This window comes from Meriones unguiculatus (genome assembly GCF_030254825.1).
Source record: "Meriones unguiculatus strain TT.TT164.6M chromosome 13 unlocalized genomic scaffold, Bangor_MerUng_6.1 Chr13_unordered_Scaffold_33, whole genome shotgun sequence".
In the NCBI taxonomy this organism is placed as follows: domain Eukaryota; kingdom Metazoa; phylum Chordata; class Mammalia; order Rodentia; family Muridae; genus Meriones; species Meriones unguiculatus.
Genome location: NW_026843645.1, coordinates 7569729 through 7641817, shown reverse-complemented (window position 1 = coordinate 7641817; position 72089 = coordinate 7569729). Strand labels below are relative to the sequence as shown.

Below are 72089 nucleotides of genomic sequence, written 5' to 3'. Positions count from 1 at the left end.
GATTTAATACTCTTGGAAACACACTTTCTGAAATAGTTTATCATCAGTAAAATATTGGCATTTTGTGTGTGTGTGTATGTGTCACTTTTCCTCAGGAAAGCATTGTCTTATGTCATTGAAGGCAGTCAAAATTAACCACCCCAAGACACTGCCATTGACTGCAGACCGGACCTAAATGTTTCCAACTTTTAATGTGGCGACCAGTAGGAAAGGATATTACAGATAATGACACATACACAGAGGATAGAGACTTGAGCCAAAGTATGAAGCCTGGATTGAAACCTAAATTGGGAGCCTTGCAGTGTTCAATCTCTCCCTAGTCAGGGTAGGGCAGGTGAGATGAAGGAATCCTGTCACACAGCAAGAGAGGAATTGGCTGCCCTGTGCTAACAGGAAATTATTTCTCTCTTCAGTTTATCTGTTTCTATTTTCTTTTTCTCTAGAGCTATCTCTACCTTGGTGGCTCACCCATGTTGGTTTACATTTTGCTCAATGTCTTTTTATGAGATTTCTTGCACCCAAATTTCATATCAAACACATGTCTCAAACCTGAGATGACCCAATTACCAAAGCAGTACTTTTTGGTTATCTATAGCATTTCTTAATTTTGGTGTATGTACAGGTGGTTCCTGTTGCCCTGGTAATTTCCTTGGACGACAGTCACTGTAATATCTAGAGACCTGCACCCCAGGGGTTCGTTTACTCAGCTGGAGAATTGTTAAGGTACAAGGCCATTACAGAAGCTGGTGGGAGGCATTTATCTTTAAAGGATGATTCAGGTGGTTCCTTAACTGACTTACCTTCTGAGACTAAAATATGAATTGCTACAAATAATTGCCCAGACAAGACTACCTTTTCTCTTCATCAGGAGGATGTGCTTGTAAAAAGGGAACTTTCCTAGTTGGGAGAAGAACAGTTTCTCAATAGCAAATGCACTTACTTTTATCCTAAAGAATGTGGTGACTGAATTTTTTTTTCTCCAAAATTTGTGGTCAGAGCTCACAATATCCTTCACAATGTGAGTATGAAAGGATCTGGTGCTTATGGAAAGAAGGAGGAAGGGGAAGGAAGACATTGCTCCAGGGAAAGAAAGGTCACTGATCCTGGTCATCAAACAACTAGAAAACAGTCATGTTCCTGGGAAGGAAGTAGATTATGCTGAATGGAGGACATGTTGAGATTTGACTTCCATATGTTAAATACAAGTTTTACACTCTTTGAGAGAAAAGACTTAAGGTTGACATTTCTTTTTATATTTATTTTAATTTTTATATTCATTTTAATTCTCAATCACAGTCCTCTGTTTCCTCTCCTTCCTGTGCCTCACCCTATTTGTCCCTCCTCTTGTTCTCAATAAAGGGAGCCCTTTTCCACCTACGACACATCAATTCATATCAAGACTGAACTCCTCATCCTCAGGCCAGGCAAAGCAGCCTGGTAAAGATGAAGTAGTGAAAATCAGGTAATACAGTCTATGTCATAGATAGCACTTATTTCTTACAAGCATCTGTATGGCTGCATCTGTAGAAACCAGAGATTAACTGGAGAAGCATAGTAGGCTATTCTGATCTACCCCATGTCTGGAGAAAACTCTAGAGAGGGATGCCTCTCTATCTGGAAAAAAAGAATCTCAGTTCCTGGAAAGTTAGTAATCCATTTCTTGGCATATCTGTGTTTTTCAATTGTTGCTGTGTTAGCTTGTGGTTTTCCTACTGAGATGATTAAGATGGCTAATACATTGGTTTTAAATTGTTAAAAATTCTTATACCTTGTCTGTGTGTGCTCCTTAGCTTTAGCTATCAATGTTAAATAGCTTAGCATGATGTCAGGGAGTACCAACGGGGGTTCCTCAGATGACAATCTCTTGTGGCTATGTTTGTGGTTGAATACAGGTGTTGTGAATGCAGTGGTAAACTCCAGGCCCTGATGGTCGAAATTTATCTCAACATGTGGTGTGAGCTGGTTAAGAAAACATACATAGAAGTAGACAGTGACCTTGTAAAAGAACATAGCAAGAAACAGTGTTCCATCATAATTCATGCCTTCATTTCATAGCCTGTGTTTCTTTTCTGAGCTCCCTCAATGTTTGGGGCCTGCTAGCATCAGCCAAAGAAGCCAACTTATCACCTGAGTCATTTCCATTTAGTGGAGTTAATGACAGCAACAGAGAAGAAAGGAAGAACAAAATTTGTACCATCAAATTATGCTTGTCATTGTCAGAAAATCTGAATATTGTTGTTTTTATCAATACACAATATATAAGAAATCTAGATATAAAAAGCCACTTTATGCTTAACAAGGAGCTTAATATTGCATTCCAGGTAGTACTGAGAGAAGATAGTGGTGAGAGAAATAGAGGTCGTGGAGGTCAAGGTAAGGAGGATTCAGTGGAAAATAGACTCTGTAAATATTTGGCTAGGGGTTACATGATGATTTGAATGATGATGGCCCAATATGCTTATGTAATTGAAGGTTTGTTGCTCAGCTAATGGAACTGACTGAGGAAAATTAAGAGATAATAGCATCATTGGATGGGGTGTGTCACACTCTGATTTCTAAGTGTGGCCCCATTTCAAAAAGAACACGGTGAGAGGGACCACTTGGTGAAAGAGCTGTCACCACATACTCTTCTATTTTTTTGAGTTATGGGGCCACTTGAGGACACTGTGCTGGTGGAGTTCATGGAGATGTGTTCATGTGTGAATGTGTATGTGTGTGTGTGAGAAACAGAGAGAGAACAAGCAACCAAAGTGCCTACAACTGTGTTGAGCTCCTAGGATGATGTATGTGTTACAGGTATCTAAGTGTCCCCTGTCTGTGTGTGAATCCCTCAGTCAGGAGAACAGGGTGGCTGTGTCCATGGAAGATAGGATTCAGCATTATCTTTTGTGAAGGCCTGAGGGAGTTTTCCTAAACAACGAGCCATCTCGTTAGCCCTGAAAAAGCCACTTTTTAAAGCTTTGTATGTCTTTCATTTATTTGGATGTTTTGCATTCATGTGTCCCTGTGTCATACTTGGAAAAGCCAAGGAGAACATCAGATCCTTTTGGGATGCATTTACAGGTTATGCTTATCTAGCTTGTGATTCCTGAAATGGAACCTGTCTTCTATAACAACACCCAGTGCTAGTAACCCCCATGCCCTCTATAGCCAATTTTTATTTAAAGTTAATTTTACAGATGTTAATTAAAATATATCATTTCCCCTCTTCTTGTCCTTTCTCCATCCTATTCCAAATTCTTTCCTTTCAATGTCTTAAAAAAGAATATGTGAATAAGTATGGACCGATATACATAAAAAAACTTACTGAGTCCATTTATATGGCTTGTGTGGGTAAGGGTTTGTGTGATTAACCCTTTATATAGGATATATAAATATGGAACTCATCACTGCCTGAGACAAATACTCCCACTTCCAAGAGTGTTCTAATCTTCAATGCCCAAAATGAGTCTGACTCTGAAGTGACCTGGGCTGTCTTGGACAGGAAACATTAGCAAGCAAGGGGTGGCATATTCCTTAGGTAACACACAGTGCTGGAATGGCCTGGAAGTTCTCGGGCTTATCCAATGGACATTGCTCTTATCCAATCAGTCTCCCTTTGGAATGTGGACCTCCCATTATACCATTGACCTTGGATATTTGCTTGCATGACATTGAAATCTTCAAGTTTCTGCCTCCTCTTTCTGAACACCCTGACTACAGGCCTGTGTTACCATGCCTGGCTTAGGCGGTTTTAACCTCCGTGATTTAATAGAATGTTGGGATGAGTGTAACACATAGATACACTTAACTATATTGAGAACTTATTTATGTCTGTGAGGATGGTTTTCACTATCTGTTGCATAACGATAGAACTCCAATATACTATGATGAGTATTAAAAACTCAATGATAAAGAAAAAAAATAATTTTCTTTGAAATTAAAGGAGAGGATTTCAAGACAATCAACTGCAATTGAAGAACACTTTCTTTCTAATACTGTAGTTAGGACCAGAGCCTGTTTCCTAGCTACCTGACTGTTTGGACTCAGTGACTCATTCTCAATAATCCCATTGAAAGAACTAAGTTATCGAGGTAGACAATGCCCAAATATCCTCTAGACACTAGGGAGGCAAGGTAAGCAGATCTAGTATGTACACTAAGTTCCAGGAGAGCCTGAGAATCATACTGAGACTATTCGTTCAACCAAAAAAAAAGAGAGAGAACAATGTTTGAAAATAAAATTATTTTTAATTATTTATTTATCACATTTTGTATCCTGGCTGTATACCTTTCCATCTCCACTCATTCCCACCCACCCTCTCCATTTCCCCCTGTGAACCTTCCCTAGTCCTCTGATAGGGGGTTAAGGAAAAAAGAGAACATAATGGTTAAAACACAAATTATTAATTAAAACTGGAAACATATTAATATATTTATTCAGTGTTACTAATTTTGACCATTGATGAATAAATAGGTTATACTTTATCTTTCTTCCCACAGGTGAAATTTGCTAATTGAATACATGATAAAACATTTGAATGCAACCTTGTTGAAAACAATTCACAGATGGTTCTCAGTCCCTAAGGAACAGGGCCAGGGAAGCTCCCATGAAGGAAACATAAGTGTGGGCAAAGGAAAGTGTATGTAGAGAGAGGGAGAGAGAACAGAGAGAAAAAAGGCAGGAAGAGAAGAAACACAGAAAGAAAGAGGGAGAGAAGAAAAGCACATATAAGAAAACAAAAAAATCTGGCTCTACAGGGAATAGCCTCTGGGAGAGGGCAAGCCCATTCTACTGGACTGGAAAGTTAAGGGTAGAGGTGGGGTATGCCAATCATGCCCTTTAGAATGTAGGGACTGAGGGATGCTTTCAAAGACGTAACTCAGAAGATTGTCATGGGTGTGAGGCACTACATATGATACGTAAGTCATCCTTTAGGTTTAATAGGTTTACAAAAAGTCCAGAGATGCACACAACTAAGTAATCTCACAGGGCCATATATTAAAAACTTCCCATCTATAAATTCCTCCCCAATTCTCAGATTATTTCTTTCCTGCAAGATATTCACATGGCATAATGTTATTGAGCAGAAAATATCTCATCTAGGGGAATAGGTCTATTCAACAATGACATTCCTGAGGAGAATGGAATTTCATGGAGTCCATTGATTGACTAGATGTCAACCTAATAGAGATATAGTAATGTTTATTCAGAATATTGTTATTCCTGCCAGGTAGAGATGTTACAGGGATGACAGAGTTGGGACTGAGGAGATTTAAAGTCTTATTTGAGACCACCAAGTGGCCACCTGCATGGTATTCTGACTGACACTTACAGGTATCTGAAAAGACAAGGAAACAGTGGAAGAACTGGAGAATTGACCCACCACAGCTGAGTAGATACAGCGAATACAATAGAAGGCAGCTTGTCCTCACATACAACCCAAGAAATAATTGCTCTCTGGGACTTTAATCCTTTCTTTAACATACAAATTTCCTTCCTTTATAGTTCGTCCAAGCTCCACAGGTCTGTAAATGCCTGATTTCTCAAGCCTTCTGTTGACATCTGTTTGAATCTCAGGATCCACAGACAACAATCTCTACAACATATGGAGTCTTCACCACTCAGGGCTCCTAACTGAATGTTTGCATGCATCAGGGAAGCAGAATACAATTCACTTCAGAAAAGTTGTCTTCATGCCTTCAAGTTTTTTCTCTCCTTACATTAGGCATAATCTCAAGAAGGGGTACACCTGACACATGTCTTGTGGACTCCCATTGCTGCCTATGTGAGATAAACTCAGTTTGTGGCTTTGGAAATGTGGTCAAGCACTTTTTAAACACGTGTACTTTCAGATTCTGGCCTGAATTTTTGGATACTTCCATACTGAATTTTGGATCCAAAACCATTTTTGGATACTTCCATATTTTTTGTGAAGATATTGGATTAGAAACTTCTTTCAGCACCAAGCCTAAGTTACTTTTTATGCTCTCAATATTCTCTTTCTTCTGGGTCATCAGGGCTGAGTTAAAGGTGAATTTAGGATTAACTTGTCACACCTAAAAATGCTATTCAAGACACATTTATGGGACTAAATACATGACTCAGTGCCTAGGAGAACTGGCTGCACACTCTCATTTTCAAACAAATTTTATCCTTCAAATTGCCCTGAATCCCTCAATTATTACATGACAGTATGTTTACAATGTAAAAAGAAGACTATTTTATTGATGTAATATCTCAACTAATCTAATTTGAGTATCAGGGAAACAGTGCTGTAGGAAAAGATTTTGGTGTCCAAAGCTGGCAATCACTCCTTAATCATCATATTAAGATGGCCAAAGGAGATCCAACAAACTCATCTCCCACTCTGTACATATCAGTCATGGCTTAAAAGCCCATAATCACCTTACACACACACATGTAGTGTTTCTTTTTAGTCAATATTCTTGCTGTTACTTTATCTATAACCTGTATATTACATATTTTCTATAGAATGCAGTACTTTTAGATGAAATGACATGGCTAATTTGGAGGAACATATGGATTCACAGAACATCCAATTTTATGTATATATTCATATCACATCAAGCTATGTAGTGAGATGCAGTTGATGGATGATTAGACCACTTCATTATATCTCTAGGATACTTGAAAACACAAAGTTTTGAGTTAACAAAATGAACACATTCATAGGTTTTTCTTCAGTATGTTTCATTCATGAAAGTGAAGTCTATAGAAATTTCCAAAGGCTTCATCACAGTGAATATATTCATATTTTTTTTCTCTTGAGTATGATTTCTTTTATGGCTTTGAAAATTTGTGACATGCAAAGGCTTTACTAATTATATTCATATCTTTTCACTCCAGTATGAAATCTTTCATGCCTTCAGAGATGACATCAATGTTCAGAGGCTTTACCACACTGCTTATATTCTTAGGGTTTCTCTCCAGTATGTGTTCTTTTATGTACTTGAAGACTACTGGATTGTGAAAAGGATTTACCACGTTGATTACCTTCATAATGTTTCTCTCCAGTATGAAGTCTTTCATGCCTCTGGAGATTGCTACAACGTACAAAGGCTTTACCACATTGATTACATTCATAGGGTTCTCTCCAGTATGTGTTATTTTATGCGTCTGGAGATGTCCATATTGTGAAAAGGCTTTCCCACACTGATTACAATCATAGGGTTTCTCTCCAGTATGTGTTCTTTTATGCAGGTGGAGACCACTGGGTTGTGAAAAGTCTTTCCCACACTGATTACATTCATAGGGTTTCTCTCCAGTATGTGTTCTTTTATGCAGTTGGAGACTACTGGGTTGTGAAAAGGTTTTCCCACACTGATTACATTCATAAGGTTTCTCTCCAGTATGGGTTCTTTTATGTAGTTGCAGACTACTGGGATTGGAAAAGGCTTTACCACACTGTTTACATTCATAGGGTTTCTCATGAACATGTATTCTTTTCTTTCTGCAAAGAAAATTCAGATATGTGTAAGCTTTACCCTATTCATTACTCTGATGAATCTTTTTTAAACGATTTATTTACTTATTATTATTTACTTATTATACTGTGTTCTGCCTGCATGCTACATGAGGACACCATATCTTAGTATAGATAATTATGAGCCACCATGTGGTTGGCTGAGAAATTAACTCAGGATCTTTGGAAGAACAGCCAGTGCTCTTAACCTCTGAGCCATCTCTCCAGCCACTGATGAATCTTTATGTCAATGTAAATTAAGTTTGCAGTTCGCTTTAATCTTAAAATGAAGTTACATCTTAACCTTTTATCACTTTCTTTACACTCATAGTTTCCCTCTTTATTGTCGGTTTCTATAACTTACAAGATACCTTTGATGGTAAGAAACTTCATTACATGGATCACTGGTAGCATCATTTTTCTATAAGTGGTTTTTCACATATTTAAAGACCTAGAAGGAGTCAGCTTTACCCCAAGGACTGCATTCATAAATTTTCCTATAGTTGTAATCACACTGCATTTATAAATTAACCAAAATAAACACAGTAATTTCCACAGGGCCAGTTATCACAGGGAATTTCTGTAACGTGATTTCTTTGGACAGCAGAGGGTACATATATCTCTCATGAGAAGAGAGAGGAAATGAAGCTCCCTTAAGGGGCACTACATGGAAAGCAGAGGGAGTTTTACTGGGTTGGTAATAGAAAGACAGGTTGGAGAGAGAGAACTAAGGTCAAGATCAAATGAGCCAGAGAATAAAAAAGAGCCCGAAGATTAGAAAAGACTGATGGAGTTAAGTATGAGACTAAAGAAAGCAATTTACAGGACAGTAGAAAAGCCAGATGTAATAAGTAAAGTAGGAGAGAATTTTGAGCCAGAACAGCTGAATTGAATCAGCCATCCATGAGCTCAGAAAGAACAAGAGAGGGTGTACATATGAAGCAGTCATTCTAGGAAGCAGAAAATCTTCTAGGCCTAAGATAGATTGTATGGTACCTAGCAACTGCCCTGTCCATGCCTACGGTAGCAGACAGAGAGGCAGTAATCTTCGGAGACCATAATTTCGAGATTGAATAAAAGTCGTTTTTACTTTAATATCTGTTTACCAAGGTTTTCACTCTCCTTTTTTGCATTGAAATGCCCAGGAAACAAACAATATACCTGACAGTGAGGAACATGGATTTGGGATAATTTGATGTTCCTTAATATTCTTAAAATGGTATTCGTTTTTCCACTGTTGTTTTTCTTTAAAACCTCTGGGACACATACAAATTTCTTCACAGGGCTGGTGAGATGACTCGGAGGTTAAAAGCAGTGGCTGTTCTTCCTGAGGTCCTGAGTTCAATTCGCAAAAACCTCAACATGGCCCACAATCATCTATAATGAGATCCCATGCCCTCTTCTGGTGTGCAGGTATACATGCAGGCAGAATAATATATAAATAATGAACAAATAAATCATCTTTAAATATTTTTTCCTGGCATATTTATATAAGCTTCCAAGAGATCATTACCTTCCATATCTTCTAAAAAGTTGATAATGTTCTTCAATTTTATGCTCTTCCCAATTGTAGCCTGAAATATGTACCAAAAAGTGAATCATTGATTATTAAAAATTAAGCAAAATATAAGTTACTCTCTTCAGTAAACTTTAGAAACATGCCTGATTTATTCTTTCTCATTCCAAGTGAACTTATATAAGAGCATTAATAAGAACAGTCCACAATAACAACAGATGTCCCTTTTACCTTAATAGCGAAAGAAAATTCACTGTCTTACCTATAGCTGTAAGGTGCTGGCAGGTCTCCAGCATCACATCTTTGTAGAGACTCTTCTGGGAAGGATCCAGCAAGGCCCACTCTTCCTGAGTGAAGTTCACATCCACATCGTCATAGGTTACCGAACTCTAAAGGATCCCGACATGAGTATAACAGAAAGCACAATAGTTGACAACAGTATAAATGTATACTTTATTGATAATATATTCATATAATTCTGGTGCTTCCCTGATATGTCCTGACACAGAGGTTTCAATGAATTCACCAAGCCATTTTAGAAGGAAAGTAATTGAGGAGGTTCACCTCATTTCTGCACCCTTTGTATAGAATACAGCCTTACAAGAGAAATGCCAATTAACAGATATAAAGAAAGCAAAACAAGGAAGTCAATGAACACTACACACCACAGATCACAGAAACTGTATGCACAATTACTAACTAAAAATTATGGGCAAACAGGAAGCATTGGCTCATGATTTTAATTCCAGCACTCAGGAAGCAAAGGTATGTATTATCTCATTGAGTCAGAGGCCAGCACAGCCTCTGAAACAAGTTTCCTGACATCGAGAAGTACATTTAAGACCTGTATTCACAGCAAAAATCAATCATATAAGAAAGATACAAAGAACTCAACAGTTTTTCTTAAGATCCTACAAAAAAATTATATTTTCACTACAGTTCTGTATCTACTAGGAACCAGAAGTGGCCCAGTTTAAACTATAATATTAATGAGACCTTACTAAAAGGGAATTCATCTTCAAATATGTACAAATGGACAGATGAAAACATTAGACCTGGAATAGTTGGTAGTCAATGAGCAACATAAGGCAGTTGAGGTGGCTCAGCTTGTTGCAACCTCTTGTTGGTGTTGCAAATAACTGGGCTCAATTATCAGTGCTTACTTACATGGAGGCTCACAACTATCCATAACTCCAAATTCAGGAGATCTGAGGTCATCTCTGACTATTGTGAGAACCAGTACACAAGAAGTGCATAGTCACACATACAGGCAAAATACTACTCATATTCACTTATTTAAAGTAATCAACACAAACACAAGAGGCAGGAAAAATGTCACACACCTGTAATCCAATGACTCAGAAGCCTCAGGCAGTAACAATGTCATGAATACATGACATCCTGAGAAATAGAATATACTCTCTGCCGAATACCAAAATTCAAGTGTTGCTAAATAAGTGAGTACTGAACAGCATTTTTACCCTTTCATACAACTGTAAACAACACCATTAATATAATGTATTTTCAAAATAAGCGTTCGGTATCTTCAATTTGCAGCATAAATCAATACATTCCAAATCAAGTTCCTAACAACTTAGAACAAGAAAGCTGATTTCAAAACTATGTGATATGTGAAATAGAATACAGGTAGGAACAATATGACTTCTGTACTTACCATGAAGCTAAAACTACCACAAAGTGCATATTTGTGAAGAAAAAAAAAACCAGATATAGAAAAAAAAGACAAAAAATTATACTTAATTTTTATCAAAATTCCTAAGGAAAATAAGCCAGGAAAAATGTGAACTTGACCAATGTTACCTATGATTGCATGTGATTAAAAATGAAACAAACACAGAGGTTACCACTCCTACAAAAACACCCAAGCAGACAGTTTGTAGACAGTTTTTAGACAGAAGTTTGTAGACAGAAGCACCATGTTTGAAAGCAATGTTTAATTGAGTGGCAGAAAGAGTGTCCAATCAGGGAAAAAGACTTGACAGAATAGGTTAAGCCCAACTTTCAGGAGAGGAAAGAGGAAAGTGAAGCTATTTCAGGGGCAATGCATAGAGACAGAAAGTCATTTTACAGAGATGTTTCCACAGAGAGGTTCACTGAGAGAACAAGCTAGTCAACAGTGAAGACAGAAAGAGCCAGAGACTGAGAAGGAGCCTGAAGATTAGAGCAGATTGCTGGAGTTAGTTTGAGGCCAAGAAAAACAACTCAGAGACTGAGAGAGAAACCAGATTGAATCACTAAGCATAGAGAGGAGTCTGAGCCAGAGCAGCTCAAATGAACAAGTCAGCCAGAACTCAGAAGGAAGTAGAATGTGTGAGTTTATTAAGCAGTAAGCCTCAGGGGCTGAAAACATTCCAGGCCTAGATTACAGTATATAGAAGCTAGATGCATCCAGGACTAGATCTAGGTCAGCAGGAGATGGTACTAAGCCTCAAAGACAACTAAAACAGGAGAATAAAAGTCCCTTTTACAGGCCAGTGATGCAGTCTCCTCCTCTCCAGGAAATCCCCAGTCACAGAGGCTGACGGGGCAAGGGCCTCTTTCCAGTTCACCATATGCAGTCTGGCTCACATTCTATCCCACTGCTAACACGTGTGACTCAGGTAGCTCAGCATTCCTAACGCCAGGACAAAGGACCTCACAAGAAGCTGATGGCTGCGGGTTCTCACCAAGCCCGGGAGAGACCAACCACACCAGCTCCTGCTCTTCAGCCTCCAGCACCACCACCACCTTGGGGTGGCGGCCACACACTCACCATGTTGCCACTTTGGAACGCGCCTGAAGTCCTCTCACAGGACTCAGACTCACAGCTGAGCTCAGACTACAGCACGCCAAACATTCAACACACCTCAGCTACCGATCTGAACTTGCAACATGGCGCCAGGAAGTACCTGCCTCTTCCTCTGAGTACAGGCCTCGTCTGGAAGTCCTGATTGGCCAGTGTGTCTTGAGCGACATGGGCACCTCCCCTAGGGTCACAGTGTACTGAAGAGACAAAGCATAGTGCTTCCTGGCCCAGGAGGAATGAATGCATATTTGCTAATTACAAAGAGCAATGAGAGCCTGGCTTAGAGAGGAACCTGACCCTGGAAAAATCTATGCTCCAGGCAGGGATCTTGGATCCATGACTTGAAATTTGGGCCCAGATGTGGAGGATCAGGGCCACACCTTTTCCAGATCTGCAGAGATTTCTTTGTCAGTAGACTTGTGCCTGTTGTCTAATAGCCTACCCTTCTGTCTTCCAGCACTCAGGAATCACTTCCCCTTCTCCTCCTCCTGAAATGAAGGTGGATAGCTTGATCAACCCATACTCAACTTGCAGTGGAGTAAACAATCTTCCCACATTTTGAAGGCTGCCCAAAATACTAACAATTTAGAAAGATTTCAGAAAACAAAATGAGATTGTTCTGTGACTTCACTCTGGGTTCTGCTAAACTGCAGCTACTTTTCCCCTGGTAGGTATCAGACAACCTTGGGAGAAAAGCAGGAAACAGATGATACACAATTTGGATCAAGCATGTCTTACTCTGTGAGACTGTGAAAACAAACAAACAAGAAACTGGAAAAACACAGTGCTATCAGCAAAGGATGTGTAGGCGAACAGAACAGATAGACTGAATCTCTCTATGGATGTAGAAACTGGAACTATAAAAATTACCCACAGTTTCTGGTCCACCCAATCCAACAACCCCTGTCTGCAAATGGAAATTTGAAGAATCCAGTAGCCACTCAGACCATGTATCTGGATGTCTCAGTTGGTCTTCAGTAGATCCCACAATTCCAAAGAAGTAGGCTCTACTCCTAGTTCCAAAAAAATATGACCTTGATAGCCAGAGTTTGAGCAAGCAGAAAACAAGAAAGAGCTATCATCTCCAATAGACTTAAATGTGTACACTGCTATCAGAAATGTGATTTAGATGAAAGAGATAACTTTTCACCTCAAATAATCCAGATTAATCGCCAGGCAGTGGTGGTGCATGCCTTTAACTCCAGCAATCCAGAGACAGAGACAGGCAGATCTCTGTGACTGAAATGCCCACCAGGTATACAGAGGGAGTCTGAAGACATGCATGGATACACAGAGAAACCCTTCCTTAAAAAAGCAAAACAAAAAAAAGATAAATATAAATAAAAACAAAATCAAGATTAAGGAAGGGGTTTCCTACTTCACAATACCCAACTGCTTGGGATTTAGTTAACAGAGTTAGCATAAGTAGTGACCCCTACAACCACCTTGGATGGTCTTACCCAACCTCTACCCAAATTTCTCCTGGGAAACAGTGATCCTCTTTGGGACACGATGATCAGTAACAATCAGGTTTTAAAAGAATCAAGATCGGATCAGACTGAATCCTGTTGGCTAGGCTACAATTCACACCCCCTAATTATGAAGGGATTGGTTTAATTGAAAATAATAACATTGAAGCTGATTCCAGCAATGTCGAGGGCAGTGTGCTGGGACAGAACTGACTCTTCAATCAGTGTCAGGATAGGGAGTGTGTTTGGGACAGGTACCATCACCCAACTGGTATCTATGTAACTTTACCCTGAGTGTTCTGTCCTATCAGACCAACACATACTTGAGTCCACCCAGCCAGGGATGGTGGGCTTGGGACACTGGGCTCACTTCTCACCTTTAGAGCAGCATTCTAAATAATGCCCAAGATTTTTGTATTCTTGTTAAACTGGTTCCATAGATTACACATCATTCAGAAGATAAAACAACTAATATCCATTTGGGAACGCCAGGAACACTGACTCAGTTCAACTGAAACCCATGTTCTCTGGCTCTGATCCTAGGTGCAGGCTTGGCTGTGGCAGGAATAGGAGTTGCCATTTAGAGGTTCAGAGTAAAAGTTGTAATGCTTTAAAGGCTGATTTAGACTGAGATATTCAATGCCTAGAAAATTCAACCTCTCAACATGAAAGAAGTGTTGATTCTTTGGCTGAAGGTGTTCTAAAAATAGAAGAGTGTTAGACCTTCTCTTTTTACACCAATGGGGCTTATGTGTGGCCTTAGAAGAAGAATGTTGTTTTTCTGCCAATCACTCTGGAGTTATCAGGGAATCTTTAACTAAGGTCAGAGAAGTCTAGAACAAAGGCGAACAGAAAGAGAGGATTCTAAAGGATGGTTTGAGTCTTGGTTTGATGCATTCCCCTGGCTGACAACTCTGATATCTACTCTCCTGGATCCTCTTTTTATTCTTGTAGTACTTTTTACCTTTGGTCCTTGCACCTTAAAGAAGCTTCTACAGTATATGAAGCAGAGATTGGGAACAATATATTTAATGGTTATGAGATCCAACTACCACTAATTGCATGAAGGAGCCCATGATTGTTCATGAGAAGATTCTACTATAGGGGCAAATGAGAGAACAAGAGCAGAACTACTCTTTCTTGTTTTTCAGATGCCATTTTGAATGGCCCTGTCCTTTAAGCGACCCAAGTTCTCCCACCAGGAACCCTTGTGTGTTTGCATCAGACTTGTGTTACTGGTGGTCTCTTGGGGAGGGTCTCAAGATATAGACATAACACCAGCACACAATTAGCTGTAATCAAGAGGGCTCCAAGTCTCCAACTTGGGCAGGCAGATAAATTTGATGATGTAACAAAGTCAACCAGCTGTTGTTGATTGTGAAGTAATGAAAGGCTCTTTGAGAAGTGCCTGAATACTTAAAGACAGGTGAAAAGGAGGCATTGATAAGACTTGTAGTAGTACAGAAACCAGCATGTTTGGGAAGCCATGAGAAGAGCACCAAGAACAGCAGTAAATATTTGTTTCTTTGTTGTTTGTTTCTTGGAGTTGACTGGGCTTACAGATAAGCAGTGTGATGTGTGCACATCAAAACGGGAAACAGAGAGCTGCCTAGGCCCTTCAGAGAACAGAAGATTATGAGTTTCAGATATTAGACACTAAGGTATTTTACATGATTGTATTTTGGTTTGGGTTTCATCTTATTGTGATTTGATATTTCTTCCCTTTTAAGTAAGAATGGAAGGATACAATTTTGGGCTGGGATAATTTTATGATTTCAAATCGATAAATAATGGATATTATACACAAAGATGCTCACCTATTCTCTCTTTTTGAAGGTAAAAGTCTCAAATTCTGTAGTCTTTGGCAGTACAAAAGTTACTGTAATAAAGTTTATATACATGGCACACTTGAACATTAAAAAAAAGTTTAATCAAGAAATGTGTTTTACAAATATATGTTAAATGGAAAGAGGAAAGCAACATATTCTTTACATGTAAGGGCTTTTTCCTTACATAATTTGAAGTCAATTCCTTAAATACATTGTTTACAACTTTTAAATAATGATATTTTTGCTAAAAATGAGCAATATAATTTACCTCAAATACCAAATGCATAACAGCTGAAAAATAGACACATTACAACATGGAAGGGAAATAATCTAACGTATAATGGCTGTGTAAAGAATTTCATTATTTCTCCATATTATTGGTTAAAATCTCCTTGATCTTGTCCACAAAGTAATTATGGTAATTGGATATAATGGATCACTTCTGTATACAACTGTAATGTTCAGGTAACATCTTTTCCCCAAGGGAATGGCTCAATCTTTCCAAAGCATATTTTATAAAAATTAACTCTATTCACTCAGAGTTATATGAAATTATAAGATTCTAATAAAACTTATAAATGCCTGTACCTTGTATTTCATACACAATCTATAAACGTTTTAAAAATTGTATGGCTTATACCTGCCTTGACACTGAAAAAGCTCATTTCTTTTATAATGCTCATACATTTGTGTTATAGACCTTATGAACTGTGAGATTAGTGGATGGTTTTATTTTTTCTAGTAGTATCTTAGTCTCAGTTTCTTCTGACACTATTGGAAATTGCCACACCCACGCCAGTGTTGCCATAGTAGCATAAGCTACAGGGCGGGGGATATGATTTCCCCAGAAATAATGCCCCCTGGAAGGCCCCTGGCAAACTCACCCCACTTGGAAAAGAGACATGTTCTGAGATTTCTATGCTTCTTCAGTTGTGGCTCTGGGGCTGGAATAATGAATTCTTTGATCTTTCCCTGTGACACCTGAAACAGCACAACTAACTTTATAAAGAAATTTATTATTAGTAGATTGTTAAAGGCTTTAATAAAAATAAGTTTAAGGAAAGTAATGAATTAGATTTAGTATTAATAGGCATTAAGAATAGTAAAATAATAATAGGCTCCTTCTTAAGAAATAATAGCATGAGAGGTGCAGCTGGCAGGAGTTTCCCCCTCCCTTCAGTGCCTTGTTCTTAGAGAAGATCATAAATCTTGGGCAGGACATATGGGAGGAGGGTTAACAAAGGTGTAGTTAGATTTTGATATAGAGAAGGACTTTGGCAGGCATCTGACTTAGCTCCTGACTTTCCTCTTCATTGGTTAGCAATAATGAAACTATATTTGAGGTTTCTTTTCCTTTGTTTGCTCTGATCAAAAAGTTTTTAGGCCAAGATTATTTGTGGGTACTGCTTTATGTTTGATTGCATTTTGAGTTAAAATGTAAACTTTGTATTCTTGGTAAAAGTCTGAATGTTCTGGGAAGTATGCCAATTTTAAGGTGCCTTTTGTGAAATCATAAAAATACTAGCTTGATTTCAGTAAAGTTGCAGCAGAGTCAAAACCATCAAGGTGTCTCTGTCTGTCAATTCTTCGCCGAAACCATGTCTTCCTGTCTAAAGCCTTGTTCTCCCACGGACAACGGGAGCCCGACTGGGCTGGTCTGTGGCAGGAAATAGTAAAATCAATACTATGATTTGTTGGAAAACAATTTTCCCAACTAAAAAAGAGATATGTATTAAAGAACAACAGGAAAACAGAACACATAATTGATAGGATCAGAAATGAATTCCCCCATTGCACATAATTATGGAAACACTAAATGTACAGGGCCAAGAAACTACTGAATGCTACAAAGGAAGAAAAGCAAGGCTTCACCAATAGACTAACCAATGACCTTAACATAGATATTCTGAAATATACAGGTGGAAGCAATTCTGTTTGCAGCACACAGTCTAGAACTCACATTTTCTCCACAGGGGCTTACTAGACTCTGCTTCCCAAGAGTCTAAGCTTACAGACAAGACCCACTGTTCCTGGTTGCAAATGTAGTTTTGCCTTGATAAAAGTGCTTCCAGGTACCATTAAAAGTCACTGAAAGTTGTTACATTTCTTATCATAAGCTACAGTTTAATTTTATATTCTGTTATAGGTTCAATTTTGTCATGGCTATTACACAATTATAATGATACCTGAGGCTCTTGGAAATTCACTCCTTTTTATTATCCAAGACATTTATGAAATGTTTCATCAAGAGTAAACATATCATGCATTCCTGCTGCTGACTCACTCTTAGCAGTGTGGCAGAAAAATGAATCGATATAGAGTCAAATGGCTCATGATAGAAGTATTGTTAGTTTATTGTGAAAACAAAGAACCCATGGAGCCTCCCAAGCCTAACTACTGTAAATTGTCAGATTTCCTTCCTGACTAGTGTTGGAGGCACATGATGATGAAAGTTCTACTATCATCTCTGGAACTCAATCCATATATTATATACAGTATGTGTCAAAAATAAATCAAAACAAACACATATCATACATCATAAAAGTCTGGTGTCCTCTGTTAGTAAAACTGGCATAGTACCCTGAAAGCTCAGTGACAGCAGGAAGTTAATGAATGCCTCCATATTCCTTTATGCCACAGTAAACAGTAAGTCACATGGCATTTACCTTTTTATCAAAGCATTAGTAAAAACTTGGCTAATTCATGGTTGCTTCCATGGTGGTAAGTTCACCAGCCAAAATAGGATCAAGACACAGGATTCCATTGTGCTCAGGTCAGTGTGGTGGTTTGAATAAGAATAGCTCTCAAGGCTCCTGTGTTTGAATGCTTGACATGTTAGGAGTGGCAAGGTTGAGTAGTGGAGCCTTGTTGGAGGGGGTTTGGCCTTGTTGGAGGAAGTGTGTCACTGGGAAGGTGGGATTTGACTTCTCCTATGCTCAAGCAGGCCTAGGGTGCCTCTGCAGCTGGCTGATCAAGATCTAGAACTGTCGGCTCCTTCCCCAGCCCCATGTCTGCCTGCCTGCTGCCATGTTTTCCTCCATGGTATTCATGGAATAAACCTCTGCAAGTGTCAGCCAACTCCTAGTCAATGTTTTCTCTCTATATGTGTTTCCATGGTAGCAATTCATATTTTAGTGTGAGAAGGTAAGTCAGTTAAGGAACCACCTGAATCATCCTCTGAAGATAAAACCACCCACCAGCTTCTGCTGGTGGAAATAATTACCTGGACAAGAACACCTTTTCTCTTCATCAGGAGGATGTGCTTGTAAAAAGGGAAATTACCTAGTTGGGAGAAGAGCAGATCCTCAATAGCAATGGCACTTGGTTTTCTCCTAGGGAATGTGGTGGAGACTGAGCTTTTTTCTCCGAAATTTGTGGTCAGAGCTCACAATCTCCTTCACAATGTGAGTATGAAAGGAACTGGTGCATATGGAAAAAAGGAGGAAGGGGAAGGAAGACACTGCTCTAGGAAAAGAAAGCTCACTGATCCCGGTCATCAAACACCTAGAATTCAGACATGTTCCTGGGAAGGAAGACTATTATGCTGGATGGAGGACATATTGAGATTTGAATTCCGTATGTTAAATACAAGTTTTACACTCTTTGAGAGAAAAGACTTATGGTTGATATTTCTTTTTATATTTTTTTAATTTTTATATTCATTTTACATCCCAATCACAGTCATTTCCCTCCTCTCCTTCCTGTGGCTCCTTCTCACCCTATTTGTCCTTCCCCTTGTCCTCTTAAAAGGGAGCCTCTTTCCACCACTGACACATCAATTCATATCAAGACTGAACTCCTCCTCATCCTCAGGCCAGGCAAAGCAGCCTGGTAATGATGAAGTAGTGAAAATCAGGCAACACAGTCTATGTCATAGACAGCACTTATTTCTTACAAGCATCTGTGTGGCTGCATCTGTAGAAACCAGAGATTAACTGGAGAAGCATAGCAGGCTATTCTGATCTGCCCCATGTCTGGAGAAAACTCTAGAGAGGGATGCCTCTCTATTTGGAAAAAAAAATCTCAGGTCCTGGAAAGTCATTAACCCATTTCCTGTAATATCTGTGTTTTTCAATTGTTGCTGTGTTAACTTGTGGTGTTCCTACTAAGATGATTGAGATGGCTAATGCATTGGTTTTAAATTGTTAAAAATTCTTATACCTTCTCTGTGTATGCTCGTTGCCTTTAGCTATCAATGTTACATAGCTTAGCATGATGTGAGGGAGTACCAACTGGGGGTTCCCCAGATGACAATCACTTGTGGCTATGTTTGTGGGTGAATACAGTTGTTGTGAATGCAATGGTAAACTCCAGGCACTGATGGTCGAAATTTATCTCAACATGTGGCGTGAGCTGGTTAAGAAAACATACATAGAAGTAGACAGTGACCTTGTAAAAGAACATAGCAGCAAACAGTGTTCCACAATAATCCATGCCTTCATTTGATAGCCTGAGTTTCTTTCCTGAGCTCCCTCAATGTTTGGGGCCTGCCAGCATCAGCCAAAGAAGCCAACTTATCACCTGAGTCATTTTCCATTAGTGGAGTTAATGACAGCAACAGAGAAGAAAGGAAGAACAAAATTTGTACCCTCAAAATATGCTTGTCATTGTCAGAAAATCCAAGTATTGTTGTTTTTACCAATACACAATATATAAGAAATCTAGATATCAAAAGCCACTTTATGTTTAACATGGAGCTTAATGTTTTATTCCAGGAAGTACTGAAAGAAGGGAGTGGCGAGAGAAATACAGGTCATGGAGGTCAAGGTAAGGGAAGATTCAGTGGAAAATAGACTCAATGAAAAGTTGACTAGAGGTTACATGATGATTTGAATGATGATGGCCCAATATGCTTATGTAATTGAAAGCTTGGTACTCAGCTAATGGAACTGACTGAGGAAAATTAAGAGATAATGGAATCATTGGATGGGGTGTGTCACTCTCTGGAGTCTAAGTATGGCTCCATTTCAAAAAGAATAATGTGAGAAGGACAACCTGGTGAAAGAGCTGTCACCACACAATCTTCTATTTTCTGAGTTATGGGGCCATGTGAGGGCACTGTGCTGGTGGAGTTCATGGAGATATGTGCATGTTTGAATGTGTATGTATGTGTGTGAGAGACAGAGAGAGAACAATCACCCAAAGGGTCTGGGACTGTGTTGAGCCCCTTGGAAGATGTATATGTTACAGGTATCTAAGGGCCCCAGTCTGTGTGTGAATCTCTCAGTCAGAAGAACAGGGAGGTTGTGTCCATGGAAGATAGGATTCAGCCTTATCTTTTGTGAAGTCCTGAGTGAGTTTTCCTAAATACAGAGCCATCTCATCAGCCCTTAGAAAGCAACATTTTAAAGCTTTGTATGTGTTTCTTTTATTTGGATGTTTTGCATTCACCTGTCTGTGTGTCTTAACTGCAAAGGCCAAACAGGACATCAGATCCCTTGGGGATGCATTTACAGCTTATGCTTAGCTAGCTTGTGATTCCTGAAATGGAACCTGTCTCCTATAACACCCAGATCTGCCCCATGTCTGGAGAAAACTCTAGAGATGAATGCCTCTCTATCTGGGAAAAAAAAATCTCAGTTTCTGAAAAGTCAGTAACCCATTTCTTGGCATATCTGCGTTTTTCAATTGTTGCTGTGTTAGCTTGTGGTTTTCCTACTAAGATGATTGAGATGGCTAATACATTGGTTCTAAATTGTTAAAAATTCTTATACCTTGTCTGTGTGTGCTCGTTGGCTTTAGCTGTCAATGTTACATAGCTTAGCATGATCTGAGGTAGTACCAACTGGGGGATCCCCTATGCCCTCTATAACCAATTTTTATTTGAATTAATTTTACAGATTTTAATTAAAATATATTACATCATTTCCCCTATTTTTGTCCTTTCTCCACCCCATTTCAAATTCTTTCCTTCCAATGTCTTAAAAAAGAATGTGTGAATAAGTATGGATCGATGTATATAAACAAAACTTAGTCCATTTATATGGCATGTGTGGGTAAGGGTTTTTGTGCTTAACCCTTTCCATAGGGTATATAAATAAGGAACTCACCACTGCCTGAGGCTAATTCTCCCACTTCCAAGAGTATTCTAATCTTCAATGCCCAAAATAAGTCTAACTCTGAAGTGACCTGACCTGTCTTGGACAGGAAACATTAGCAAGCAAGGGGTGGCAAATTCCTTAGGTAACACATGGTGTTGGCATGGCCTGGATGTTCTGGGGCTGTAGGGAGGACTATGGACATTGGTCTTATCCAATCAGTCTCCGTTTCCATTATGGACCTCCCATTATATCATTGACCTTGAATATTTGCTAGGATGACATTGAAATCTTCAAGTTCCTGCCTCCTCTTTTTAAACACCATGACTATAGGCCTGTGTTACCAAGCCTGGCTTAGGTGGTTTCAACCTCAGTGACTTAGTAGAATGTTGAGATGAGTGTAATGAGTGGTTACACGTAAGTATACATACTTATGTCTGTGAGGCACCTGTTCACTCTTTGTTGAATAAGGACAGAACTCTGATTTACTATGATGAGTGATAAAAACTCAATGTTAAAGAAAAAAAATCATTTTTCTTTATAATTATAGGAGAGGATTTTAAACCAAACAATTGTAATTGAACAAAGATTTTTTTTTCTCTTAATGGAGTTAAGACAAGAGCGTGTGTCCTTCCTACTATGACCATTTGAACTCAGCGATTCATTCTCAATAAGCCCATTGAAAGAACTGAGTTACTGAGGAAGACCGTGCCCAACTATACTGCAGACACTAAGAAGGCAAGGTAAGCAGATCTAGTATGTATACTAACTTCCAGGTAGGCCTGAGACTCAGAGTGAGACTATTCTTTCAAATGAAAAAACAAACAAAAAAAAAAGAAATCAATGATTGACAATGAAATCATCTTTAATTATTTATTTCTTACAATTTCTTTATTTTGTATCCTGGCTGTATCCCCTTCCATATCCACCCATTCTCACCCACTCCCCATCTTCCCATATGCACCATCCCTAGTCCACCGATAAGGGGGTAGGTAAAAAAGAAAAAAAAAAAAAACAATGGTTAAAACACAAATTATTAACGAAACCTTGAAACATGTTAACATATTTCTTCATTGTGACTAATTTTGACCAGTGATGAATATATAAGTTTTCACTTTATCTTTCTTCCTACAAGTGAAATTTGGTAATTGCAGACATGATAATGCATTTAAAAGCAGGCTTATTGCAAACAGTTCTCAGAGGGTTCCCGGTTCTTAAGGAATTGCATTAAAGGTCCACGCAGAAAACATAAATGTGGCCAGAGAGAGGAAGGGAGCAAAAGAAATAGAGAGAGAACACACAGAGATTAAACAGAAAGAGAGAGAAGTAACACAGAAAGAAAGAGTGAGAGAAGAAAAGTATATAGAAGAAAACAAAATATCTAGCTATAGGGGGAAGGGCCTCTGGGAGAGAGGAAGTACAGTCTACAGGACTGGAAAGTTAAAGGTAGATGTTGAGTATGCCAATCATGTCTTTTAGAAGGTAGGGATTGAGGGATGCTGGGAGAACCTGGAAGCCAGATCCCTTCTGTCAAAAAGGCACCTCAGCAGCTTTTCTCAGGTGTGAAGTACAACATATGGTACCTAATTCATCCTTTAGGTTTAACAGGTTTAGACAGCAGGCAAGAGATACACAACTTAGTAATATAACCAAGCCATGTATTAAAAACTTCCCATCTGTAAATTTCTCCTCCATGCTCAGCTTATGTCTCTCCTGCAAGGTATTCAAAGAATGACATAATGTTATTGAGCAGAAAATACCTCATCTACAGGAATAGGTCTTTTGAACAATGACATTTCAGAGGAGATCAGAATTTCATGGAGTTCATTGATTGACTAGATATTCACCCAAGGGAGATATAGGAATGTTTATTCAGAATATCCTTATTCCTGCTAGGCAGAGAGATTACAGGGATGACAGAGTGGGGACTGAGGAGATTTAAACTCCTATTTGAGAGCCTAATAGTGGCCTGCTTGGTATTCTGACTAACAAGTACACATGTCTGAGAAGACAAAAGAAGAGGGGAAGAACTGGAGAATTGACTCACCATAGCTGAGTAGATACAGAGAATACAGTAGAAGGCAGCTTGTCCTCAGGTTGTCTAAAGCGGGCAACCAGACCTCAATCATCATATTTAGATGGCCAAAGGAGATGGGACAAAGTTGTGTCCCACTCTGTACATATCTGCCATGGCCTCAAACCCCATGAACCTTAAACACACACACCAGAAGTGGTTCTTTTTAAGTAACTATCCTTTCTGTTACATTATCTAGAACCTTTTATATATTTCCTATAGAACATAGTACTTCAAGATGAAATGACAAATGGATAATTAGCAGAAACATACAGAATCATGGAACATCAAATTATATATACATATTCATATCACCTCAAGCTATGTAGTGAGATGCAGTCAATTGCTAATTATACCACATTCATCAGCTTTCTCTTCAGTATCAATCATTCATGAAAGTGAAGCCTATAGAAATGAACAAAGATTTTATCATACTAAATACATACATAAGGTTTTCTCTCTAGTATGATTTTTTTTCTTGGCTTTGAAAAAAACATGTGACATGCAAAGGCTTTACTGGTAATATTCAAAGAGTATCACTCCAGTATGAAATCTTTCATGCTTTCGGAGATCACAGCAATATTCAAATGCTTTACCACATTGAGTACATTCCTAGGGTTTCTCTGAAGTATGAATTATTTTATGCCTCTGGAGACCACTACAACTTGCAAAGGCTGTATCATATTGATTACATTCATAGGGTTTCTCTCCAGTATGTGTTCCTTTGTGCACTTGGAGACTATTGTATCGTGAAAAGGCTTTCCCACACTGATTACATTTGTAGGGTTTCTCTCCAGTATGTGTTCTTTTATGCACCTGGAGATTACTGTTGTGTGAAAAGGCTTTACCACACTGATTACATCCATAGGGTTTCTCTCCAGTATGTGTTCTTTTATGCACATGGAGACTACCGGGGTGTGAAAAGGCTTTACCACACTGACTACATTTGTAGGGTTTCTCTCCAGTATGTGTACTTTTGTGCACATGGAGACTACCGGGGTGTGAAAAGGCTTTACCACACTGATTACATTTGTAGGGTTCCTCTCCAGTATGTGTTCTTTTATGCACATGGAGAGTACTGGGGTGTGAAAAGGCTTTCCCACACTGATTACATTTGTAAGGTTTCTCTCCAGTATGTGTTCTTTTATGCTTTTTGAGACTACTGTGTTGTGAAAAGGCTTTCCCACAGTGATTACATTTGTAGGGTTTCTCTCCAGTATGTGTTCTTTTATGCACATGGAGACCACTGGGTTGTGAAAAGGCTTTACCACACTGATTACATTTGTAGGGTTTCTCTCCAGTATGTGTTCGTTTGTGCTCCTGGAGAACACTAGTGATTGAAAAGGCTTTCCCGCACTGATTACATTTGTAGGGTTTCTCTCCAGTATGTGTTCTCTTATGCCTTTGGAGACTACTGGGGCATGAAAAGGCATTACTACTTTGGTTACATTCATAAAGTTTCTCTCTAGTATGTGTTCTTTTATGCATTTGGAGACTACCCTGTTGTGAAAAGGCTTGACAACAATGATTACAGTCACAGGACTGCTTTCCAGTATGAGTTCTTTCATGCTTTCGGAGATCACTACAACATACAAAGGCTTTATCACTTTGATTACATTGGTATAGTTTCTCTCCTGTTTGTGTTCTTTTATGCATTTGGAGATTTCCATGTTGGGAAAAAACTTTCTCACCCTCATTACATTCATAGGGTTTCTCTCCAGCATGTGTTTTTCTATGTAGGTGGAGTTTACTGTGTTGTAAAAAGCCTTTACCACATTGATAATATTCGCATGGCTTCTCTCCACTGTGATTCCTTTTAAGCCTTTGAAGATCTGTGTGATGTGTGAAGGCTTTACCACACTGGTTACTTTCATAGGGTTTCCCATAAATATGTGTTCTTTCATTCCTGCAAAGATAATTAGGATATGTATAAGCTTTACCATAATCATTACAATAATGATCTATTTGTCGGTGTAAATTAAGGTTGCGATTTGGAATAATTGTAAAATAAAGGTTCATATTTACATTTTATCCCTTCGTTTACATTCATAGTTTCCCCCTTGATTGGGGGTGTTTTGTACCCTACAAGATACCTTTGATCGTAAGAAACTTTATTACATGCCTCACTTATAGCATCATTTTTCCATAAGTGGTTCATCACATATTTAAAAAGACCTGGAAGAACTCAGCTTTATCACAGTGAATGCATTCATTTAGTTGTAGTCATACTGCTTTTGTAAAGTGAACCATCATAAACACAACAATTTCCAGAGGGCCTGTAATCATAGGGATTTTTTTGTAGTGTGATTTATTTGACTTTATTTTCAATGAGTTTAGAAAACTAATTAAGTAATTAATTATTAAAAATCCCCTGCTCTGACTAGACTTTATGAATGTGATACAAGTTTATGATTCATTGGTTATTAATAATGAATGTAGGAAACATGAACAAATATTAATTTATACTATGGTCCTTATAATGTGTTCTATTGTACACAAGTATAGTGAAGTTTAGAATGCAATAACTTATGATAATATACATCAGGAAAAAGCCTGCTCAGGAAAAGTGAGCTTTGGTGAATCCTTCCCTAAAGTACCTCCACACAGATGTAATGATGGAGACCTACAAGATCATCACTGCTACTGGGGAGACAATGAATACTCTTTAACATTTTATTAATAATTTATTTATGATTAATGATCAATAAATTAAATATAAACTTGCACCACATTAAGAAAGTCTGAATAAAAGAAGAACTACTACATATCTTCTATTTGTTCTGGGAAAGAGAGTTATGTTTCTATTTTCTGTATCTGTATGCTCACATGACTTGTATCAAACTTGATAAAAGTATACTTATTAAAAAAAGAACAATGGGTGATCCAAGATGGTAGCTACCAGCACACATCATATCTGAGAGGCTGAGGATCTGAAACTCTGAAATTGGTGAGTGGAGGGGCAGCTAAAGCCAGGACATCTACACTGCGGCTTCCTTGGGGAGAGGGGACAACACATGAGCTGAGACCATTTAGATCCATGTCATCCAAGGACTCCTCTGGAAACTGAGAGTGGGAACAATCGATCCCTCTGCACTTTCCCTTGTCAGGTATCCCTTCTCCTTAGCCGAGGCAGCCCACAGTGCCCCGCAGCTCCTAGCAGAGCACTCCCTGCATCCTGACTAAGACAGAAGGAGCAGGCCTCCTAAGTCCTCAGCGGCAGTTGCTGGCTATACCAGCCTTCCATGTCCCAGGTCTACAAGCAACTGTATTGGCCTTTCAGAGCCTCCCAGCAAGTGACTGTACCAGGTTCCCAGATCCTAAGTGGAGGGAAGCTGGCTGTACAGTCCACCCAGGACTGCAGACTGGTGTAGGGTCTCCACAAGGCTTCCCATCAGACATCTGTACCTGCCTCCCACTTCTGCAGCTGTGGCTGGACTCCCAGTGGACTGTTTTACCATCTTCCAAGTTTTGCAGCTGCAGCACCACTGAGCTGATAGATCTCCTACACCCACATTTGCCCGAGCAGGGACACATCTGAGAGTAGAAAACAGGGGGAAACCCTGTGTTCTCTCATTAGATCAAAGAGAGAATGGGTATGCCTTCAAATGAGTGCCTGCAGAGCCCCACATCCAGGGTCTCTCTACTCTAGCAGCCAGACATCCAATCCCTCCCACCCACACACCCACTGTGAACAACATTGGTATTCTTGGGACAGTGTTCTCAACATGGAAGAACAAAATCTATATAAAGAACTAAGGAAGTTAAACAGCAAAAAATCAAGTAATCCACTTAAAATGGAGTACAGAATTAAACAGAGAATTCTGAATAGAGGAATATTGAATGGCAGAGAAATACTTAAAAAAGTTAATCCTCCCTAGCCTTTAAGGAAATGCATATTAAAAAGACCCTAAAATTTCACCTTACACGTATCAGAGTGGCTAAGATCAAAAACTCAAGAGACAACACATGCTGGAGAGGTTGTGGAGAAAGGGGAACCCGCCTCTACTGCTGGTGGGAATGTAAACTTGTACAACCACTCTGGAGAGCAATCTGGCACTTTCTCAGACAACTAGGAATAGCGCTTCCTCAAAATCCAGATACACCACTCCTAGGCACATATTCAAAACAGGCTCAAGTACACAATAAGGACATTTGCTAAACAATGTTGGTACCAGCCTTATTTGTAATAGCCAGAAGCTGGAAACAGCCCAGATGCCCCTCAGTGGAGGAAGGGAAGCACAAATTGTGGTATACCTACACAATGGAATATTAATCAGCAATAAGAAACAGGAAAATCATGATATATTCAGGTAAATGGTAGGAAGAAAAGACATTAAGAGCAGAAAGGGAAAAAGGCCAAGTAACAAATAAAAGGAAACCTATCAGAATCACACCAAACTTCTCAACAGAAACTAAGAGAGCCAGTATGGCCTGGACAGATGTCACACATAATTTAAGGGATCACAAATACCAGCCTCCACTACTATACCCAATGAGGCTTTTGATCAACATAGATGGAGAAAAGAAAATATTCCATGACAAACTAAACTTAAACAATAGCTACACAGCAACCCAGCCTTGCAGGAGATGCTAGAAGGAAAACACCAATCCAATGAAAAGAACTACACACAAGAAAACATATGATATAGATAACTGCACAACAAAAAAATTAAAAGAAAACATGCAAAACAGCACAGTAACACCCCCAACTCCACAAGAAGAGAAACTAACATTCATTGGTCACTATTGTTTATCAACATCAATGGAATCAGCTCTCCAAAAAACAATTCAAAGAATCAAAGAAACCAAGATCTGGATATATGAGAAAATCAACAAAAGAGGTAAACCCTTAGCTAACTAACTAAAAGGCAGAGAGAAACTATACAAATTAGCAAAATCATAAATGAAAGGGAGGACATAACAAGAGACACTGAGGACATCCAAACAATCATTAGGTCTTACTACAAAAGTATATACACCACAAAATTTGAAAATCTAAATAAAATGGACACTTTTCTTGTAGATTCCATTTACCAAAATTAAGTCAAGATAAGGTAATAGATTGAATAGTCCTATATCCCCCAAGGAAATAGAAGCAGTCATCAAAAGTCTCCCTTCCAAAAAATGCCAAGGACCAGATGGTTTCAGCAAAGAATTCTACCAGACCTTCAAAGAAGAGTTCACTCCATTTCTCTTCAAACTATTCCACAAAATAGAAACAGAAAGAACATTACCAAACTCATTCTATGAAGCCACAGTCACCTTGATCCCTAAATCACTCAAAGATGCAACCAAAAAAAGGGAATTTCAGCCCTATCTCTCATGAACATTGATGCAAAAATAATCAAAAATTTCAAGCCAAATCCAAGAACACATAAAATATATCATACACCAAGACCTAATAGGCTTTATCCCAGGCATGGAGGGTGGTTCAATATATGGAAATGAATCAATGAAATTCACATATAAACGAACTGGATGAGAAAAAACACCTCATCATCTCCTTAGATGCTAAAAAGCATTTGACAAAAATCCAACACCCATTCAAATTTAAACTCTTGGAGAGATCAGGAATACAGGCACATACCTAAACACAGTGAAGACAATATACAGCAGGACTATAGCCAACATCAAAATAAAAGCAGAGAAACTCCAATCAATCCTACTGAAAACAGGAACAAGGCAAGGTTACCCACTCCATACCTGTTCAACACAGTACTTGAAGTTCTAGCCAGAGCAATACGAAAACTAAAGGAGAGAAGAGGATACAAATAAGAAGGGAAGAAGGTAAAGTATCACTAATCACAGATGATATGATAGTACACATGAGTGACCCCAAAAATTCAACCAGAGAACTCCTTCAGCAAAGTGGCTGGATACAAAATTTAGTTAAAATAATCAGAAGCCCTCCTGTGAACCAAAGACAAGGGACTGAGAAAGAAATTAGGGAAACAACACCCTTTACTAATGACATGAAGTACCTTGGTGTGACTTTAACCACGCAAGTGAAAGACCTCTTTGAAAAAAAAAAAAAAAAAACTACAAGTTCCTGAAGAAATAAATTGAAGAGGATATCAGAAGATGGAAAGATCTTCTGTTCTCATGGATGCATAGGATTAACATACTGAAAATGGACATCCTGCTAAAAGCAATCTACAGATTCAAAGCATTTCCCTTCAAAATAGCAACATCAATCTTTGCAGACCTGAAAAGAACAATTCTCAACTACATATGGAAAAAAACCCCTCAAAATTGCCCAAATGATCCTGTACAACAACAGTTCATCTGTATCTCCATCCTTGATCTCACGCTATACTACACAGCCATAGCAATAAAAACTACATGGTATTGGCATAAGAACAGAATACTGGATCAATGGAACCAAAGAGAAGACTCAGAAAAAAACCCACATACCTACGGTCACTTGATTTTTGACAAATAATCCAAAACCATACAATGTAAAAAAGACCAGCACCTTTAACAAATAGTGCTGGTCTAACTGGATATCTACCTGCAGGAAAATGCAAATAGATCCATACTACTCACTCTGCACAAAAAGAAAGTCCAAGTACATCAAAGATAACAACATAAAACCAGACACACTAAATCAGTTAGAAGAAAAAGTAGTGGCAGAAAAGCTGACACAATCAGAATATTTGGCAGAATATGATACATGTGTCTCTCACGAGACAGTAACAGAAATGTGCTTCTTAAGGGGTACTACATGGAGAGAAGAGGGAGTTTTACTGGGACAGTAATAGAAAGACCGGTTGGAAAGAGAGAACTGAGGTCAAGATCAAATGAGCCAGAGAATAAAAAAGAGCCTAAAGATTGGAAAAGATGAATGGAGTTAGCTGGAGACTATAAAAAGCAATACGGTGAGAGTAGAAAAGCCAGATTTTTTTTTCTTCAATTCTGAATTTTTTTTTATTTTTTTATTTTTTTATTTTTTTATCAGTTACATTTTATTAACTCTGTATCCCAGCCATGTCCCAATCCCTCATTCCCTCCCAGTCCCTCCCTCCCTCCCTCATCTCCACTGTGCCCCTTTCCAAGTCCACTGATAGGGGGGACCTCCTCCCCATTCATCTGATCCTGTTTTATCAGGTATCTTCAGGACTGGCTGCAAAGCCCTCCTCTGTGGCCTAACAGGACTGCTCCTCCCTTCGGGGGTGGGGAGACCAAAGAGCCAGTCATTGAGTTCCTGTTAGAAATAGTCCTTGTTCCCCTCACTTTGGGAAACCAATTGGTTACTGAGCTACCACAGGCTACATCTGAGTGGAGGTTCTAGGTTATATCCATACATGGTCCTTGGTTGAATGTCAGTCTCAGAAAAGACCCTGTGCCCAGATATATTTGGTCCTTGTGGAGCTCCTATCCTTTCCCCATCAGACTAACTCCCCTTCTTTCTTATGATTCCCTGTACTCTGCCAAAGGTTTGGTCATGAGTCTTTGCTTTGAAAACACTGCTAGTTAGAGTCTTTCAGATGCGCTCAGTAGACTCCTGTCATACGTTCAATGCACATCCCATCTGTCTTTCTAAACGAGGATTGATAATCTTACCCCATGTCTGCTCAATTGATTATCTTTTTTAGGTGTATAGATTTCATTATGTTTATCATATCTTATAGGTCTATATAAGTGAGTATATCCCATGTTTGTCTTTCTCCTTCTGGGATATTTCACTCAGAATGATCTTTTCTAGATCCCACCATTTGCCTGCAAATTTCATGATTTCTTCCTTTTTGATTGCTGAGTCGTATTCCATTGTATAAAAATACCACAATTTCTGTACCCATTCCACCGTTGATGGACATCTGGGTTGTTTCCAGGTTCTGGCTATTACAAATAGAGCTGCTATAAACATGGTTGATCAAGTGTCCTTTTTGTGTACTTGAACAAAATTTGGGTATATACCTAGCAGTGGTATAGCTGGGTCTGGAGGAAGCACTATTCCTATTTGTCTTAGAAAGCACCAGATAGCTTTCCAGAGTGGTTGTACCAGTTTACATTCCCACCAGCAGTGGAGGAGGGTTCCCCTTTCTCCACAACCTCTCCAGCAAGTGTTGTCACATGAGTTTTTCATCTTGGCCATTCTGATGGGTGTAAGGTGATATCTCAGGGTTGTTTTGATTTGCATTTCCCTGATGGCTAATGAGGATGAGCATTTCTTTAAGTGTTTTTCTGCCATTCGATATTCCTCTGTCGAGAATTCTGTTTAGCTCTGTTCCCCATTTTTTAAGTGGGTTATTTGGTTTGCCGTTTTTCAGCTTTTTTAGTTCTTTGTATATACTGGATATTAGTCCTCTGTCAGATAAAGGGTTAGTGAAGATTCTTTCCCAATCTGTAGGCAGTCGTTTTGTTTTGATGACGGTGTCCTTTGCTTTACAGAAGCTTTTCAGTTTCATGAGGTCCCATTTATTGATTGTTGCTCTTAGAGCCTGTGCTGTTGGTGTTCTGTTCAGGAAGTTGTCTCCTGTGCCAATGAGTTCTAGGCTGTTCCCCACTTTTTTTTCCAATCGATTTAGGGTATCTGGTTTTATGTTGAGGTCCTTGATCCACTTTGACTTTAGTTTTTTGCAGGGTGATAAATATGGATCTATTTTCATTTTTCTGCATGTAGACATCCAGTTGGTCCAGCACCATTTGTTGAAGATGCTGTCTTTTTTCCATTGAATGGATTTGGCTTCTTTGTCATATATCGAGTATTCATAGGTGTGTGGATTTATTTCTGGGTCTTCTATGTGGTTCCATTGATCCTCCTTTCTGTTTCTATGCCAATACCATGCAGTTTTTATTACTGTTGCCGTGTAGTACAGCTTGAGATCAGGTATGGAGATACCTCCAGATCATCTGTTGTTTTAAAGGATCGTTTTGGAGATTCTGGGTTTTTTGTTTCTCCATATGAAGCTGAGAATCTTTTTTTCAAGGTCTGTAAAGAATTGAGTTGGTATTTTGATGGGAATTGCATTGAATCTGTAGATTGCTTTTGGCAGTATGGCCATTTTCACAATGTTAATCCTACCAATCCATGAGCATGGGAGATCTTTCCATCTTCTGATATCTTCGATTTCTTTCTTCAGAGACTTGAAGTTTTTCTCAAACAGGTCTTTCACTTACTTGGTTAGAGTGACACCAAGGTACTTTATGTTATTAGTGGCTATTGTGAAGGGTGTTGTTTCCCTAATTTCTTTCTCAGCCTTTTTGTCTTTGGTATACAGGAGGGCTTCTGATTTTTTTTAGTTGATTTTGTATCCTGCCACTTTGCTGAAGGTGTTTATCAGCTGAAGGAGTTCTCTGGTTGAATTTTTGGGGTCGCTCATGTATACTATCATATCATCTGCAAATAGTGACACTTTGACCTCTTCCTTTCCGATTTCTATCCCCTTGATCTCCTTTAGTTTTCTTATTGCTCTGGCTAGGACTTCAAGTACTATGTTGAAGAGATATGGGGACAATGGACAGCTTTGTCTTGTCCCTGATTTCAGTGGGATTGATTTAAGTTTCCCTCCATTGAGTTTGATGTTAGCTATAGGCTTGCTGTATATTGCCTTTACTATCTTTAGGTATGTGCCTTGTATCCCTGATCTCTCCAAGACTTTAAACATGAATGGGTGTTGGACTTTGTCAAATGCTTTTTCGGCATCTAAGGAGATGATCATGTGGTTTTTTCCTTCAATTTGTTTATGTAGTGGATTACATTGATGGATTTCCGTATGTTGAACCACCCTTACATGCCTGGGATGAAGCCTACTTGGTCATGATGGATGATATCTTTGATATGTTCTTGGATTCGGTTTGTAAGAATTTTATTGAGTATTTTTATGTCAGTGTTCATAAGAGAGATAGGCCTGAAGTTCTCTTTTTTGTTGGGTCTTTGTGTGGTTTGGGTATCAAGGTGACTGTGGCTTCATAGAATGAGTTTGGTAGCGTTCCTTCTGTTTCTATTTTGTGGAATAGCTTGAGGAGAATTGGAGTTAGCACTTCTTTGAAGGTCTTGTAGAATTCTCTGCCAAAGCCATCTGGTCCAGGGCTTTTTTTGGAGGGGAGACTGTTAATGACTGCTTCGATTTCCTTGGGAGATATAGGGCTATTCAGTCTTTCTACCTGATCTTGACTTAGTTTTGGTAGATGGAATCTTTCAAGAAAATTATCCATTTCATTTAGATTTTCAAATTTTGTGGCATATAGGCTTTTGTAGTATGACCTAATAATTGTTTGGATTTCCTCAGTGTCTGTGGTTATGACCCCATTTTCATTTCTGATTTTGCTGATCTGGATAGTTTCTCTCTGCTTTTTAGTTAGTTTGGCTAAGGGTTTGTCTATCTTGTTGATTTTCTCAAAGAACCAGCTTTTTGTTTCATTGATTCTTTGGATAGTTTTCTTTGTTTCTAATTAATTGATTTCAGCCCTTAGTTTGATTATTTCCAGCCATCTGCTCCTCTTGGGTGTATCTGCTTCTTTTTTTTTTCTAGGTTTTTCAGTTGGGCCATTAAGTTGTTCGTATGTGATGTTACGAATTTCTTCTTGCAGGCACTTAGTGCTATAAATTTTCCTCTGAGCACTGCTTTCAATGTATCCCATAAATTTGGGTATGTTGTGCCTTCCTTTTCATTGAATTCTAGGAAGTCTTTAATATCTTTCTTTATTTCTTCCTTAACCCAGCTGTCTTTGAGTAGTAAGTTGTTCAGTTTCCATGTGCGTGTCGGCTTTTTGTTGTTTCTGTTGTTGTTGATGTCTAGCTTTAGTCCATGGTGGTCAGATAGGATACAAGGGATTATTTCAATCCTTTTGTATCTGTTGAGGCTTGCTTTGTGACCCACTATATGGTCTATTTTGGAAAAGGTTCCATGCGGTGCTGAAAAGAAGGTGTACTCTTTTGAGTTTGGGTGAAACGATCTGTAGACGTCTATTAGGTCCATTTGATTTAGGGACTCTGTAAGTGCTTTTATTTCCCTATTTTGTGTCTGTCTAGTTGATCTGTCCCTTGGTGAGAGTGGAGTGTTGAAGTCTCCCACTATTAAGGTATTAGGATCAATGTATGATTTAAGCTTTAATAATGTTTCATTGACGATTGTCGGTGCTCTTGTATTTGGGGCATAGATATTCAAGATTGTGATGTCCTCTTGGTGGATTTTTCCTTTGATGAGAATATAGTGGCCCTCCTTATCTTTTTTGATTAACTTGGGTTGAAAGTCTATTTTCTTAGATATTAGGATGGCTACTCCAGCTTGTTTTCTGGAACCATTTGCTTGAAAAACAGTTTTCCAGCCCTTTACTCTGAGGTAGTATTTATCTTTGTTGCATAGGTGTGTTTCTTGGATGCAACAGAATGTTGGATCCTGTTTCTTTAACCATTCTGTTAGCCTATGTCATTTTTATTGGTGAGTTGAGTCCATTGATCTTGATAGATAATAGTGACCAATGCATGTTAGTTCCTTTTGTAATGGAGTCGGTGATCTAACCCTGTTTCATTGCTTGTTTTCTTTTCATTTTTGTTGGGATATTATCTGTATCCCCTGTTTTCTTGGGTGAATTTGTTTTCATTGGATTGGAGTTTTCCTTCTAGTATCTTCTGTAGGGATGGTTTGCTGTAGATATTGTGTAAATTTAGTTTTGTCATGGAATATTTTGTTTTCTCCATCTATGTTGATTGAAAGCTTTGCAGGGTATAGTAGTCTGGGTTGACATTTGTGATCTCTTAGAGTCTCCATGATACTTGCCCAGGCCCTTCTGGCTTTCATAGTTTCTGATGAGAAGTCCAGTGTGATTCTGATAGGTCTACCTTCATATGTTACTTGGCCTTTTTCCCTTGCTGCTTTTAATATCTTTTCTTTGTTCTGTAGATTTAGTGTTTTGACTATGATGTGACATGATGTGTTTCTTTTCTGGTCTAGTCTATTTGGAGTTCTGTAGCCCTCTTGTATACTTATGGACATCTCTTTCTTTAAGTTGGGAAAAATTTCTTCTATGATTTTCTTGAAAATATTTTCTGGACCTTGGAGTCTGGAGTCTTCTTTTTCATGAATTTCTATTATTCTTAGATTTTGTCTTTTCATAGCATCCTTGATTTCTTGGATATTTTGTGATTGGAACTTTTCTGATTTTACTTTTTCTTTGAGAGAAGTATCCATTTCTGCAAGTGTGTCTTCAGCTCCAGAGATTCTCTCTTCCATCTCTTGTATTCTGTTGGTGATGCTTACTTTTGTGGTTCCTGATCTTTTCTCCAAGTTCTCCAGCTCAAGGGTTTTCTCATTTTGTGTTTTCTTTATTGATTCTAATTCTGTTTGCATGCCTTGCACCATTTCTTTCATGTGTTTGAATTTGGATTCCTGTCTCTCTATGATGGCCTCTATTTCTTTTTTCATTTCCTTCTTATATGCCACTAATTTTTCCTCTACTTGTGTATCTATTTGTTTGGCTATGTTTGCCTGTGTTTCTTTAAGGATATTGTCTATTTCTTCTTTCTTTGCCTCCAATTGACTGGCCATCTCTTTGAAAGACTTGTTCATTTCCTCCTTATGAGCCTCAAATAATTGGGCAAGCATGGCTTTAAAATCATTTTCCTGTGCTTCTGCTGAATTGGTGTATCCATCGATTTTGGGGTTTGCTGGTGAAGTCATGATGTCCTGATTTATGTTGGAAGTGTTCTTTCGCCTACCTCTGGCCATTGGCTTATCTGAAACCTTCCCTGTTTGTTTTTGGATTCTGCAGATCAGACTGGTGCTGTCTCTCTCTGGTGTCTGGAGAGTTCTTCAGGAAGCTGAGCACTCTCAGCGTGTGCTGAGGACTAGCTGTACCTGTGGGAGGAAAGTACGCAGGCGCAAACGGGGCAAATGCAAGCGTGTGTGTGTGCGCGCGCGTGTGTGTCTGTGTGTGTAAGTGTGCGTGGATGAGTTTCTCGAGGGACAGAGTGATGGCTAATGTTGAACCCTTGAGTGTGTGGGAGGGGCTCTGTACTGTATATGTCGCAGGCGCTAATGATGATCGCAGCGCAATTTCTGGTATTAACTGTCTTAGCTCCTCAATCAGGCCCACAGGGCAGGAACTTCAATGTCCCTAGTGCCCCTCTGTTTCCCAAAGTGGGTATGTGGGTGGGAGGGGGGTTCGATGCCTGGCTTCTGATTTAGAAGGACCCAGGATCTGGGGAACTGCAGATTCTCAAGGGTGCACTCACTTACAGGCAGGTCTCTTGGCCGAGATCGTGGTATCCGGGGCTCTCTGCTCTCTGGTTTGGCCCTGCTTCTTTGATGTGTTCCGCCAGTTCTGTGCTGCTGTCACTGCCAGGTTCTGAGGTCTTGCTGCAGCTGGAGATTTCAGGGTGGTCACTTCAGCAGGGATGGGGTAATCAGGCTCTCTGTTCTCTGGTTTGGCCCTGGTTAGTCTTAAACTGGAGGGCTGTGGTGCCCCGCCAGTTCAGTACTGCTCCGCTGCCACGTCCTACTGTAACTGGAGACTGGCTTGCTAGTCCCAATGCTTTCTGGGAAGTCCTGGGATCTCGTCCTTGTGCTCTCCAAGCTTGGGAGGCCCAGCGCCTGGTGTGTTCAGGTTGTATGATGTTTCTGTCTGGTTTCGGTGAGTATATAGCGTATTCTCTGTCACTCCTGCGATGTTCTCTGGTGTTCAGAAAGCCTCGCTGTGGTTTTCCTGGGTTGGGGGTCCTTCCATTCTCCAACTCAGAAGATCAGGTATCCCACTGCTCAGAAACTGTGTGTGCTAGTCGCCATCTTGGCTCCGCCCCCCAGTGTTTAACATTCTTGTCACATGAACATGAATACCTGAACTGAACATGCGGAAGGGATAGAAAGAAAAGATGGGTGTAGAAAATATTCCTGTAATAGAAATTTTGTGGTCATGAAGAAAAGAGAAAGTCAAGGAAATGCTTTCCACTGAATATGGCAAAAACAATAAGCATAGGTTTCAGAGAGATAACCAGTTTAAAAATAAAAGGGAGAGCAACAGAGGAAGATAATCAGTGTTGAGTATGGCCCTAACAAGTACATGTGTTCAGTCACAGACAAGCTCACAATTACAATAGAGCTAAGAATATAGACTATAAGAATCATTTAAAATTTTCAGAGGGTCATCATACAATCAGGGAGGCAAGACACATACTAAACACAATAAAGGCAACATACAACAAGCCAATAGCCAACATCAAGCTAAATGGACAAAAACTTCAAGCATTCCTGCTAAAATTAGGGACAAGAGCAGGCTGCAAATTGCACCATAGCTCCTCAATACAGTGCTTGAATTTCTACCCAGAGTGATAAAACAAAGGAGATCAAAGGGATATAAGCAGGAAGAGAAGAACTGAAAGTATCATTATTTGCAGATGATAAGTGACCCCCAAGATTCTACCAGTGAGATCCTACAGCTGCTAAACAATTTCAGTGAAGTGTCTGGACACAAAATTAACTCAAAAAAATTCAGTAGACTTTCTGTACACAAGCAACAATAAGGCTGAGAAAGAAATTAGGTGAAAAAAAACATACTTCATAATAGCCACAAATACTATAAAATATCTTGGTGTAACTCCAACCAAGCAATTGAAAGACAAGTATGACAAGAACTTCAAGTCTTTGAAATAAGAAACTGAAGATTTTAGAAGATGGAAAGAACTCCCATCATCACAGATTGTTAGGATTAACATACTACAAATGGCCATCCTCCAAAAGCCATCCACAGATTAAATGCAATTCCCATTAAATTCTAACACAGTTCTTTACAGACCTGGAAAGTTCAAACATTAACTTCATATGGAAAAATAAAAGACCCAAGATAACAATTCTGTACAATAAAAACTTCTGGCAGTATCAACATTCCTTAATTCAAGCTATATTACTTAGCAATAAAAATAAAACATGCATGGTATTGGCACAGAAGCAGACTGGTTGATCAATAGAACCAAATTGAAGGTCTAACTAGATGTCTGCATGTAGAAAATGCAAATAGACCTGTATGTATCATCCTGCACATACCCAAGTCCAAGTGGATCAAAGATCTTGAAGTAAAACCAGAGACTCTAAATCTATTAGAAGATAAAATGGAGGAAAAATCTGGAACTCATTAGCATAGCAGACAATAGAATGACAATATAACAGGCTCTGAGATAAAAAATTAATAAGTAGGATCTCATGAAACTGTAACGCTTCTGTAAATCAAAGAACACTGTTTTTAGAACAAAATGGCAGCTTACAGATTGGGAAAAGATCTTCGCCAACCCTACATCACAGAGAGGGCTGATATCCAAAGTACACAAAGAACTCAAGAAATCAAACATCAGCAAATCAAATGATCCAATTAAAACAAGAGGTACAAAGGTAAACTGAGAATTCACAGCAGGAAGCACAAATGGCTGAGAAGCACTTAAGAAATGCTCAATGTCTTTAGTCATCAGAGAATTGCAAATCAAAATTACTTTAAGATTCCATTTAAAAAAAAAGATTCCATTTTATTCCAGTCAGAATGGCTAAAGATAAAAAACTTATGTGATAACACATGTTGGCAAGGATGTGGAGAAAGGGGAACACTCCTGCGTTGCTGATGGGAGTGGAAACTTACACAATCTCTCTGGAAATCAAGCGGGCAATTTCTCAGAAAACTGGAAATAGTTCTACCTCAAGACCCTGATATACCACTCCTAGGCATTTACCCAAAATATACTCTACCATACAACAAGGACATTTGCTCAGCTATGTTCATACAGGCTATATTTTTAATAATCAGAAACTGGAAACAACTTAGATGTCCCTCAACCAAAGAGTGGGTAAAGAAATTGTGCTACATTTACACAATGGAACTGTACTCAGCTGTTTAAAACAAGAAAATCATCAAATTTGCAGGCAAATGGCGGAAACTAGAAAAGGTCATCCTTAGTGAGGTGATCCAGAAGCAGAAAGACACATGTGGTATATATTCACTTACAAGAGGATATTAGACCTATAGTACAGGATAAACCTACCATAATACACATACACGAAGAAGCTAATAAGGAGCGCCCAAGGGAGAGTGCTGGAATGCCACTCAGAAGGGGATATATATATTAGACACCAGAAGTGGATGAAGAGGGGGCACTGGATAAGAGATGTAATTGGGAGAGAAACAAGACTTGGGACCAGCTGTAGGGACAATGTCAGTGGGAGGTTCTAAGGCTGGGAACAAGAAGGGAAACGAAGGTAATATATTTGTCAAGCTGGAGGTCAGTGGGAGGATATGGGTGTTCCTATAACTGAGACCCCTAACAGGGAGAGACATGAAGCCTGAAGTGACCACCTCCTGGCCAGGCAGGACTAGTGTAGTGAGGGGAAATCAACCCATCAACAAAACCTTTGATCCAAAACCTACCTTGCCTACAAGAAGTGCAGGAATAAAGAAGGAATAAAGATTGAGGAAAAACTCCAAATAATAATTGACCCAACCTGAGACCCATCACAACAGTAGAGAGCCTTACAGAACAGGTTTCTGGGAGACTCCACCCTTTAGTTGGTTGGTGATGCTGGGACATAGAGCCAAGCATGGGGAGAAGTTCCAGCCATTTTGTGGAAGTGTTGGAAGGTCCTGGAAGGGACAGGAACTCCAAAATAAGACTAACAGAGACAACTAACTGAGAAACATGGGGTTTTACAGTGACTGAGACATCAACTAAGGAACATGCATGGTCTGGGCCTTGGCCCTCTGCACACAGTTGGCCAATGAGTAGTTTGTTCTTCATATTGGTCGCCTGGCAAATGTAGTTGGAGGTGGGGAGGCTGTTTCAAACATGAACTCTATTGTCTGCTTTTGAAGCACTTTCCCCTGGCAGGCTGGCTTGCCTGGCCTCAGTGGATGAAATATGGTCAGTTATGATGTGACTTGATGTGTTGGAGAGGGTTGATATGGTGGAAGGGGAGATCATTTTTTTTTCTGGGGGAAAGAGAGTAGAAGAGAGGAAAAGGAGGAGAGGGGGAAGCTGAGAGATGAGGAAAGAGGGACCATTTTGGGGCATGTAAAGAAAATAAACCGAAATTTAAAAACAATTATTTAAAAATATCTAAAAGACATCACACAATTTATTTTAGTAACTCTTTACAAATATTTCTCTACAAATTAAATATTGAAAACTTCCAGACCTGATTGAAGTTGCTTGGCCATTTAATCAGAACTTCGTTGATGAAAAGGCCTTGATCTTGTGGACTCTTGAAGACAAACTCTCCCACTTTAACTAGTAATGAAATATGCTGAGTATGTTCCACAAAATTTTGTATGTCATATGTTTCCACAATTTTCTTGTTCTCATCGAAGCTTATTTCATCTCCAGCAGCATTTGTCACTTTAATTTTCCTCAGAAATGGATGCAGCTGAAGAGAGACATCATTTGATATGAGTGGCCCATACAAATACAGTTTGATGACCTTTAAGAGAAATCCATTCTCTCTCTCTCTCTCTCTCTCTCTCTCTCTCTCTCTCTCTCTCTCTCTCTCTCTAACATGGCTTTGTTTTTTAAGAGGCTTAGTTTGTTTAGGTGTCCCCCCAAGCTTGTTTTAGTGAGATGAACAGTTCTCCCCATGAAAGTAATATAAGATCTACTGAACACAAGGAGAAATGTATCTAAGGTATAGAAAATGTGGAGCATGTTCTTAGAGAGAACAAGGCCCTGTAACTTTCCCCAGCACCAGCAAAATATTTCTAATTAGAAAATATAAATTTTTTTGGAGAAAATCAATGGATTCATATTTATTAAGATATGTCCTTTCTGATGCCACACAATTAATATGTGTGTATTTCAATTAGGAAAATTGGTATACATATATATAAGATTACAATGAGATAATATTATTAAGAGTTTATGCAAAACTCCAGATTCATTTAAAATGTACATTAAATCTGTACAAAGTTTATGTCAGTTATAATTCAGGAAACTGAAAAGAGACCCATTACCTGCCTTCATTTTTCTTTGATTTGTTTTCTGTTACAACATTTGACTTTCAGCTTTGATATGAACACTATGTGGTACAATATGCCCTACAAATGTGTCTGGTGCCTCTGGAGGCCAGAAGAAGGTGCTGGAACCCTAGAAGTGGAGTTACAGATAGTTGAAAGCTTCTATCTAGATAATAGGAATTGTGGGTCTTTTCAAGAGCACGAAGTACTTCTGAACACTGAGACAGTTCAGGCCCCCTACATATGTGCTATTTTTGTTTTTGTTTATTGCCTACAAGAATGTATATATATACACAAAGTGCATATCTGATGCCTGCAGAAAGCAAAAGAGTGTGTTAGATTCCATGGAGCTGAAATTAAAGACAGTTGTGAGCCACCATATGTGTGCTGACAACCAAACTCAGGGACCCTGTATGAGAATCACATGCTTTTAAATGCTGAATCATGCCCCCAGAATGATTTAATTCCATATTTAACAAATTAAACAGGTTAATACTTCAACTTATGATATTCAATATTATGTTACCTAATTTCTACTTATATTATAGAACTGTTGCTTAGGTACTCTGTTATCTAGAGAAGGGTTATACAAACTTACCTAATATCACATCTCTGGTAGATCTTGTTCAGAAACAGTGACAATGTCTATGTTAAATATTATTGTTTTCCATAATACTCAAGATTACATCGTACACTATACATTCAGAATTTATTTTTTGTTCATCTGTCTTTGATAGAATTTAAAGTTAAATTTACTTGATCAACAGTCTTCTTTATGATACCCTATTTGAAGGTGATCATCAAGGCTCGTATGTGTGTGGATGATTCCTGTTTATATCTTGTTGGTTTAAAACCCAAACACATACATTTATCTCTAATGCATGGAGATATAGTCTTAGCTTATTAACTGGTTTATGCTCTAACATTTAAGATGGAAGCACTGTTAGGTTTTAACTTCATTTTAAGCAATTAAGAATAAAAAATTGTACAAGCAATTACTTTTCAGTTACTCATGACTCTAGAATAGGCAATTTATTTTCCATGAAGGTTCTTCTTATGGTCTTGTGTTATTAACCTAAATTTCATTTTATGTGAAAAAGCAGCTTTGGATGTGGTCACTATGTCTATACCTCATGGAACTTGACATATTCCATGAAAGCACATAAATTTTAATATTAAACTTGCTTTATCTTTACATGGATTACATTTGTATGTTACAGAATTTCATCTCACACTATGAAAGCATTTGTTAAAAGACAGTCAAACTTACTGTCTTCAAGTCAGTGCTTTCAGTCCCAAAATCATATAAGATAATTACAGACATATACACATACACCATGACAGAAGCCTTTCCATTTTGACTTATACTTTTAATTATAAGATGAAAATGTTTTAATGGCTTGACCACAGAAATTACTTAGTGGTAATGTTAGATCCTGAGCTTCCCTTGCATATGAGTGAGGCTTACCTGAAATGGTAAAAGCCAGTCTGTGTTTCTGTCTTCTGTAGATCCCATTTCAGTTTGGTTCAACAGCACTTTATGGAGGGCATGGGCCATGGAATACACTGCATTCCATATGGAATAGCTAGACTCAGAAATGGTCATCAGATCAATTTTTTTGTGATTAATCTTTAGGGAAATATTCACTGGGCAGGGATTAAGAGATTTACATGGCAAAGAAGGAAGTGAACAAAGAAAATTATCAATCCAGAATTTAGAGAAATAAAAATCTCCTTGGTATCGGGAGGGTGTAAGATCCTCAAGAAAGTTCTTGAAACCAGGGATAGTTCTCTTCTTTGAAAATGATACACTTCCTCTGAAAAAGTATATTAAATAATACTCATCTGCTGCAGAATCTAAATGTATTAAGTGTTGCTTTGCCATGAACCACACCTTCCCTCTGGCTAAAAATATTCTATTATCAAGGCAGAATATTAGCAAGGCATCTATATCACCATAGAATACCTGCACATTCACTTGCGTATGTTGGTTCAGGTCCACCAAATCAGCAACATATTTTAACCCTAGCTTCCAATAAGCAGGGATTTTTTGTGTAAAAGCCACACAGATATCTTCTGTTGCCATCTCTGCTTTCAGGTGAGAGAGAAACTCTTTTCCATTCAGATCATCAAACACAAAAAGCCCCACCCAGTTCCAGCCAAAGTATAGTAATAAAGAGATCACACCATGGGTTAGGCCTCTCTCTTTAGGAGACATCTGATAAAGGGATGGGAATATAACTTTGTCACTTAGCTCAGCATTAAAAGGTCCATATGTGACCTGAAGAAGCAAAAGAAAAAAAAATGATTTTGATGTTCTATATATTTGAGGACATCACCCTAAGAGAGGAAATGGGTTCATTCTTCAGATATGTATTCTTTAACTAAGTGATAACAATCAGAGCCACACTGTGGGGTTTGTGATCTTGATTATTTCCTACCCTTATGCTCACCCAATGTTTTCTTTGTTTATACTAATGCCTTCTGATGGATGCTTTGCTTCAGTATAGGCTGGAAATACTCAGTAGTGGGAGTATACCTATGTAGATATTCTTTGCTCTCTGAGGTGTATTATCCTGAATGATATCATAAAAATTCCTTGAAAATTTTTCACTGGAGGATTGTTGCAAATTTAATAACATGTCCTGTACTTTGTATTTTCTTATGTCAGATATTGACCATTCAATGTATTATCAGATGTTTATATGCTAGATTTGGCACTTAGGTGTTGTAGAATTTGACTTGTGAGCAAATACAGCCTCAGTATTCACAGAACTTCTTGCCAGCATTTAGAGATAGAATCATGAATACTATTAAGTTATCTGCTTCGAAATTATCAGAATGTACTGCTCATGCTTTTCACCACACTCTTTCCCCTACTAATCATTGCCATACTAAGGTAATTCATTCACTGCTTTTAAAATCTGCAAAAGTAAACAATTGTTTGTTTTCTTTTGGTCAGGTTTCTATGTGACTGTGAACAAAAATACTTTCCTAACTTACTTGTGGGACTTTGTAGAGCTCCAAAAGTGTTCCAATAGCAGCAGAAAATTCCGGCCTGGTTCCTGAAATGATTCCTAGAGCTTTCTGCTTTGTTTTGCATTTGTAACTAGGGATATAATCACTCCTTCCAGACAAGAACATCAGAGGGCCCTCCAGTGTTCTTTTGTTGGAATTAAAGGAATTGTAGACATGGAAACCCATGGTTATATTAGGAAGCAATTGTTTGTCCTTATTGATCTCCTCAATGGCAAAGTATACAGTCAGCAAAATTTGATAGTTTTTCCATTTTGTTCTAAACACATAGGGATAAAGTGATGAGTATAGTCAGTCATTTTCTTTTCAGAAATTCTTTATCAAATTCAGAAACTTCGAGGTCTTACGCCATGACATTTCCTGTGACATTTGAAGCTTTTGTGAATAAGCCCTGGACAACTTAGGAACATCATGGAATGGCTCCTAAAACCTCAGAAATTAAACTGCATCTAGTAATATTTTTTTTTATTTCTGTACATTGTCACTTGTCTGAGTTAAATGACTGCTAAATATATAGGTGCTGATAATCTTTCTGTTCATAGAAGCATCAGGATATGGAAGAGTTACTAATGTGTTCACTAGGAATATAGATAACAGTTACATGTCCTTTTATTTTGAAATGATTTTATTTCACACTCACTTAAAAATTGTAACAAGTTTGTTTGTATGCACTCCTACTGTTAAAGTGTCTCTTTGGGGGATAGGTAGATGTCCAGGCATTTAGGCACAACGAATCCTTTGAATAAAAGCTAATATTAGTTATCAGTGCCCATTGGGTAGCCTTCGAACCATGTGTAGCTCTGGCATCTTTGGGCACCAGCACATCTGGGAATTCACACATATACAAGAAGGTAAGCACTCAAGGCATGAAATAAAAATAAATAAACCTGTGTAAAATAGTGTTCTAGGGCCTTGAGAAATGACTGATATGTTATGACTACTTACTGATCTTGTGGAGGAACCTGATTCAAGTCCTAGTAGCTAGCTTTAGGTTTCAATAATATGTACCACCAATTCTAGGGTGTCCTCCAGTGGCCTGTGAAGGAACCATGCACACAAGTGGTACATACACAAACATGTAGTCAAAACACTGTAAACCTAATGTAAAAATTAATCTTTACAAAAATGTAAAAAAAAATAGTAACTAAAGAAAAGGTGTTTCATGAAGCTTGCAGATTAAATGAAGAAGTAGAGTTTCCTAAGTAAGGCAGTGAAAGAAAAAAAGTAAGTTATACTACCATATAAAAGAGAGGAAAACCCCAAGTATATTAAGACAGCACAAAAGTGCTCTCAAGGGGAGGAATGATAACTGTTCAGTACGTGGGCTGAACTTTCTCACTCATGGGCTTCAGTGGTTAAGGATGGGTCCTAAGAAGCTTCTTTCAAAACCTGTGGTAGATAAGAGTCTGGGTGACACTTACAGAGTTAGCTTAACAGAAATCATGAGCCTGAGGGCCACTAGATTCTACTGAAAGAATGATTCTGCCTATCATCACCAGGAAGAAATGCCTTTTGGATATAATATGTTAATCTGAGATATATGTCTAGATGCTATGTTGAGAAGGCATCTATTGGTCAACACCGGGAAATTAGGAACAACTGAGAGAAAGAAAATCAGTCTTTCCCAGGGATTATCCCATACTAAATATTGAACTGTATGAATGTATACATGTATCAATGAGAACTCCTGGAAAGAGCTGTGTCTGCAAAGACTGGCTATAGAAAGTTTAATAATATGGAAAGATTGGAATGTAGTAGTTTTAGGGCCTCATGACCATAGTCCAGGATACCTGACACACCCTGAGTAGTCATTTCTTGGGCACCTTTTCTGTTGAGATGATCTCTTATATATAATTAATAAAATCATTTTGGAATGTAGTAACCCAGCACACCACTGGCTTCTGCCAATCTAAAAGACAAGAATGACATCATATAGCATCTTGGGCCTGTATGATAACTTTCTCCATCTTCCTGCTAACCGCCTCTCTGATGTTTCCAGTGATGTACTGGATTTATAGCTTTCTTTATTCAGTTACTATGAAAAATTCATGATGTTGCTTCACATTGTAACATGGGATTAGCGATGACCTTAATTGTATTCAGAGACTCTCAGATTTATTCAACAATAAATTATCTCTTTTTTCCATTTGAGCTAAAGGCTGATTTTTTTTCAATCACATAAATGTAATACTAAAGACTAAACAATGTATTCAGTTGGTTTTACCTATATACTTATTCATTTATATATGTGTGACAGGAACTCCACATGAAGATCAGCAGGACCAATCATACAGGGCCCAGAGGGTTCTACAGAATCTGAAGCACCCACCAAGGACAATGCAAGGTTTTGGATTTAGGTCCTCTACATGTAAGTAGCTGAAGGGATGATTACGCTTCATGTGGACCCAGTAGTTAAGATAGAGGGATATAACTCTGACATGGACTATGTTTTCTGCTTGTTGATCACTTTCCCCTGATTGTAATGCCCTAACAGACCACAGGGGAGTGTGACGAACTCAGTTATCATAAGACTCCAGGAGCTATAGTGTGTAGTTATGGGGCAGAATAGGGGAGAGGGATGTGGGAAAGATGGTGGGATTGTGAGTAAAGAAGGTGCATCATATGACTAAGATGTAAATTGATTTAATTAATAAAAATATTCAAGTGAAAAATATGATAATAAATTAGACACTCTCCATCAAATCCCTCAGAGGGTTCTGCTAAATATGGAATTAAGGAATTTAATAAAAAAGGCTTTCTCTGACAGATTTCTGGAGTCAGTAGCTATGCCTATCCACAAATAAGATAGCCAGAAATGGCCTTTCTTTGATTATATTTCAACTGCGGTAATGTTGACAACTGAACCACAAGCTTCTCCCACCAATACATCCTTGCCCAACCTATGGACATTGTTAAGTTAAAAGCCATACTCTGATTGGCCAAGGCAGGTTAATTTTGCCAAGTTCCTTCTCCATTAAAAAAAAAAAAAACTCTCAGTCCTCATGAGTCTGGTGTTTGGAGACTGGTGATGCCCTGTGTGGCAGCTGAAGCCTTAATGCTGTTTTGTTTGACATCAAAAGACTGTCAAAGTCTGCTCATTACAAAGGAGCAGAGATTGTTATGGATGATCCTAGACAGTTTACCCAGGTATAATATTAAGTCTCTGTCATTTTGACAGATATAGAGGAAATTCAGATTATACCGCCTGCTCAAGGTCATACCTCTCAGATGTCTTGATGTGTTGACAGCAAGTTGTCACTATAGAAATTTAGTAGAGGTAAGAAACCTTAGGCAGCTCCTCTGAACAGGGTTCAGCTGCATGGTCCGTCCATATCATACGTGAAAGTCAGTCTTTGTTCTTTTCTACAGTTACCAGTTTCCTTGCTGAAAAAGGCATGGTGCTTTTTTTTTCCAGAACCTGGTAACTGTAGAATTTACTACACTATAATATCTAATCTCACAAAATTAGAATTAATGAAATTCAAACTAGAGCTACTAATACCTAACAGTTTGCTCTTTTGGTTCTTTCATTTAAAAGAACTTGCTTGTCAATCATTTCTCCCAGCAATCAGACAACTTTGTCTCCTGGTAAATGCCTGGATAGGGGAAAAAACACTTTAAAGTTGATGTAGATTTTGAATGTCTAAGGAGGTGATTTAAGGTATGTAACTGCAAGTTGTAAATGTCTGAGAAAGTGGTTTAAAATATGTGAAAATGAGACTTAAAGATGTCAAACTTTCAGAGTTTTAAAAAATGAATCACTGGAGTTCTGATATGCTCTGAAAATCACCAGGTGATAGCACTGGCTAGTCTTCTCATAGTTACACAATCAAAATTTTAGTGTCCTTTCATTCCTGATGAAGATATACTTCAATGCTTCTCATTGTGCTGAAATCATATCTGCCATTACACATTCAGAGAGAGGAAAGGCTGTTCATTTATCAGCCCAGAACCATGGTGTGTGTGTGTGTGTGTGTGTGTGTGTGTGTGTGTGTGTGTGTGTGCCCAAGCTTTAGCTGTAAAGCATGAGTGTACTCCAGGTGTTTACAGACACTTGCTTTTCCTACAGTGAGGATTTCAGAATAGATTACAGATTGTGCACATGTTAATATATTTAAAACTTTTATATCTTTATGTAAACTTTAAAAACTACTTCAAGGAATTGAGACTTGATCCACCTATCACAAGTCAAACAGAATCTAGATGAAAACATCTTTCAATTAACAATTTAGTCTTTTCTGTCTTTTGTCTATATCTGAGGATTGCCTTTTCCTTCCTCTTGTGTTTGGATTCCTTCTCTCCAGTTGCAGTGAGCTATTGAACTATGGTTTATCTATCTTGTGAAAGCATTCCTAAGAGTTTTTTACTTCTAAAATTAATTAGGAATCCTGGTGTGTGTGTGATTTTCTGTCTAAGTACTCCTTAACAATACAACTGCCAGGACCACAAACTTGTGTTTATTTTCCTGCTCAGAGAGTAAATATGTATTGAGGTTTCAAGAAGTTCTTTTCATCAAAGGATCATCCTACTCCCAAAATTGATGTTCAAATGAACACATGTACCAATTATAACATCAACTGAAAAACAGGAATATGAAAAAGCCTAATACTCCTCCACAGTATAAATAACCATAAATAACCAACAACCTAACTCACAGTTTCTCAGAGAGATAAAGTAGCAGGTGAATACTTCAGAAAGTAAAGAGATGAAGAACAGAGAAGACAGAAACAAACAATTAATTCAACTGGGCGTTGAGACAAGAATCAACAGTCTCCAAGAGAACTTCGATGAGGAATAGAATAAACAGCAATACACAGGAAAGACTCATTACCATATAAGACAAATCCTAGGATAAAATTGAGATTCAAAAGGAGGAGAAAGACAGATAGAAAGCTTGGAAATGAAAATCATAAAGTTTAAAATCAAATCACAGAAAACTGGGTGTCCAGCAGAGCTAAATAAACAGAAGACAGAATATGAAAGACATGAATTTCAGAACACTTTATTACAATATCAGTGATAAATAAATAAGTCATAAGTATGACCACAGTGTATAAACTCTGAGATACTTTTAAGATACTAAAGCCAGAGCATGTGAAATCACAGATACTAATATTTGTACTGAGGACATAGGGATATTCAAGTTCACGTTAGCAGAAATGTTCCAAGTCTCTGGAAAGAAATAGATATGCAATCATAAGACATTTAGATGGCCCAATAGACATGAGAAGAATAGAAACTTATCTTGACATATTAGAGTCACTGTGTTAAAAATATGTAAGTCTGACCATGGAATCACACCATGGAGTGGACACAAAAGTTGTTTTTTTTTCTATTCCTGATTTATTTCTGACTGGAAACATAACAAAGAAAAGTGGAAATGTGTGCAAATGAACAATGAAGCAGGAAAAAATGTGAAACTGTTTTTCAAATTGTTCTGTATCTAGTTCATTATTCTCAATGGAATTACATGTGTTTAGTAGGTCATGTACTATCTTTTATTCAGAACAATCAGCACATTCAAGCGAGTACTCACAGATCAGCATTCCATAGTTCACTTGGTTCTCTGTCAAAAGGATTCCGGACATTTTGGGGTAGATCAAGTGGGATGGAAATGGGGATAAATGTAGCAAGGTTAACATCGGCCTCCATGTAGGTGTTGGGCTCCCAGTAATAACCACAACCGAGCAGAGGCATCCTCATGTTATACACAGGTTGCAGGAAGAGGATGAGGCAAACCAAAAGCAAATACATGTCAGGCTCTTCACTACACAGAGTCAGTCCCCTGCATTGAGATTGATTCAATGAGATTGTTGGCTTAGCTCCTAGAAGAGGTTCAGACTCAACAGTGTCAGAGAAGACTTTGTATGCTACAGTTACTTCCTACTGTTGCTTCAGGCTCTCAGTCTGTGACTACCCAAAAGCTCTCATGACAGGCCAGCGCACTTTACTGTAACAAATTCCAGACAACTGAGGGTCACAGTGCTGAGATATTTCTGTCACTGTAGCCAGACTTGCTTTGAATTTGCTGTCTTTTTATTGTTGTTTCTCTCATCCATGTATTCTTAGAATCCCATAGCCCTGAAGCTCTGCACCTGGTTCCTCCATGTGGGTGAAAAACATGTTTGGTTCTTTCTTCAACAATCTGTATGATTTCATCATGGTCCACAGTGACTTTGGAGAGCACCAGAGTCTGAGACAAAATAGTCGGTCATCCAAAAACAGCTTGTTTGTTTTGGATTGCTGTTGTGAAAGTAGTTTCAACATTTGATTTTTCCTAGGAAGGGGAGCAGGGACAGTCATGCTTTGATCACTTTGATAGCTCTTTGATCACTTCTACCAGTCAAGGTGGCTTAAACTAAGCAACAAGGAAAGTAGATCCCAAAAGTTTTGATGAGACCAGATAAGCTAGAGTAAGATAGTAGAGGAGGAGGATGTCCCTTATCAGTGGACTAGAGGAGGGACATGGAGGGGGACTGGAGAAGAAGACTTCAATCATACTTTGACATGGGATTTTGACCAAGAAAGTAAACACTAGTGACTCAGCCTTATGCAGGACACCTGGGTTCAGGGTTTTCAACTCAGCTTTTGCATTCAGACCTCCTGCTGGACGTCTGGCACCAAATTCAGAATTATACAGGACAAAAAGAGGGGGCAAGCTGCTCATAGTCAATTTAAGTCATGACAGGGAACACATTTATGATGTGTGTGCTTAGTTTAGATTATCAGCCACTTTCCTCTTTACATTCTTTCCTGATTAAAAGACAAACATTAATCACCTTAAGAACCAGGATAGGAGTAAGTTTTGGAGCCTGTGAATATGAATTTCGTTTTGAACCTGGCAGCAGAAGTCTTGAGATGGCTGGACTCAGTCAATTATCTCTTAATAACAACCAAAAAAGAAAAGTAATTCATCTCTATACTTTCTCTACTTTACTGTAATACTATTTATCATAATTACTACTGATATAATTCATGGGATTTTTATTATATATATTATTATAATAAAATATATACAATATAATGCAAATCAAAATTTGATATCTAACTTATGTAAAATCCATTCATGAAAACACAGCCATGAAATTTCAAAACAGCTAAAACTGCAAGAGGCTTTGAATGTAGGAAAGTGAAAGAGAGATGTACTGTTAATTCTTGTATATAAACAAACAAAATAATTAATTGATGCCTCTTATGTATAATCTTGCAAAATTTGATTACTGAAATTTAAAAATATATATACAGATTACATACACAAATAAATCTATTTCTCTCTATATATATCAATCCAGATATAGATAAATATACCTATATAGTGAAATTTCTATGTAGGCACCAGCTTAATTTATGTTCAGTGAGTTGTGTAAATGCTGTAGTCAGTGATAGAAACTTGCAGTGAATTTATGGAGAGCAAATTATAATCTTGATAAAAGTGTGCATTGTTTGGGCATTCTAATAAGACTCCTTTGGCCACCACCTCAAGTAGATATAACCCATATTTAATTTTATGACAAGTTACATCCTGTTGTGACTCTCTCATCTTATTTCATCTGGATCACCTTCAGATATGTATATATTTTAGGCAGCTTTTGCTGTATTAGGTTACTACAGTAACATTCAATTGACATTTCATCTTCACTGTTTCTCTTCATATTACTTTGCATAATGTCCTCTTCCCCACTTCCAACCAATTCTTCTTTATGAGCCCATCATCCATCTATCAATAACTATTTTATTGACCTCTCCTAGGGAGATCTACTTACTTGTTCTCGAACACTAGTCCCTTATTCTGTGTGTATCCTACATAGTTTTATGTACTGTGCATTGCTTATCATTCACTTTAAATGTAATATTAACATGTGAGAAGATACATGCCATATTTGTATTTTTGAACTTGTGTTACTATATACTCAGACTGATTTTTTTCTAGTTTGCCTGCAGATATGCATTTACTTTCAAATTTCATGGTTTGCTTTGTAAAATGACTGAGTAATATTTTGTTGTGTAAATGTCCACATTTTCTTTATCTATTCTTCTGTTAATGGACGTCTGGGTTATATCCAATATCTGGAAGTGTTGATTAGAGCAATCATAAACATGTTTGCACAAATGTCTCCATGGAAGGATGAAACATTCTCTGGATATATGCCCAAGAGTAGTGTAGCTGGTTCTTGAGGCAGAACAATTCCCACCTTGCTGTGGAAAAGCCACAAGTATGTCCTTAACTAAACATGTTTGTACTCCTACTAGCAATGTCTGAATATTCTTAGCAATTGTGACTCTCTTTAGACCATACCTCAAACTACTTTTGATTTCCATTTCTCCAGTGACTATGGTTCTTGCTCATATCTTTAAATGTTTCTCAGCCATTTGAATTATTTCTTTAAGAATTATCTTCTGATATCTTTTTCTATTTCTTTCTTCAGAGACTGAAGATTTTTTTTTCATATAAGTCTTTCAACTGCTTGGTTAGAGTTACACCAACATACTTTATGTCCTTTGAGGCTATTTTGAAGAGTGTTGTTTTCCCAATTTCTTTCTCATCCCTTTTGTCTTCTGTATGTAGGAGTGCTACTAAATTTTTTGAGTTGATTTTGTATCCAGGCACTTGGCTGAATGGATTTATCAGCTGTAGGAGTTCCCTGGTAGAATTTTTGGGGTCACTCAGGTATACTATCATATCATCTGCAAATAGTGACATGACATGAACTAATGGGATGGCTCTTTGATCACTTCCACATGATGGGGTAGCAGCCTTACCAGTCCACAGAGGAAAACAACGAAGCCAGTCCTGATGAGACCTGATAGACTCTTGTCAGACGGAAGGGGAGGAGGTCCTACCCTATCATTGGACTGTGGGAGGGGCATAGAAGAAAAGGGTGGGTGGGATTGGGAGGGTTTGGGAGAGGGTGCTACACCTGGGATACAAAGTGAATTAACTGTAGTTAATAATACTAATAAAGAATTCTTTATTTAGAATTATATGTGTGTTTTATTTGTACTGTATATTTTCTTACTATCTAATTTTTCTTTTGACTTATTTATGCATTTGAATATTAGCCTTTATTTGGGTGTGTAGTTGGTGAAAGTATTTTAGCTTTCTGTACACTTCTACATTTTCAGAATGATGGTGGTCTTTTGTTATGCAGATTTTCAGTTATCTGCTGTATTTTTGAAGATGGTTTATTTTTATGCCTGGGCAAGGGCTAGAAAGATCTCCCCTGTTTATTGATAAGTAAGATTAATAGAGTAAAACTCTCCATCCTAAAACAATGTCAACATCAACATTCAGTGCAATCCTCATCAAAATTCCAGACAGTTCTTACCAGATGTTTAAAGGACAATTTTCAGCTTCAAATAGAAACACAAACAAACCATTAAACCTAAAACAATCCTAAATAAGAATTGCAAGAGGGATCGCCTATCCAAAGATTAAATTGAACTAAAAACTATGGTAGTAAGTAACAGGATGGTATTGGCAGAGTAACAAACACTTTAGTCGATGATGAGATCTAAGACCCAAGCAGAAATCCAAATACGTATGGACACTTGATATTTTTAAAAGAAAAAAATCTTAAAATAAACACTGGAAAAAAGACAACATCTTCAACACATTGTTGTGGTCAAACTAGAAGTATGCACATAAAATAATTCGAAAGATCCTTATGTATCACTCTGCATAAAACTCACCAAAATAAAGAGCTCAGTAAAAATCAAGAAACAGAGAATCTGATAGATGAGAAATTAAGGAATTGTATTTTCTCTAGTCATGAGAATGTCTTTTTCATGTTTTGGACTGTGTTGGTGAAGCTTATCACTTGAGTTTCTTAGACTTCTTCACTTTTTTATTTCTAGTTACACCTCAGTTTTTAATTTTATCGATTCCTATGTAATAAAATGTCTTCAACTATCTTCAGTGTGTTATTTCACTTTTTGTTTGTTTTCACAGACATCATTGAGGTTTTATTCATATCCTCTGTTATAGACTTGAATTATCTATATTTTGAAATCATTGTCTTGTTCTGTGGCTATATTAAATTTCTCAGGATCTCCTCTAATAGGATTTTGGTGATTTGGTGTCTTGGGTGTTAATGATTTTGATTTCACTGTAGTGTCTAGTTATCTCGGTTTCAGATGATTATGATTCTAGCTGTTGCTATCTGGACTTGTCTATTTTATGTTTATGATGTTTAATTTCTTCACTTCTGTTTCTCTAAGTCTTAGGAAAGGGTGTTGGCTGTGTATTATCTTGTAGAGAATTCTTCTGAGTGTGTGCCTTGATAGGTCATTAAGGATAATAGAGAGAGACTGTTCTTAGGTATGGGTGATTACTCTAAAAATAATGATGAATAAAGATAGCTTTTACCTCAGAGTATAGGGCTGGAAATGGTTTTGAAAGGAAATTGACCCCCCAAAGAAACAAGATGAAGTATCCATTTTCATGACTCAAAAATAAGTTTTCAATCAAAATTAATCAAAAGAGAAGGGGAAGAACACTTTATAGTCACTGAAGAAAAAACCCACCACTACCATTCAATAATGAACATTTGTGATGCAAATCTAAGGGTAGCATCATTCATAAAAGAAATATTACTAAAGCTTAAATCACACATTGACTCTCACATATTAATATTCAGAGACTTCAGCACTGACTTTCTCCAAAGGACAGATCAAGACAGAAAGTAAATGGGGAAATAAAGAAACTAACAGACATATTGAATCAAATGTGCCTAACCAATATATACAGAACATTTCTCAGAGGCTCATGAAACCTTCTCCAAATTTGACCATAAAAAGAGTCACAAAGCAAGCCTCAGAAGATATAAGAAGATTGAAATAACTCCATGAATCTTATTAGACATCCATGGATTAAAGCTAGACTTCAACAAGAGAAACACCACTTGGTCATGGAAGAAACAAAGGAAGAAATAAAAGACATTTTAGTTTTCAATGAAAATGAAGGCAAAACATACCCAAACTTATGAGACACAATGAAAGTACTGCTAAGAGAAAAGCTCACAACATTTTGATAAGTGAAGTGCCTTTATAAAGAAATTAGAGAGATGCCATACTAGTAATTTAGCAGCACATTTGGAAGCTCCCTAACAGAAGGAAGCAAACACACCAACATGGAGCAGTTGACAAGAAATATTCAAATTTGAGGCTGGAATCAATACATTGGAAACAAAGAGACTTGTATAAAGAATCAATAAAACCAAAAGCTGATTCTTTGAAAATATCAACAAGATAAACAAACCCTTAGCCAAACTAACTAAAAGACAGAGGGAAAGTATCCAGGTAAACAACATCAGAAACAAAAAGGGGGACATAACTACAGACAATGAGGAAATCCAAAAAAATCATTAGGACTTACCTCAAAATTATTCCACAAAATTAAAAAATCTAAAGGAAACAATTGATTTTCTGGATGGATGTCATCTACCAAAGATAAATCAAGATCAGGAAAAAGTTTAAACAATCCAATAACCACTAAGAAAATAGAAGGAATCATCAAAAACCTCCCAACCAAAAAAATACCCAGATCCAGATGGTTTTAGTGCAGAATTCTGTCAGACATTCAAAAAGAACTATTACAGATACACTTCAAATTGTTCCACAAAATAGAAACAGAAGGAACATTGCCAAATTCATTCTATGAGGCCACAGTCAAGCTGACACCTAAACCACATAAAGACCTAAGAAAGAAAGATAATTCCAGACCAATTTCATGCATGAACTTCCATGTAAAACACTCAATAAAATACAAACTGAATCCAAGAACACATCATATACATCATTATGGGGATGCAGGGATGGTTTAACATACAAAATGTCATCAATGTAATCCACCATATTAAAAAATTTAAAGACAATATTACATGGTCATCTCATTAGATGGAGAAAATACACTTGACGAAATCCAGCATCCCATCATGATGAAAGTCTTAGAGAGATCAAAGATAAAAGGTCTATATGTAAACATAATAAAAGCTATATACATCAAGCTGATTGCAAGCATCAAAATAAATAAATGTAGAAATATTGTAGAAAATAAATGTAGAAAAATTCAAAGCAATTCCACTAAAATCAGGGACAGGAGAAGAATGCCCACTTTTTCTGTTCCTCTTCAATATATATAGTACTTTAAGTTCTAGCTAGAGTAATAAGACAACTAAGGGAGATCAAGGAAGATCAGCAAGGAAGAAGTCAAATTATTCCTATTGGCCGATGAGGTGGTAGGGTATGTAAGCAACCCCAAACATTCCACCAGAGCTCTCCTTCAGCTGATAAACAGCTTCAGCAAAGTAGCTGGATACAAGATTAAATTTTTAAAAAAATCTGTAGCCCTCCTGTACATAAGGGACATATGGGCTGAGAAAGAAATTAAAGAAACTACACCATTCATAATATCTACAAATGTTATAATGTATCTTGGTGTGACTCTAACCAAATAAGTGAATGTCCTGCATGAAAAGAACTTCAAGGGTCTGAAGAAAGAAAAGGAAGAAGATGTCAGAAAATGGAAAGATCTAATCTTCTATATCCATAGGATTACCATAGTGAAAATGGCCATCTAACCAAAGGCAATCTACAGATTCAATGCAATCAAATAAATACCAACACAATTCTTTTCAGACCTTGAAAGAACAATTCTAAACCTCATATGGAATAATAATAATAATAATAATAATAAAAACAGAACAGCTTAAACAATCCTAGACAATAAAAGAACTTCTGGAGTTGTCTCCATCCATGACTTCAAGCTACAACACACAGCAATAGCAATAAAAACTGCATGGTACTGGCATAGAGATAGACTGGTTGGTTGATCAATGGAATTGATTCAAAGACCCAGAAATAAACCCACATACCTTTGGTCAATTGATTTTTGACAAGGAAGCCAGAAAAATACAATGAAAAACAGACAGCTTCTTCAACAAACCATGCTGGTCTAACTGTATCTCTGCATGTAGAAAAATGCAAATAGATACATATTTTTCTCCCTGAAAAAAATCTCAAATCCAAGTAGGTCATAGACCTCAATATAACTTCAGACACACTAAATCTGTTAGAAGAGAAAGCTGGAAGGACCCTTGAACGCATTGGTACAGGAGACAACTTCCTGAACAGAACACCAACAGAACTATAAGGAGTAAATGTTATCAATGGAACTAAATGTTAGTCTACACATTAGGAAAAGAACACATCAATCCTATTTTCAACACAGAGCTACATAAATACAGCATCCCATCATGATGAAAGTCTTAGAGATATCAAAGATAAAAGGTCTATATGTAAACATAATAAAAGCTATATACATCAAGCTGATTGCAAGCATCAAAATAAATAAATGTAGAAATATTGTAGAAAATAAATGTAGAAAAATTCAAAGCAATTCCACTAAAATCAGGGACAGGAGAAGAATGCCCACTTTTTCTATTCCTCTTCAACCTATATAGTACTTTAAGTTCTAGCTAGAGTATATATCCAAACTATACAATGCACTCAAGAAATCAAATTCCAATAAAAATGACCCAAAATACTAGAAATGAAATGATTAATGAATCAACAAAACCAAGAACTGGTTCTTTGAGAATATCAACCAGAGAGACAACCTCTTAGCCAAAGTAACTAAAAGGCAGAAAGAAACTATCCAAATGAACAAAATAAAAAAGGAAAAGAATGATAGAATTACAGAAATCGAAGGAATCATTAGGTCTTACTTCAAAAGTGTATACATCACAAAAATTTTATATCTGTATAAAATGGACATTTTTTGTGATAGATTCTACTTATCAAAGTTAAACCAAGATCAGGTAAATAAAACATCCTATCTTCCCTAAGGAAAGAGAGGAAGTCATCAAAAGTCCCCATCCAAAAAAGCCAAGGGCCAGATGGTTTCAGCTCAGAATTCAATCACACCTTCAAAGAAGAGTAAATACCAATACTCTTCAAACTATCCCACAAAAAAGAAGCAGAAGGAACATTAACAAATTGATTCTATGAAGACGCAGTCACATCACAGGCAAGACCCAAGAAAGACATGAACTTCAGACCAATTTCCCAAATGAACACTGACACAAAAACCTCAGTAAAATACTTGCAAACTAAATACAAGAACACATAAAAGATGTCATCCACCACTGTCCCATAAGCTTTATCCCAGGCATGCAGGAGTGGTCCAGTCTATAGAAATCCATCAATTTAATCCACCACATAAACAAACAGAAGAGTAAGAATTCCATGATCATGTCCATAGAAGCCAAAAATCCAACACCTGTTTATGTATAAAATGGAACTAAATGTCAGTCTACACATTAGGAAAAGAACACATCAATCCTATTTTCAACAAAGTGCTAATACCCAAACTATACAATGGACTCAAGAAATCAAACTCCAATAAAAATGACCCAATTAAATAATTTGCACAGAACTAAACAAAGAATTTTCAACAGTGAAATCTTGAGTGGCTTAGAAGCATTTAAAGAAATGCTCACCTTCCCTCATCATCAGAGAAATGCAAATCAAAATGGCTCTGAGATTCCATCTCATACCAGTCTGAATGATTAAGATAAAAAATCTCAAATTGTAGCACATCCTGGTGAGGATGAGGACAAAGGGGAACACACTTTCCTTACTGGTGTGAGTGTAAACTTTTACAAGCACTTTGGAAAACGATCTGGTGCTTTCTCAGAAAATTGGGAAGACCTAGCTATACCACTACTGGATATATATCCAAAAGAGGCTCTAGAAAAGGACACCTAATCAACTACAAGATTTATAGTAGTTTTATTTGTAGTAGCCAGAATCTGGAAACCACCTAGATGTCCCACAACTGAAGAATGGATAAAGAAACCGTGGCACATTCACACAAACGATAATACTCAGCCATTAAAAACAAAGCAATCAACTTCCACTGTTTTTCCCAGCCAGCGGTGAGATTTTTTTTTAATTCTCTGTTTCTTATCAGGCAAAGAAATCTTGCATTGAGCACGCATAGACACACCCTACCCACTCCACCCCATTCCCTTCCCCCATATCGACTGCATATGACAACAACTTCACGTTTGGGTCGGGACCTCTGGAAAAAAACAAGTTTCTCTAGGATTATAGTTATCAGATTAGAATAGGATAGAATATTGTCATAGTGATTATGGCATTTAAGGAGACCACAGGCCACAAATGCACACCCTCATGGTTTTATAAATGGCAAATGCACCCAGGTCAGGCCTGGACAGTTAGATGATGAGATACACTAAGGATGAGGAAAGGAAGACACCCTCCTCCTCTCCAAGCTCAGACACACCCAGGAACTTTTGCGGAGGAATTCATCCAAACCCTTCCTGGATGAGACAGTTCTGGAGGAGTTTCAAATTCCCTGCAGTCACCAGAGTGGTTAGTGCCACCTGAATTCACTGTTCCAATTGCTTGAGAAAAATTTGAAGGCACTGCTGACCCTTTGGACTCTATGAGTTCACAGCTCTAGTCACTAGCTTTCTGCTAGTCATTGGCAGAGGGTTTAGGTGTCGTGCTAAGCACATTAGCATCTACTATATACAATATATTAAGGATAAAACCCCTCAGCAAATGATGTCCTCACTAAAATATTTTCTAAACCAAAGGTCCCGAAAACTTCAATCTTAATTTGCATACATATTTTACATTTTCATAATCATTAAGAAGTGAGAAAGTAAACTTATCCAAGTGTTGTGCCAGCCAAATCTGAAAACATTAGTAGTGGATATTTTGGGAACAGGGACTGTCTCTGACATGAACTGATTGGCCTGCTCTTTGATCAGCTCCCCTTGAGAGAGGAGCAGCCTTACCAGGCCACAGAGGAAGACAATGCAGCCAGTCCTGATGAGACCTGATAGACTAGGATCAGAATGAAGGGGAGGAAAACCACCCCTATCAATGGACTGAGGAGGGACATGAGTGGAGAAGAGAGAAGGTGGGTGGCATTGGGAGGGGGAGAGGGAGGGAGGGAGCTACAGGGTGGAATACAAAGTGAATAAATTGTAACTAATGAAAATTAAAAAAATAAAAAAGAAATAAAAAATAAACTCAATCGACTAGGATAATCTCCAGACTGGACAAAGAGCCCCATGAGTTTATCTGACTGCACTTTTGGAAAAGAGCAACTTGGAAGTTAACACCTACTTCAGCTACCAGAGCTTTGAGACAAAAGAAAGCAGTAAAATTCAGGTGGGCAGAGCTCCCCGGGGAGAGACAGGACCATTTCAGGTGGATCCCTGGGATGCCCTGATGCCCTGCTCCTGGGAGGAACCCAACTCTCTTGGGCACTCAGAGGAAAGCCCAAGCTGACCCCCCCCAGCCCAAGCAGCCCAGAAACCATAGGCGCTTCTGAAGATTGCACAAGTCCTCCCCCACCAGCTCGGTGTCTTGTTCCTAAAATCCCCATCTGCCCAACATAAACAGGGCACGTGCAGCCAAAAGCCTCCTCAGCGGTGCAAATTCCAAGCTTCCAGCCAAGGGCGGGAGAACCTCATTTGCGCTGCCAGTGGCAAGCAGGCGGTAGAGAAGTGCAAACTTTTCAGTGACCCCGCGCCCCTCCATGCCCTTCTCCCCCACTGCAAATGGGAGAAAGAAGTAAGGAAAGACCCTTGATACAGGAAAATAAAGGATAGGGGAGGGGGCGTTGAGGCAGAGACCAAGCCTCTAAGAGCTCGGCCTTGGGTCCGAGAGGCGTCAGAGGACCCCGAAGGCCTAGCCCTCTCGGGTGGGGCGGGGGAGGGGCTGGCGCGAGGCGTGGCGCAGGTGCAGTGCGCGCCTCCATTGTCCATCGTTACGTAAGCGCCATTGCTATGGCTACAGACGCTGAAGGGAAAACGCTGAGCTGGCCCGGGCCAGGTGGGCAATGTCGAAGGCGGCAACAGAAACCCAATTCCCCGGGCGCGGTGGCGGCAGTCATGGCTTGGTTATTGGACTACTTCATCGTGGTAGGCTGAGACCGGGAAAAGCCAGGTAAGGGTGTGGGGCTGGTGCCGCCTGGGCTCCGCCTCCGCCCAACCAGACTCCACCTCCACCCCTGGCTCAGTTTCCGCCCACCCTGGACTCTGTCCGCCCCTGCCCCGGGCTCCTCCCCCTCCTCCGCCTCTGGGCTCAGCTTCCGCCCCCAGCAGCCATCCATAGGTTGTGCTGGGCATGGCATCGCGGCTGGGAGGCGGGGAAGAGGGGGGTTGTGTCCTGCAGAGGAGGGGCAGAGGGTCCACGGGTGTCAGCCATCGCGGAGCAGTTGAGTCTGGCTGGCAGTGGGCTTGTGTGAGGGACCCACAGGACAGCGGTCTCGGGGCGAGGCCGGGCGATGCAGCTGGCGGGCTGGGCAGGAGAGTCTGCCCAGGTTCTGCCAAGAGCTTCTGTGGAGGCTGCTGGTACCCGGAACCACGCCCTCTGGCGGCAGGGGTTGTGAGGGCAGGAACACACTGTGCGGAGTTCCTAGGGATACACTTGTGCCCTGCATCCTGAGGAAAAGTGATGCTGGGGCCAGTCCTCCCGGAAAGGAAATATAGAGAGTCCAGGTCTGCCTCCTGCCTGCCCTGGGGCTCATGGGGTGGGGGAACTTGGACAGCCGGGTCAAAAGAAAGCAGGGTACTTGGAAAGTCCACAGGATCCGTGCACATTTCTAGGAACATTGAGGACCTATGTGCAGGCATTCTAGAATGAAATGACTCTTTTTAAGTAAAGGCAGCCACTGCAGGTGCTCTCTCTCACTTAGCTTTCACATGATTTAATTGTTCTCTTTATTCATCAGAGAATTCTTCATAAGGAACAGTTTGACAAATACATTGCTGCTTATACTCTGATGGAATTGGTTCATACAGGGTACATGCAGGCTTATTTTCCTATTTGTATTTCTTTGGGTTGCTATGTGTAGATAATCAGGATGTAATAACAAGTGTACTGTAGAGCTGGGAAAGCTCTTTTATTTCAGGGTAATTCCAGTTTTACACTTGCAGGGAATTTTAGCTACCATCCCTGTAGCCCCTTGTCTCAGGAGGTGCTTAGGCTGTGTTTGGATGATTGTTAGTGGTTGGTAGCAGTAGTGTACTAATATTCTACTCATTTATTTTTTATTATTTATCACCCCTAAGAAATTGTTTAAGAGAAGGAACCCTTCACATTTTTTTTCTCATTATTATCTAATTGAGGTCATTTAAGAGAATCGCCTGCAGGTCGATAGGATGGCTTAGCAGATAAAGGCTCTTGCTGGGCAATCCTGGAAACCTGAGTTTGATCCCTGAATTCCTGAAAAGGTGGAAGGCAAAAATGATTGCACAGAGTTGCCATCTGACCTTCCCATGTGTTCACTAGTATTCATCCTTTACCCATATCATGAACACTCCACCACACACACATACACAATAAAAAAGAAGACTGTGGGCTGTATTTAGAGAATCTTCTTGCTGCTCCAAAATGTCATGTCATTTCACTTTTCAGTCTCTTACAGACATAGTCTTACCCAGACTGCCAGTGTGGAGAATTAGCTTTGTTTTTAATCTTGTTCAATTTTCAGTTACATTGTTCTCCTTACAACAATTTTATTAAGTTTGGATTTTTGAAACAAATTCTCTCTAAAGAGACCTGGTTGTTCAGGATGGCCTTGAAACTACAGAGATCTGCCTTTATCTGCTTCCCAAGTGATGGAGTTAAAGACCACATGCAGCTTCCCCACAACAATTTTGAAACAATAACAAACTTGAAGATAGTTGCAAGTATGTACAGTTAATTGCTCTTTTATTTTGGACATTTTGAGAGGAAACTGCTGACCTTATGCCCTGTCACTCAGAATGGTTTAGTGTTGATTTTATACAAACAAGAACTTTGTCTTACATAATGACAGTGCAGTTATCAAAATTGGTAATTCACACTGACACAGTATTGCATTTAATTTGGGTTGTGTTGACTATGTTATTACTCACATAATTGTCAAGGAAGTTGGTACATTTAAGTGTTGCATTCTTTCCTTATCTCTTTAGTCTCTTTCAATATGGAATAGTTCCATCATCTTTTTCATGATCCTGTCACTTTTGATGACTGTGGGTCAATTATATTTTTTCTTCATTAATTTATTCATTTGTTCATTTTACATCCCACTCACAACCCCACTCCTTCCTCTCCTCCCAGTTCTGCCCTCATCCCACTCACCCATTTTTCTCAGATAGCCCCCAACCAACCCACCGTGGCACATCAAGTTACATCAGTATTAAGTACCTCCTCTTTCACTGAGGCAAGACAAGGCAGCCCTGCTAGGAAAATGGGATCCAGAGGGAGGCAACAGAGATAGGAGCCCAAGTCAGAGAGATCTAGTTGTTAGAGGACCCACTTGAGGACAAACAGCCCATCAATTTCTTATGTGGAGGGGTTCAAGCATGTTCTTTTGTTTGTGGTTCAGTCTCTATGAGGCCCCATGGTCCCAGGTAAGTCTTGTGGTGTACTATCCCCCTTCCCAGCTCCCTAAATCTTTCCTCTAACTCTTCCACAAACTCTCCAAATTCTGCCTAATGTTTGTTTGGCTGTGGGTCTCTGCAACTGTTTCCATTAACTGTTGGATGAAGCCTCTCAGATGATAGTTATTCCAGTCTCCTGTCTACAAGCATATCAGAGTATTATTAATAGTGTCAGAAGTTGAGTCTTTCCCATGGGTTGGGTCTCAAGTTGTGCCAATCATTGGTTGGCCACTTCCTCAATCTCTGTTCCATCTTTTATTCCTGCATGTCTTGTAGGTAACAAATTTGGGTTGAGGGTTTTGTGAGTTGGTTGGTATCCCCCTCCCTCCATGGGCTATAGGATGTGTCCACTTCAGGCTCAATATCCCTGCTGCTAGGCATCTCAGCCAAGCTCAAACCCCATATTTTCCCAGGTACCTCCAGAATTCCAGGTCTTCATCTTATCTCAGAGATGCTGCAACAACAGTTTCCCTTCTCTCCTAACACTCTCACGCCCATTCACACTTTTCCCACACCTGATTCCCTGTCCTCTCTTCACCCCCTCTCTTCTTCCTATCTCCCTCCACTTTCCATGTCTGTCCCCTTCTTAGTGGGATTCAAGTATCCTCTCTTCTACCCTCCATGTTACTTAGTTTATTTAGGTGTGAGGGTTATGCCATGGTTATCCTATACTATATGGCTAATATCCCAGGTTAGTTATTTTATGGACTCTCTCTAAGCTCTCTGTGTTCTCATGGATCAATACATAAACTGGGACAAGGGTATCACAAAAGTGTAAAACATTGTGTCCTATCAGGTGGGACATACTTTAACTTTGATTACTTGTAATTAGTGTTTTCCAGGCTTTTAATACACTGCACCCCTGTGAGTACCTTGACACTCTGTGTCTTGGTCCTCATCAGAATGTTAATGCATTTGCCATACACTTACCTCAATATGGATTCATGATTTATGTGCCTTCTGCAGTGGACTGGACTGTTATTGTTTGTTTTAGTCTCCTGGGGCTAAGTGACAAATGATTTATAAACAAAGGCTTTACTTTTCACAGTTGTGAACTCTGGAAAGTCTAAAGTTAAATTATAAGGTCTACTTGGGGGCATGCTTGTCTAAAGTCCTGTTCTCACATTAAACTCAGTGTTCTAAAGGGCCACATGATTTTATAAGATCTCTTCAATAAGGTTATGAACCTATTTATAAGGGCTTCACCTCCAAGACCTGAGTACCTCCCAAAGATATCATGCAGTTCTGTTACTTTGGATCTTAGGACTTCAACAGAGGAATTTTGAGAGGACATAGATAGGCAGATCATTTTGATGTTTAAATTGTTTTGTCATTTGACTAATGAGAGCTTATATATCCCGCTTCTGTCTTTTCTTTTAAGATTATTTTTTATTATTAATACAGTGCTCTGCCTGCATATATGCCTGCAGGCCAGAGGAAGGTAACAGATCTCATTATAGATGGTTGTTAGCCACCATGTGGTTACTAGAATTGAACTCAGGACCTTTGAAAGAGCAGACAGTGCTCTTAACCTCTGAGCCATCTCATCAACCCCTTCTTTGTCTTTTAGACATGTTCCATTTCCATCATTCTTTGAGCATCACTACTTTTTACCCAAGATATTTCTGGCATACATACACACCCATTTCTTCTCCTTTGTGGTATTAAGTCTCTGACATAGGGCCGTTCACACACTAAGCAAGTGTGGCCCTGTAATCAGCTATTCCTCTAGGGATCCCTGCTTTCTCTCAGTGGAGGCTAATTTACACTTGCAGCTCAGGCAAACCTCAAATTTATGATGTAGTCAAGGATGACCTTGACCTTGAAATTATCATCTTCCTGCCTATATCTCCAGTGCTATGATTATAGTCGTGTACCCACAAGAGCAGTTTCTGTGATCCTAGAAATGGAATCTGGGGCATACTACATGCTAAGCAAGCATTCTTATCAATAGTGCTGCATCTCCAGCCTTGGCAATAATATTGTTAGTTTATATTGAGATGTAAAATACAGTTTGTTCATTTATTCATCAGTTGGTGGATATTTATATTTCCAGATAAATGTTTTCAGAATAAAATAAATATTGGACACGATCTTTGAATATGGCATGTTTTTATTTTTCTTGGGTTAAAACAGAAAAAATTCTTAGATCATGGGCAAGTATCTGCTTAAGTTTATATGAAACTGTCATTGGGTTTGTCCCCTCTCACCCAGGAAGCCTCAGAGTTGATGTTCTGGCTTCAGCTGCCCCTCTGTTCAACAATTTTGTCGTTTCAGATCCTGTGCCCCTCAGATCTGGTGTGTGTTGGTCGCCAACATCTTGGATTACCCTCCTCTGCACTTTCTTATAATGAATCTTAAAGTCCATGGAGCATTCACTCTGAAATTCCCCAGGGAACAAGAATAGGCCAAAAATCAATCTTCTCATATGTAAAGGCAAGCCAATAATCAAGCACTTTATTTGAACAATTTCCCACAATTTTCCTTCTATATCTTGTTCTTTTTATTTTAGTCCTTAATTGAAATAATAAGCAATAACCATTATTTATGTAAATTTGATGTCTTCATTTCCTGTGCAATAGTAATTGGTCTGTTACTTTTTAATTCATTCTTACACAATTTTTGAAGACAAGAACAGCATGCAGTAGTTCTATAGCAAAGTGATATGTATGACAGCTAGATAATCAATGTTCTTTCTGTGCAAACATGACAACATAAATTTGATTCTCCTAACTTAAAGAAATGTGAAAGATATGTGTTAAACAAGATGGCCTCTGCCTTCTACATGTGGCTGTCATTGCCTTGTGCAAAGACACCATGAGGTTAATCGCTTAAACAAGCTTAAGCATGTGTAAATGTACTGAATTATTTATTGTGCTTTCACACAGGAATGCGTCTAGAAGTGCACTAATGCTAACAAGTTTAGTGATATATGAAAACACCTTAAGCAAAACTTTGCTAACTGCCTTCAGTTCATGTTATAAAGGAGTTTATTACCTCGGAAGACATTCCATGTGGTAAATTGTTTTAAAAAGCTGTGTGAGGGTAAACTGAAATCTTAGGAATGGATTTTAAACATGTGGGATAGTGGTGAATGAATCCAGTACCTCTTGAATGAAGGGACTACAAGGTTTCCCTGAAGAAGGAGCCTGACAAATCCCCTAAAAGTTTTACTTTTAGCCTTTCTGCAGTCCTTCCCCAGAAGGACCCTACTACCTTTTACAAGAGTAATTTAACCCAAGGGTAAAGGAAAAATCAAACTTTCTTGTATCTATTATATGCTAGGTCTGAATTAATATGGATTCCTGGAGATACCAAGAAATATTGCAGCACTTCACATAAAGTAGGGGCCTTTGGAGGTCAGGTGTTTAATAGAGTTTTGGTCAATACCCAAATTACAATAGGTCCAGTGATCCAATGATATTACCCAGTCTGAGAAGGTATAATGGGGGTAGATTACATAAAAGGTAGCAGAATTTGCACATTGGCACCTGTACCTGTGGAGGTGTTATAGGTTCAGGAATAGCCACACACTAACCACTCAAACACCAAACTCAGACTGATGGAAGTTATTGAATGCTAAACAAAAATTGACCATTCAGGACCATAATCTGGAATCAGGAGTCAGAATATAATGCTGGTTTGTTTCTAAGCTAGGCTTTTTATTCATAAAAACATAACCAGGTAACAACCAGGTAACCAGGTGTACGAAAAAAGATTGAGCCATTGACATGGGAAATCTTTCCACTTTTTATTTTCATAGACTTAATGTTCTTGTCATATATGTCTTTCACTTGCTTCGTTAGAGTTAAAGCAAGATATTTTATTTTATTTGTGGCTATTGTGAAGGGTTTTGTTTATATAATTTCTTTCTCAGCCTATTAACTTTTTGTATACAGAAGGACTACTGATTTTTTTAATGTAATTTTGTATCAATCACTTTGCTGAACATATTCATCAGCTATAGGAAATCTCTGGTAGAATTTTCAGGTGTCACTTGTGTATACTATCATATCATTTGTGATTAGTGATTGTTTGACTTCCTACTTACCGATTTGTATCCCATTAATCTCCTTTAGTTATGTTATTGCTTTAGCTAATTTTGTCTATAGAGCTGTCTTTGTACACATAAACTTTTTTAATAAGTTTTCTACCATAAAAGAAAACTCCTCCTTCAATTTGGTACATACCTTTGATGACTAAAACATCTTGACTAACAATTATGATGTTTTGGGAGTTAGAGTATATCTTTTGATTTCCTTCTTATGTTAAAGTTAATGTCAAACAGTTTGGTATTATTCTAATAGGCCTGCAGCATGTGTAAGTTACTTGATCTTTGTCAATGCAACTTTTAATAACAGTTTTTAAGATTTTGTGTTTCTAATGTTTTAACTATAATACATTGTTAACGTTTGCAAGCCAATCCAGGAAACTGACCAGGAAGGATAATTCAAAAAAAAAAAAGAAATAGGGGAGGGAGCCCAGTATTTCTTCTCTAAAATTAGAGACTGGCTACACGGCTGCTAAGGAAGAAAACTAAAACTGACAACTTCTTTTTCCCCTAAAAAAAAAAAAAAAAAAAAAAAGAAAAGAAAAAAAAAAGCAGCATCTAGCCAAAAGTGCAAAGGGTTATAAAAAGGGGGCTCTTTGTTCTGAGATTAGCTCCTGACATAATTAAAGGAGACCCAAGGACCCCTTCTCCAGCTACCAGGGACTGGGCATTTTAATGTAGTAACAGGAGCAATGAAAACAGCAGCCAAGCGTGTTAACTTATGGGACAGGGGGCGACGAGTAGACGTCACAAATCTCCTGCCCAATTGTGATGCCAGGAACAGTATGGTGTGAGAGAGAGATTTACAGACACCAGAACCAGGGGAAAGGCTGTGTAAGGTCTGAGGACAAAGATGTGCCACAGCAGCCTGCAGCACCTTGAAGATGCTTCCAGAGCATACTTCTAGTCTCCTAGCCAAGCCACCAGGTGAAAGCTTAGGAACAAAGGCTTATGATGGTGGAAACAGCACGCAGGGGATTCTGGGATTTGTAGGCAACACCTGGGCCTCAGTCCAGATAGCCAACAGGGAGAGACGCAGGCTCGCGACTACAAGCAATCCATGGATGCATCGCGCCGCCTGGACGCCATTTTTGTAGTTCTCAGAATCCCAGAAGTCCTTGCTCCGAAGCCATGTTTGCAGTTCTTAGGCAGGCGGGTGTCTGCCGCAATGCATCTTGGGAACGTTGTGACTTCCGTGACCAGCAAGAAACGAAGGGATGAAGGTCGTTCTGTGACTAAAGGGTTTATGTTTACATCCCCGTGGCTGGGGCCAGGGTGATCGCAGGGCGGCCTCGGTGCCTCCGAGCCCGGAAGTCTCCACTCTATGAGGGGCGGATACCGGAAGCGAAGCCCGAAGGGGCGGGACTTCCGCTAGAGACGCACTGCTATCCGGAACGGTTTTCCCAGGTCAGCAATCTTCTCATCCCAAACTGTTATGAATTCATAGTCCTGCTCACACGTGGGGTGGGGGTGGGGGAGAAAGGGGGTAGGAGGGATTTTGGGGTTCCCCGCCTCCCACCTCTGTCCACTTTTCGCCTTCCATCTATCCGCCTGGACTCCTTGAGCGGCTAGTGCATGGGGCGGAACCGCAGGCAGTGAGATGGCGGGAAGAGAAGAGGCACAACCCTCTGCTCCAACCAGTCCTGCATGCTTCCTGGGGGAGATGGGTGCACCCTGCCCTGGGTGAGGCTGTGCACTACCTTCTATTGGCTGTTCTGGCGCCCTCTGCTGGCCTGCAGTTGCACGAGCGGGGGGGGGCTGGGGATTGAGTAGGTAAGGTGCACTGGGCTTAGTTGTTAGGGTACTGGGGACTCAGTACAGAAGGATCTGGCCATCTCTTCTGCTCTAAAGGCATATACATATGGGCAAAGAGAAAAAGTAAGAGAGGGAGGAGGAAGAAGAGTGAAGGAAGGAAGGAGAGACGAAGAGAGAGGGTGGGAGGAAGGAAGGAAGGACAGAAGGAAGGAAGGAAGGAAGGAAGGAAGGAAGGGAGATAGGAAGGAAGAAAGATCTGTGTGGGTTTGCAGAAAAACAGCCAGCTAATTGAAACTTGGGTACTATTTGGTGTTGATTTCCTGAATTTGGACCAACATACACAGGTAAAAGTGCAGGTATTCTGTAGTCATATAAGAAACTGAAGTTTTTTCACATGGTAAATAAATTATTTTCAACCAGAAGGAAGGTGTAGAACATGGCAAACCAACACATTTTGAGTCCCTATCAAATAGGCATGACTTGATGAACTTTTTCAGAGGAAGCTTCTCATATTCGAGGACAAGAGCTATCCCTGGCTTAATGAACTTTCTGTCTTCTACATCCTCCCAGTACCCAGGAGATTTTTACTTGCATAAATTCTGAATTGACAGGTTTAATTGCTCACCTCCTGCTTTGCTATGTGAAAATCATGACCCATGCCCAATTTCTATAGAGATTAAACCAGAAGAAAATGATGTGGTGACCCTTTCTGAGCCCAGCTATTCCATATGGAATGCAGTGTCCCATGCCCTCCATAAAACACTGTTGAACAAAATTGAAATGTGATCTAAAGCATACAGAAACATGGACCGGCTTTTTCCATGCCAGGTAAGCCTCACTGGTAAGCAAGGGTAGCATCAGGATCTTATATTATTGGTAAGTAATTCACTGTCATCAAGCCAATAAAACATTTTCACCTTATAGTTGAAAGTACAAATTAAAATGGAAAAAGGTTCTGTCAAAGTGTATGTGTATATATCTGTATCTTAAATGATTTGGAAACTGAAAGCACTCATTTGAAGACATTTAATTTGAATGTCTTTCAACAAATGCTTTCCTAGTGTGAGATGAAATTCTGTAAGATATATGTGTAAATATGTAAAAATATGGCAAGTTCAATAACCAAAATTTTTATGATTTCATGGAATATGTCCCGTGCCATACGATATATATTCGAGAGGACTGTATCCAAAGCAACCATTTCACATAAAGTAGAATCTATATTTATGGCAAAAAAAAAAAAAAACATAAAAAGATTCTTTTGTGGACAATAAATAGCCTGTCTTAGAGTCAGAAAAAAAATTCTGCTCAGTTCCCTCTCTTCATCCACTTCTGCTATCTATTCTGTTTTCTATTCTGGGTGACATTCTGGCACCCTCCTGTGGACCCTCCTTGTTATTTAGCTTCTTTGGGTCTGTGGATTGCCCGCAGCATTCTGGGAATTGTATTTCTGCGCCTGCACCACATTACAGCTTGGCCATAAGCTGAGATGACTGCAAACAATCCCAGAAGTTTTTGCTCTGCAGCCCGCCATGTTTGTAGTTCTCATTGAGGAGCCACGCTTGTAGTTCTCACAGAAGCTTGCTGTGGCCACAATGCACTCTGGGATTGTTTGTAGTTCCCTGACTTTGGTGAGCTCTGTATTGATCAATGAAAGGGGTAAATGGCTCCTGTGCTTTCCAGGTTTGTGTTTACAGTTCAGAAATGTGGTGCGTATGCGCTGTTGGGCCCAGGAGATAGTGGGGAGGCCGCTGAGCCAATGTCCTAACTGCTGAGTCATCTTCCCAACTTTTTGTTTATATCTCAGGAATGCTGCGGAGTGAATATTCTCATAGTTTAAAAACCATTAACAATGGAAAATGCATCACCTACCCAATTTCTCATCTGCACTCATTCAATTTAAAGCCGAACAGTACACACCATGAGCATTTAAAAATTCGCATGTTATTTATGCGGTGTCCTGTGACAATCCATTGTGTCTGCAGTGCTCCTGTTGCGCAAAATGTGTTCTTCGGGAGACTGAGGACACCTGCACTCATTTGCATAGACCCTTCTGCCTGAGCTTCCCTCTTTGCTAGCTCTTCAGTCTTGCCATTTTCAGTTCAGGGTACATCCACTGACACTTGCAGGGAGACATGAATTAGAGAATGCATTAGCAGGGTTGTGGGTCCCTGTGAGTCAGGATGGCAATTTCACCATTCATACTGAGTTCCAGGGAAACAGAATTTCTTAATCTATAGACAGATTTGGGATTCACAGTGTGACTATCTTAAGCTAGTGGTATACAAATAACACAGAACTCAGGTTCATTCTGGCCTTTTCAGATGTAGTTTGTTTGTATTGAAGGAACTGAGGATGGCAGGGGTGGCTCCATTTTGTTTCTCAGACTCTATCTTAAGTTGACTGACCTTGGAATGATTTGGTCACCACCTTTGGGTTCCGAAAAGGCCACATGGCTCTCCACCCTGCAGGTTTTGTGGATACCACAAAATGTGTAAATAGATAATTATAGCCAGGCCTCCACCCCACATGTTATCATAAATGCCACAGAATGTGTTAGTGGATCCTCCACTCCACCCAGCTGGCTATCATGTAGATTGCTATCTGTAGGTTTGGCCAGGTGGCTTGGAACAATTAACCAAAAGGTTGCTGAACCCCC

The 72089-nt window shown here is 38.9% G+C and overlaps 1 protein-coding gene and 1 pseudogene across 1 annotated transcript; both read right to left on the bottom strand.

Moving 5' to 3' along the window:
* LOC132650768 (zinc finger protein 431-like) overlaps positions 1 to 10199 on the bottom strand; it is a 15494-nt pseudogene extending 5295 nt beyond the window's left edge.
* Positions 10200 to 23579: 13380 nt separating this feature from the next.
* LOC132650767 (zinc finger protein 625-like) lies at positions 23580 to 60960 on the bottom strand. Its single transcript, XM_060376090.1, has 6 exons — positions 60849 to 60960; positions 60588 to 60747; positions 26603 to 26731; positions 24791 to 25103; positions 23860 to 24592; positions 23580 to 23602 (listed from the first exon to the last, which is right to left on the bottom strand). The coding sequence occupies exons 1-6, from the start codon at positions 60958 to 60960 to the stop codon at positions 23580 to 23582; spliced, it is 1470 nt and encodes a 489-aa protein (XP_060232073.1).
* Positions 60961 to 72089: the final 11129 nt, after the last annotated feature.

What these genes read in the sequence shown, in the direction of transcription:
- LOC132650767 (XM_060376090.1), bottom strand. Translation starts at nt 60,960, where the DNA reads ATGGACAATGGAGGCGCGCACTGCACCTGCGCCACGCCTCGCGCCAGC. An exon ending in GCTGCACGTGCCCTGTTTAT is followed by an intron (nt 26,732 to 60,587) that starts GTTGGGCAGATG and finishes TTCTACTCTCAG; the next exon opens with ATGTGTCCCTGCTCGGGCAA. An exon ending in ATCAAAGTGATAAAGCCTTT is followed by an intron (nt 24,593 to 24,790) that starts GTATGTTGTAGT and finishes CAAAGGCATAAG; the next exon opens with AGAACACATACTGGAGAGAA.